At 41.4% G+C, this 60,948-nt stretch overlaps 1 protein-coding gene and 1 long non-coding RNA gene across 2 annotated transcripts; both read right to left on the bottom strand.

The window, feature by feature from the left end:
* Positions 1 to 2,081: 2,081 nt before the first annotated feature.
* On the bottom strand, positions 2,082 to 47,117 carry KLHL8 (kelch like family member 8). Its single transcript, XM_081097738.1, has 10 exons — positions 46,957 to 47,117; positions 33,559 to 33,922; positions 23,462 to 24,010; positions 22,269 to 22,455; positions 18,558 to 18,701; positions 14,719 to 14,830; positions 6,956 to 7,124; positions 6,572 to 6,731; positions 3,851 to 4,052; positions 2,082 to 3,396 (listed from the first exon to the last, which is right to left on the bottom strand). Exons 2-10 carry the CDS (start codon positions 33,769 to 33,771, stop codon positions 3,273 to 3,275), a joined length of 1,860 nt encoding a protein of 619 aa, XP_080953864.1. The 5' UTR covers positions 33,772 to 33,922; positions 46,957 to 47,117; the 3' UTR covers positions 2,082 to 3,272.
* LOC308523744 lies at positions 15,079 to 17,817 on the bottom strand. Its single transcript, XR_013996364.1, has 3 exons — positions 16,132 to 17,817; positions 15,974 to 16,091; positions 15,079 to 15,933 (listed from the first exon to the last, which is right to left on the bottom strand). It is a non-coding gene; the product is annotated as an uncharacterized lncRNA (long non-coding RNA).
* Positions 47,118 to 60,948: the final 13,831 nt, after the last annotated feature.

Raw genomic sequence — 60,948 nt, 5'->3', positions numbered from 1 at the left:
TAAGTTCAAAATACATTTGGGAACTAAAACAATGAATAATACTCCTTAGAAGGAATACAAAATTTATTCAAACATTTAAAAAATAATTAGTTACACAGAATAGAGTGAATTTAGTCAAAAACAATATCAAGTAATTTGTTCTTAAAGTGGCAGTGCATATAGTGAAGCAGTGGTTTTAATGACTAGAAACATATCTTGAAGAAATAATATGCAAATTTTCAGTTTTCCATTTACAATTTCAAAATTTAGCTCTATTTTATATCACTTTTTGGTAGGCGCTATTAACATCTGAGGTTAAAGTAACAGGCCTCATAATTAAGGAGTCACCTTTGAATATTTCATCTATTTATACCTATGAATATAATCATCTTTCAACTCCATGATTCCTTCAGCCTGATCCTCACTTCATATCTCAAAGATTTGTGTGTTTAATTAAAGAGACTGTGCATGTTTACTCCACTATTTATTTTTTCATACAACAGTCAGGTCCTTCAAGGCTATGCTGACTGCCACACACAAAGGAACAGACAGCCACATGTCCCCTGCACTTCACCTGACTTCTCTCATGAATAGTTCATATTTTATGGCTAGCTGAGGTACCAACTTAGTATGTTAAGTGACTACTGTTTAATAAAAAACAGAGTTGGAAATGTAACATCTTTGTGTTCCTTATTCTCTATACATATGACAAAGGTAGAATTGTTAGAGAAAAAAACATTTTAAATAGTCTTGGGAATAAGATCAAATCCCCTTCACCACAAAATAAACAAAACCAACATACCAGTAACCATAGCTAGACAATTCACAAAACCAACTACAAGAACTACAAGAACACCATTATATGAGAAATGCCGTGGAAGTCAGGTTTTGAGATAGTAAGTGCTGTAGAGTTCAACATTTGGGGGACTGAATGAAATACGGTTAACTATATATATAAAAGCTTAAGTGACCGTTACAACCGGTCACTATGATATGCACTGAACATAGGGGGCAGAAGCTCAATGCAGGAGCTGCTCCCTGGTGGTCAGTGTGCTCCCACAGCCAACCTCCTGTGGCCCAGGCTGGCCAACCTCCCACGGTCCCTCTCCCTGGCCACCTGGCGATCCTGACTGGGCAAGACGGCCCTGATCACCAGCCAGGCCGAGGACCCCCCACCCGTGCACAAATCCGTGCACCGGGCCTCTAGTAGTTGTATAAGAGAACACTGGTTCAGATCCAGCAATGACATGTGAACTTGCCCATAGACTGATAGGAAAAAACAGAATAATCTGGGAACTTTTAAATCTGCTTCATGAAAGACTTCTTCTGCTAGCCTGTGTCCTCTTATAATTTTTTCTTTTTTTTGGGGGGGGGGCGGGGGGGGCGGGCGGCGCGTTCATTATACCCAATAGGCAATGGCTTTGTTATGTGGCTTTTTGATCTACTGCACTGACAAGCCCAGGTTGCCATTTTTTTTTAAATCTTCACCCGAAGACATTTTTCCATTGATTTTTCAGAGAGAGTAAAAAGGATGGGGTTTGGGGGAGGGTAGAGAGAGAGAGAAGCATCAAAGTGAGAGAGACACATCAACCAGGGCTGGGGAGCAAACCCATAACCCAGATATGTGCCCTTGACCAGGAATTGAACCCGTGACCCTTTGGTCTGCAGGCGAACACTCTAACCAGCTAGGGCCAGGTTGCCTTTTAATGAGGACCGACAGAGCTACTAGGCAATGAACTTCAGGGCTGGCTAGATGGGGTTAGGGTTCTTACTGCCCTGCTTCCTTGTGAACCAGATGACTGATCAGCAGTGAATTATACTGAATTCTAAGGCATGACTTTAGGAAATCCTAGAAGAAAAGTACCAAACTGCATTCAAATAAAAAATATTCCTCATATATATTTATAAAAATATATACATATAATGAATAGGCCATTTTACAATTCTGGTTTAAACCACGAAGACCTGTTAAATTAGTAGGTGTAAGAATATCCTGGCTCAAATTAATGTACAGAAATATTTCCAATTAAAGTTAAATAAATATACCGAAGGGAATTAAATAAAACAGAAAAAAAATGTAGTTTCAATCTTTCTCTGTTTTTAACCAACAATATCTTTTATTGGTAATGATGGACTTGAACTAATCAGTTAACTACTGTCTATATAGGATATATATATAAAAATGCATTCATTTTCTGATAATAAATTAATCCAGATTCTGTACAGTTACAAACACCAGGATGGTGGCAAATAGCAAAATAGAAAGTTCAAAATCAAATGATTAAATCAAAAAAGAGTGTTGAACATATTCTCAGGCTCCCTCATTGGGGAGTCACATAGTGGTGCCATTCCTTAAGGTCTATGGACTGGGCACCAGAATAACATCAACTCAAAAGCCTTCCTCTAGAATTTACTCTGGTTCAATTTTTGCTTATTATGAAGAAATTTCTTTTTTTTATGAGATGAAAAAATAAAAGTATACATTCATTCAGATGGAATCAGTTCACTAGGTCTTTGGTGTCCTAACAATCCAAACTGAAATAAGATCTTACAATACTCCTATAAGCTTTGAGCCAAGTGGCATGCAGAGATCAAACATTTGTTTCTACTTCTGTAAATATTCAAAAAAACTGAGAAATCAACACCCAGAAAAAAGCAAGGCATAAATTCATCAGCACCGAGTAGAACTGCTCTTCAAAAGGTCTCTTCCAGGACTTGTATGCATGCATATAAGCCAAACCAATGGACATGGACAATAGGGGGATGAGAGCATGAGGGGGGGGGGGAGTTAATGGGGGGATAAGGACACATTTGTAATACCTTAATAAAGAATTAAAAAAAAAAAAAAGGTCTCTTCCGTGTCCTGATGTCCTGGTGTTGATGAACAGAGTCTAATCTCCCCTCTAGGAAAAGCCCACTGCCTAAGGTTAATACCTTTAGACCAAAAAAAAAAAAAAGTAAAACTCAGCAAATGACTTACATTTTGATTCGTCCACACTTTTTTATATAGGGATTTCAACATTTGGCACTACTTTAAACATTTTTCAGGGAAGGTATGGTTTCAGGTTAGAATGTCTGCTCAATTATTTGCTAGAGTGGAAAGTATCAAATTTAACATTATTACTAATAATTCTTTAGCTACTATCCCAAAAGTTGTACTTCGTCACAATACAACAGTTTACATTTCATTAAGACTAGCAGTAGTTAAAACTGTTCAAAGAGGGTCATACAAAATCCTGGTCATTTTTCCTGACTATCAGATATGATGAAATTGTTGATGACTGGAACTCAAATCACATGCAGTCAACCACATTACTGGATCCATGACCTACATCTCGAATTTGGCTAGTTAAACAGGCACACACAGCTACACCTGCTCCAGCTCTGCAATGAGACACAGATCCAACAAGCTCCCACCTGAAATGAGAGAGGAGAAAGAATATTATTTTTTAAAAAAATATGTTTTTATTGATTTGAGAGAGGAAGAAAGAAGGTGAGAGAGATAGAAACATCAATGATGACAGACAATCATTGATTGGTTGCTTCCTGCACGCCCCCCACTTGGGATCGAGCCCATAACCCAGGCATGTGCCCTTGACCAGAACTGAACCTGGGATCCTTCAGTCCTCAGGTCAATGCTCTATCCACTGAGCCAAACTGGCTAGGGCGAAAGAATGTTATCTTAAGAGAAACCATGATTTACTTTATACAAAACTGCCTATCATGGGACTGGTTTTGAAAGACACCAAGCTTCCTAAGGGAGACTAGATATCCCAAATGCTTTATATTAACCCCATGTGGCAGCATTTTAGCACCATGAAATACTCAGTTACTGGAAGATCCCATTAAAGTGTAGAGAAAACAAAGTTACCTATTCAGCACTGGATCAAATGCTTCCACTGTATTTAAGTATGCATTGCCATTATGACCACCAACTGCAAAGATTTTGCCCATCACTGTTGCGATCCCCACTCCACCCCTGGGAGTGGTAAGTGCTGCTACATAATCCCACTTGTTGCTTCGAGGGTCATACCGCTCAACCGAACTCAGAGGAGAATTATCATCAAAACCACCTATATGAAGGAAAAAATTTTAAAAGCATTAAATTTCATAGAAATTACTGCTAATACTCTGATTCCAAAACAAATCTTTTTAGGAAACAGAGAAAATCAGAAAAAAATTCATCTCAAAATCTATTACCACTCCCAACTTCTGTTAAGACATATTTTCTATAATTCATGATAAATGAAATTGTATTTTACCTTAATACTAGGATTGAAAATCTTAAAGAAAAATTGGAGTCCCTGTATCTAAGCAGAGAACATAAAAGCAAAAAAACACACAGACATTTATATAATTTTCCCTTAGTTTCCTAGGGGCAAGCAAGACAGCACCGGGATTCCCTTCTGTGTGTACACATGTGCATTATATTTTGAATAGTAACAGGGCTTGAGAAGAGAATAAACTATACTAAGTCATTTGACTCATTTAGATATAAGTTAAAGTTTTCCAACTACTTAATACCATAATTGCCATAATAATTAGAGTTGGTAAACTATGACTGAATTCTTACCAGTTTTTGCCCAAACTACATCTTCATGCTACATACTCTAGGTCAAGCATGTCAAACTCACAGCCCATAGGCTGCAAGCCTCATTTATTTGGCCTGTGTTAGCTTTTGAGTTTGTCATGTTTGCTATAGATCATTCTGACAATATTACTTAAAATGTTTCTGAGGGTTAGACGAAGACTGTTATTTTTAACAGTGCTCTTTCCTTAAAAATAAATGTGTCTCGCCCAGCTGGTGTATTTCAGTGGATTGAGCACTGACCCTTGGACCAAGAGGTCCTGGGTTTGATTCCTAGTGAGGATACCTGCCCAGGTTGCGGGCTCCATCCCCAGTAGGGGGGCATGCAGGAGGCAGCAGATCAATTATTTGCTCTCAGCATTGATGTTTCTATCTCTCTCTCCCTCTTCCTTCCTCTCTGAAATAAAAATATATATTTTAAAATAAAAACTTCAAAGCAGACGAAAAGAGGATGCAATGATGCATGCAGTGACTAGCTCTCTGAACTCTTTTCTTCCTCTGTAGAGGAAGGGTTTACTAATACTAATATAGCCACCTATTTATTGGGTAACTACAAAGTACCAGATTTGAGATGTTTAATATATATTGCCTCTAATTCTTAAAAAGGATTCTAAAAGATAGATATTATTATTATTCCCATCTCTTGGTCCTTTAAAACCTTAGTACTGGAAGGGAGTAGACCAGAAGTAGCATCAATTATCGCTTGGGAACTGTTAGAAATACAGAATCTGGGCCCCTCCTTTGCAGTCTAACAATATCTCCATACTATTCACATGCATATTAAAGTTTGAGAAAGCACTGTCCTATGGTTTCTTCCAACTCTACAATTCAGTAAGTCAAAAAGCAATTAAGAAGAAGCCAATACCTATTATGCATGTGAAATAACTATTGGTTTGCTTAGTCAACATTAATTCCCTTGGGATGAGAAAACATGTCTTAGATCTTTAAAGATTTTTGCAAACCACATTCATTCAATTTGTGTCATTAGATGAAAAAAATATATCTTATTTAAATGTAACTTCTTACGTTAGATATACTTGCTACTCCTAGTAAAAATATGGAGTTAGAAGTTTTAAACATGAACGAGGAAGGTGTAAACAACAAAGCATGAATGTGAACCCTAAGAATTCAAAAGTAAACCTTAGGACTGATTCCACTTGAACCTAAATGCAAATAATTTGTGTTATGTTGTTTTATAACACTACTAGACGCCTGGTTCATGAAATTCGTGCATGGATAGGGTCCCTAGGCCTGGCTGGCAATCAGAGCCAATCGGGGCCTTCCGGCTGCTGGCCGGGGCCTTCCTTTGTTCTGTGCCACCTCCTGGTGGTCAGCACACATCATAGCGAGTGACTGAACTCCCGGTCGCCCAGTCAAACTCCCGAGGGGACACTTTGCATATCATCTATCTATCTATCTATCTATCTATCTATCTATCTATCTATATCTATATATATGTATACACACACACACACACACACACACACACACACACACACACACACACACTAGAGGCCTGGCATATGAAATTTGTGCATGGGTAGGGTCCTTAGGCCTGGCCTGCGATCAGGGCCCATCTTCCCCGGCTGCTGGCAGCTGGCCTCACCTCCTGCCGCTGATGCCAGTTGCCCTCTGTGTGTGGGGCGATCAGGGCCCCACTCGCTTGCACCCACCTTGGCCTGGCGCTGCCCACATCCACCGCCATCCACCTCTGGTTCCCCACTCCCCATCGGACGATCGGAGCCTGCCAGCCAAGGGGAGGGACTGAGAGGTTGGCCTGCTGGCGCCCATCGGGTGCGGGGTCTGAAGGCTGGGGGCAGTCCTGTGTTGAGCGTTTGCTCCCTGGTGGTCAGTGTGCGTCATAGTGACTGGTTGTTCTGCTGCCCAGTTTATTTGCGCATTATACATATATATATATACACATATATACAAACACACACACACATACACAAGATTATTGTATATCCTGTAATAAATTAGACCAGAGAAATACTATCCACTCACCAACAACATATAAACAACCATGGAGATCACTGACTCCATTGCCTGCTCTTCGCTGACCCATCTCTTTAAGTTCTATCCACTTATCCAGATGTGGATCATACCTCTCCACACTCGACAGAGAAGCTACTCCGTCATTGCCACCTACTGCATAAACATGATTCTACGTAAAGAGAAAATAAAAAACATGTCACATTAGTTTTTTAATTGATTTATACATTATCCTAATAGTAAATCAGAATCTTGAAAGAAAGCAGCATTTCATGAAATAATATGGTGTATAATCAATATGTGCATACTGAAGATATGAATATCCCAGATCATTCCTTATTTGGTTAGGGATTATGATGCAATGCAGTCCAATGAGCAAGTTGCCATATAACTTACTACTAGAGCCACAGAGCCAACTCCTCCACGGGGAGTAATCATTGGTGCTACTGTACTCCATTGGTCACATTCTATGTCATATCTCTCCACGTAGTTGAAGCAGGTGTTGTCATCTAGCCCTCCAATTGCATAAATTGGGCCTCCTAAGGAGGCTAAGGCAATTCCTCGCCTGCAAAGACAATAAAACAAATTTTAGCCTCCAGGTTTGTTTTCAGAAAACAGGTAGCAAATAAAAGAAAAATTGTGCTAATACAAGTCATTCATCATGTTAAACTTCAATGTGTCGCCCCCCCCCTCCCCCAATTATATTTAGATTTATCGAAGCTTCTCAATAGATGGCTACAGGGCTGCAAGTCTATGTGAGCAGTGCCCTCTGGAGTTTTATAATGCACAGCCTACATGAATTACTTTAAACTCATATGAAGTAATAAAGTTAAAACCCAACAAAATACATTAAATGAAGCCCAAAACATTCAATAAGTAAAACACAGTTGCATTGAGAGGTTGATGAACTGACAAATGGTTTCTATGAAGGTAAGAAGTCAAAGAAGTCAATGATCAAATTAATATAATCAGCAGAGCACATTTTGTTGCAGGGTTTCATTATATCACATTTAAAAGACATCAACTTTTATATTACATCCTTTTTATCACATTGCTTTACTTATGTAGGGCATTTATTTCTCTTTTTGGAAAGTAAGAGACTTAGTCTAGGTTAAAAACTAATTCGCAGCCTGGTATGTGTGGCTCAGGTAGTTGAGCAATGACCTATAAACCAGAAGGCCAGGGTTCGATTCCAGTCGGGGTATATGCCCAGGTTGCAGACTCGATCCCTAGTAGGGGGTGTGCAGAAGGCAGCCAGTTGATGATTCTCTCTCATTGTTGATATTTCTATCTCTCTTTCTCTTTCCCTTCCTCTCTGAAATCAATAAAAAATATATTTTTAAAAAACAACTAATCCACAGTAACGATGATCAGAAAAAGATTACATAGCCTGGCCAGTGCAGCTCAGTGGTTGAGCATCAACCCATGAACCAAAAGGCCATGGGATCGATTTCTGGTCAGGGCACATGCCTGGGTTATGGGCTCGAACCCCAGTAGGGGCTGTGCAGGAGGCAGCAGATTGATGATTCTCTCTCATAATTGATGCTTCTCTCTCTCCCTCTCCCTTCCTCTCTGAAGTCAATAAAAATATATTTAAAAAAATAAAAAGATTACATAAACTTCTTTAAAAACACATTGCAGCAATCTAAAACTATTATGTCACAGACTTGGTATGTACTTTGGATAAATTAGTGTATCTTATAAATCTCTACCACCTTGCTTCTTCATCTGTACCCTATTTGAGACAGGAGTAAAAACAGTGCTTAGGTAAAGCACTAAGAACAGTGACTGACCATATTTAGTGCTATGTATTAGCTATTTTTACTGGTGAGAGCAGCTGTTCTACTGAGTTTCTAACTCTAAGTTTAACAAAAGAGTATTGAAGGAAAGAATTCTTACGAATAATGTAGTCACTCATTTTGTCATATTAAACTCGTTTGAGTATAAAGCAATGACTTACAAAATACAGCTGATAGCAGAATACAAGTCAGAAAGTTAAAGAATGAGGGCAACTCTGTATGCCACTGCTTGTTTGACAATAGAAAAAACCTGAGAGTGGTCTCTAGGAGCTCAGGGTAAGCCCTGGCCAATCAGTCCTACAATTACAAGGAACAGAATTCTATCGATAACCTAAGTGACCTTGGAAACAGTTTCTCCCCCAGAGCCTCCAGATAAGAGCCTAGCCCCACCTATACCTTGATTTTCGCCTCGTAAGACCCTAAGTGGAAAACCCAGTCAAACCTGCTGGATATCTGACCCATGGAACTGTGAGCTAATAAATGAGTGTTGTTTTGTATTGCTAAGTTTGTGATACACAGAAATTGAAAACTAACAGGCCTATCACAAGACAAACAAAAATTTCATTCTGTTCACTATCTTGTTTTGCCTAATGCAGAAAATCACATCACTATACCTATCAGATGCTTAAGCAGGAACCATTCTTGCCTCTGCCTTAGTCTTCTTTCTAGCTCCCAAGCCTAATTCATCATTAAATCTTGTTGACAGTATACTTCTGAACTATCTCTCAAATATGTTTTCTTTCCTCTATTCCACCTTCTACTACTTAAGTCTCAGCCACCATTATTTCTTAGCTGAAACATTACAATAATCCTTTTGGTCTCCCAGACTATTTTCACTTTCACTCTGGTCCTTCTCAAATTCCTTCTCCATTTCATTTGCAGGGGATCTTAGAGATGAAAAATGTGATTCTGTTGTCCCCTTGCTATTAAAAATCGTGTTCGCACGCACGTGTGCGTGCGTGTGTGTGTGTGTGTGTGTGTATTTCAAAGCCCACTAGATAAAGTAAATTTTGGCAAACCCAAAAGGCCCTTTCTTTGCCTACTGTTTCAGCCTTATTTCTTGACACTATCCCTTTGATCTCTCACCCATACTTGACACCTGTCATGCTCTCTGCGCTACTTCACCTCTAAATTTTCGAAGATTCTTCATCTCTTTCCACCCACCACCACTTAAACTAGGCTAAATTATTCTATCCCTCCAGACCTTAGGTTAAATGGGACTTCATTAAGATCTTTTCCACTCTCCAGCACCCTTTACTTTTCCTGTGCTCACATTACTACTACCCTTGTAATCATGTCTTTATTTGTAGTATTTTCCCTTCTAGAGTGTAAGCTCTATGGAAGTGGGGCCTTTGGTTGCCTTATTTACTGCTGTATCTTCAGCACTTGGTATGTCTTACAATGGTCACTTAACTGGTGTTTGCTGAATAAATAAATCAACCCCTGGATATGCTCTGTTAGGATGAAGAGTTTCAATAAAACCACAGGTTAAACCAATACCAGTGTCCATGTTAGTGGAAAGACGAAAAAGAAGAGGGGAAAAGTAAAGAAACCCAGATATTTTATATGTGACTATGATCTTGAAATGCACACTGAAACAATGATTTGGGGGAATACAAATTGTTAGCAAATAATATGACAAAATAACTGCAGTTCTATCATTTTTATAGTTGGGTAGCTATTGTAAAGTGCTCAGGGCACATTTTAAAAGATTAAAGAAATTCAACTGCTATTATGCTAGAGAAGTTTCACTCAATTCTTGGCTAAAAACTAGCCAACTCCCTTATTTTAATTAATGCACTACAATTTAAATACAGTGGGGCCTTGACTTACGAGTGTCCCGACTAATGAGTTTTTCGAGATACGAGCCGTCTCTCGGCCGATTTTTTGCTTTGAGTTGCGAGCTAAAATTAGGGTTACGAGCCAGCTTCAGATACCCCACTGCTAGTTGGTGCAGCGAACGTCACAGTGAACGCCACAACATCAGCCCAGCATCACGTGTCTCACTCGTTCACTTTAAGATTTGACATACGAGTAATTTGAGTTACGAGCTCTGTCATGGAACAAATTAAACTCGTAAGTCAAGGCCCCACTGTATTATTTGTAGTTAGCACATAGCATAAATCAAATCCTATTAAAGTATTAAAATGCCACTTGTAGACAAGTGGGAGATAATAGCGTATTTTAAGGTCAGCTTTCTTTCTGAGAATTCTTTCTCCTCATGAGAAGAAAAAGGCTAAAAATCTCTTTTAAAAATAACTCTTTCACAGTTCCATCTAATCTTTTATACTTATAACACGTGAGAAATATTCAGTTAAAAACACTTCATGTTAAATTGATAATAGAAAATTAGTTGGAAATGTATCCCATGTGCAATTTAACTTAAAATTGCTTGTTTTGGTAAAAAGCAAATGGCTGGTATACAAGCCATAATGTCTGAAGTTAGGTTTTGTCTGTTGAATACTTATTCAGATAGCCCTTTTTCTTTCCTTTATCCCATTTTCACTCTGAAACAAAGAGGCAGAATTACTGTAGTATCTAGGTTTATATACAGTGTTAAGCTGTTTTTGAAATCCTCACCCTGTTTGCTGAATTTTAAATTTAAAAAAGAAAAAGAACAAGTAATCCAATTCAAGCTATAAAAATATGTTACTTTTCTGACATATACATACATAATTTCAGTCACTGGGAGGTATTATATATAGTATGCTCCATTACTATTATATTGATCTATAAATAAATATTCATTCCTTCCTTCTAAAGCACCATACATCTCTTTAAATATCTAGATATTCTCTTAAGTGCTCATTTTCCAGACCAAAACCCTTCAACAATGTTTTATATGACAGTTTTCAGAACTCTTACTAACCTACTAGTCTGTAGTTACATTTCCAACAATTTTTGTGCACTCCTATCTAATAATAGAGAAACATGGTAATTAGCCGTAACTTTGCTACCCTTCCCATTGGCTAATCAGCGAGATATGCAAATTAACTGCCAGCCAAGATGGCGGCCGGCAGGCAGACAGCTGAAGTGAACATGAGGTTTGCTTGCTCCAGTGACGGAGGAAGCCAAGGCCCCCCGCCTGCCGCACCCGGCTCTGAGCTCCTGAAGCAACAGCTCCAAAAGATACAATGTTTCAATTATAGAAGCTAAAAGATGGCGGTTAATTTGCATATACCAGTTGCTAGGGAAGACTGAGGACAACATGGAGGCCAAGTGGTACAGAAGGGAGCCAGGTAGAGGCCGCGAGGACAGAAACGGAGCCAAGGCTGCAGAGGTGGGAGGCGGGAGGTGGGAGGGCAAGCCCGGCGGGAGGTGGGAGGGCAAGCCCAGCCGCAGCGGCGCACGGCAGCGCCTGGGAGCGGGAGGGGAAACCCAGCAGGAGCATCTGGGAGCGGGAGGGGAAACCCAGCAGGAGCATCTGGGAGCGGGAGGGGAAACCCAGCAGGAGTGGCTGGGAGCGGGAGGGGAAACCCAGCAGGAGCATCTGGGAGTGGGAGGGGAAACCCAGCAGGAGCATCTGGGAGCTGGAGGGGAAACCCAGCAGGAGCATCTGGGAGCGGGAGGGGAAACCCAGCAGGAGCATCTGGGAGCGGGAGGGGAAACCCAGCAGGAGCATCTGGGAGCGGGAGGGGAAACCCAGCAGGAGCATCTGGGAGTGGGAGGGGAAACCCAGCAGGAGCATCTGGGAGCGGGAGGGGAAACCCAGCAGGAGCATCTGGGAGTGGGAGGGGAAACCCAGCAGGAGCATCTGGGAGTGGGAGGGGAAACCCAGCAGGAGCATCTGGGAGCGGGAGGGGAAACCCAGCAGGAGCATCTGGGAGCGGGAGGGGAAACCCAGCAGGAGCATCTGGGAGCGGGAGGGGAAACCCAGCAGGAGCATCTGGGAGCGGGAGGGGAAACCCAGCAGGAGCATCTGGGAGCGGGAGGGGAAACCCAGCAGGAGCATCTGGGAGCGGGAGGGGAAACCCAGCAGGAGCATCTGGGAGCGGGAGGGGAAACCCAGCAGGAGCATCTGGGAGCGGGAGGGGAAACCCAGCAGGAGCATCTGGGAGCGGGAGGGGAAACTCAGCAGGAGCATCTGGGAGCGGGAGGGGAAACCCAGCAGGAGCATCTGGGAGCGGGAGGGGAAACCCAGCAGGAGCATCTGGGAGTGGGAGGGGAAACCCAGCAGGAGCATCTGGGAGTGGGAGGGGAAACCCAGCAGGAGCATCTGGGAGCTGGAGGGGAAACCCAGCAGGAGCATCTGGGAGCTGGAGGGGAAACCCAGCAGGAGCATCTGGGAGCTGGAGGGGAAACCCAGCAGGAGAGGCTGGGAGCTGGAGGGGAAACCCAGCAGGAGCATCTGGGAGCTGGAGGGGAAACCCAGCAGGAGCATCTGGGAGCTGGAGGGGAAACCCAGCAGGAGAGGCTGGGAGCTGGAGGGGAAACCCAGCAGGAGCATCTGGGAGCTGGAGGGGAAACCCAGCAGGAGCATCTGGGAGCGGGAGGGGAAATGCAGCAGGAGCATCTGGGAGCGGGAGGGGAAACCCGCCACAACGCCTGGGAGCGGGAGGGGAAACCCAGCTGGAGCGGTTCAGAGTGAGTGCGAAGCCCACCTCAGCAGGTTTCGCTCCCCTCTCTGCTTCCCTCCAGCTGCTGGAAGCCCTATTCTTGCAGGAATCTTCTTGCAACGGGCCTCTAGTCTATATATATAAAAACATAAAAGACTGGACGGCAGAATGACTGGTTGCTATGACATACACTGACCACCAGGGGGCAGATGCTCAATGCAGGAGCTGTCCCCAGCCCACAGGCCTCGATCGCCTGATCAGGGCCAGCCAGCCAACCTCTCAGTCCCTCCCCCGTCCAACAGGCTCCAATCACCATATAGGGGACAGGGAACAGGAGGGGGGGGGCGGGAGAGGGGGGGGAGTGGCGGCGGATGTGGGTGGTGCCAGACCAAGGTGGGTTCGAGCAAGTGGGACCCCGATCACCCTGCCAGTCGCCCCAAACACAGAGGGCAACCTGCAATAGTGGCAGGGGGCGGGGCTGGCCACCGGCAGCTGGGGAAGATGGGCCCTGATCGCAGGCCAAGCCTAGGAACCCTACCCGTGCACAAATTTCGTGCACTGGGCCTCTAGTATACCATAATTCTCTTCAAAGTAAAAACATATATTACTCTACAGATGATGTTTACTATAGAACATCCACTCAAAATAAATTTAAAATTGTAGAGTCTCATTTTGTATTCCCACACCCCAACTGATATTACATAGCCTACTTTTGGAAACCACAGCTATAGATATGGACAAATCAGCATAAAGAACAGTACAACTATATACAGTCTCCATTGATCTAAAGGCTTCAATTTTCTTAATGTAGGAAACTATATTATATTCGCTTTTTTCCTTTCTTCCTTTTTTTTTTTTTTTTTTTTTAGAGCTGTGCCTTTAGATTCAGGTACTTTTTCCATATGAAACAAAATCACAAATCTGACTTCCCACTGTGTTGTACTGGTGTAATTGATTTTTTTAAAACACGTCAAGCAGGTTTAACCTATAACTCTAATTTTAATATTTTTAAGGTTTGCCTCTATATCTAGAGTATGTTTGGTCTACTACATTTTTGAATTCTGATTTTGTCACATATTAGCTATCCTTCCACTTTAGAATATCTAAAAATTTGGTTTTCGAGTCTTTTAAAAAATTCTGAATGGGCTAGTCAACATTTACTAAGTCATGTTACTAAAAAACCTTCCTCCCCTTTAAAGTGATCCACTTATCAACATATATTTTAATTTATGTAGATGAAGGTTTTAACTATTAATACTCATAATGATTACAAATAATGAATAGGAATTGGGGGTATTTTATCATGTTAAAATACATATAGCTTAGTCCTAAAACCATTCTCCTAATAGGGAAACACCAGGACATTTCTATTAAGATCAGAAACAAGGCAAAAACACCTATCTCTATTTCTATTCACACTGTATTAGATTATTAACCAATATAATTAGAAAAGAAAAACCATTAGAAGCACAAAAATATGTGAAAAAAACAGGCAAAAGTTGAATAAGGCCTACATATTAGTGAACAGTTTTGTACTGATGTTCATTTCCTGGTTTCAATCACTGCCCTGTGATGGTTTAAGATGTCAACATTACGGGATTTGGGTGATGAGCACACAGCAGGTCTTCTCTGCCTCAGCACTCCTGGCTTTTGGGGCCACATAATCTGTGTTGTGGGAGACTTTCCTGTGCATTTACAGGATCTTTAGCAGCATCGTTGGCCTCTCCCAACAAGATGCCAGCAGCAACTCCCCCAACCTCCCTGCCCTCAACTCAAGTTGTGACAACCAACTGTGCTGACCTACCTCTTTGTGTTCATTGATGCCTTCATCATCCATTTATTATTGAGAGGGTCAAACATCTCCATGCTACCTAAATGCTCATTTCCATCATGTCCACCCACAGCATACACTTTACCTGCCAGACAGAGAAGTATTTTCATTTGATTCCAAATATACTGACAGTTATTTACATGTATAATCAACATATAATAGAAGAGAATAATAATTTTCCACAAGTATTCTTCTGTTCAACATTATGATCAATGTCACTTTTGTAGTTAAATGGAAATAAATGTGAGCTTCTACTTAATGAAATGCCTGAAATGTGCTGTTCCACATGAAGTTATTTATTTTATTTTATTTTTTAAATAATTTTTATTTCTTGAAGTATTACAAAGAGTATTACATATGTCTCCTTTTTTCCCCCCCTTCACATTCCCCCGGCCCCTACCCCCTAGTGTCTTGTGTCCATTGGTTATTCTTATATGCATGCATATAAGTCCTTCGGTTGATCTCTTAAAACCGCCCCCCCAAAATATAAGTCCTTCGGTTGATCTCTTAAAACCGCCCCCCCAAACCCTCCCCAGGCTTCCCACTGTAGTTTGACAGTCTGTTCAATGCTGCTCTGCCTCTGCATCTACCCCTGTTCATCAGTCTATACTGGTCCCTGCCGGGGTCCAACCCCAGCAGGTCCAGGGGTTCCCAAAGGCGTAGACAGAGTCGGCGAAGAAGGAAGGACACGGAGACAGTGTTCAGTTGATCAGCAGCCTAGCCAGGATCTCTAGCCAGGATCTCCAGAGAGATTCTGCTGTTTATTGTCTTGTTACATCCGTACTTATACCAGTTGATTTTAATCCTGTCAATTTCTATTACAAAGGTTAGGGCGTTTCTTATCTCCATTCCAGGGAGTAAAGATTATGTAGCTTAAGCATGATTGTTTGTAGTTAAAGTGATTAACTACCCGCCTGGCACTTAGTTAAGGAGTTTCATCCCCTCCCTAACTTCAGGGAAAAATCCCTACCTGGGGAAACAACCTTTCTCGGAGAGGTGACCTTGGTTAAAACACATAGTGCCAAGAAGGTGAGCAAACATATTAAGAACAGTATGCCATATATGCCAGGTCCCTTGAAGCAGCAAGGATGGACCGGCTCCCAGCAGGTCCCCATTATCTGTCCCAACCTCACTGGAGCCATCCCAACCTCACTGGAGCCGTCTCGGCCTCACCGTGGCCGTTTCAACCTCACCAGGGCCGTCCCTACCTCACCGGGGCCGTTTCAACCTCACCGGGGCGTCCCGACCTCAGTGGGGCTGTCTCGACCTCACCGGGGCCGTCTCAACCTCCCCGGGGCCATTCCGACCTCACCATGGCCGTTTCAACCTCACCAGGCCGTCCCTACCTCACCGTGGCCGTTTCAACCTGACCAGAGCTGTCCCTACCTCACCGGGGCCGTCCCAACCTCACCGGGGCTGTCTTGACCTTTTTGGGGGCATCCTGACCTCATCGGAGCTGTTTCGGCCTCACTGGGGCCATCCCGACCTCACTAGGGCTGTCCTGATCTCACCGGGGCCGTCCCGACCTCACCAGGGCCATCCCAGCCTCACCGGGGAAACATGAAGTTTGGCACTCTGTCCCCTGCTGAGCGGCTCCCCACCAGACAAAATCTCCAGGCGTTCCTGGTGCCTGAACATCCAGCACACCTGCTCGGACTTCGCCCTCCACCAAGTGCACAGACTGCCCGTCTGCCGTCTCCCAGCGTCCCACGCGAGACTGGAACCGGTGGGCGTGCTTGTGCACCTGCTGGTACAGTGGTTCCACATCCCGGGCCCAGCTGGGTCCGGCCCCAGCCTGCCCCGAACCCGACTCTGCCCCCCGAGTGTGTCCCTCCCAGATGCGAGTAGCCGCAATCTGCAGCCTGCTGGGTTGGGCTCTGTACTTGGTGCCTCTGTACATCCTACTCAATCTCAATGCTCTTCTTTCTATGCAAGGAGTTGAAATCTGCAGTTTGTTGGGTTGGGCTCTGTACTTGGTGTCTCTGCACATCCTACTCAGTCTCAATGCTCTTCTTTTTTTCCTTCCAGTTGTAGAGCTTCCACTGGGCCAGCTTTCCCATGGTTCCATATGATAGCTGTTTGTCCTATAGTTGGTAGTTTCGATGTTGTTGTGGGAGGCAGCATGCACAGGTCTGTACCTTACACCGCCATCTTGGTTCTCCTGGGTCTGCTTCTTGAGTGTGTCTCCCATGAGTGTGAGGAGTTGAAGTCTGCAATTTGTTGCGTTAGGCTGCAAAAGCACAGGTGGGTCTTTTTGTGCACCTGGCACAGCTTGGATGGGGATGTAAATTGATTAGGGCTGGGTCTCAGGGCGTCGCCAGGGCGGAGCAAATAGCAATGGCGGCGTCTCCGCGGCCCCTCGCCTCTCCAGGACACCGGGACTTTGCACCCCCCAGTGCCGGCGAGCAGCTGCGTGCCAGGGCCTCCCTCGCTTTCTGACCGCTGCAAGGCCATGCCGCCTCTCTGTAGAGTCTGGTGCCTCATGATCCCGCCTGAACCAGCTCAGTGGATTCAAGAGTTTGTAAAAGCGCAGGCGTTTTCTCTTGTGCCTCTGGCACAGCCTGGATGGGAATATAAATTGAGTAGGGCGGGGTCTCAGGGAGTCACCAGGGCGGAGCAAATAGCAATGGCAGCGTCTCCATGGCTTCTCGCCTCTCTGGGACACCTGGACTTCGTGTCACCCAGTGCCGGCAAGCAGCTGCGCGCCAGAGCCTCCCTCACTCTCCAACCGCTGCAAGGCTGTGCCGCCTCTCCCTGTGAGGTCTGGGGCCTCAGAGACCCTCCCCAAGCAAGCCCAGAGGATTCGAGGGTTCGTAACAGCTTCCTATTGAAAAAAAAACGCGCATCCAGTTGCAGCCCGCCTGGCGCTCGACTGTGTACCTCTGTTTTTGGCGCCTCTGTAGCTCCTACTCAGTCTCACTGCGCTTCTTTCTTTCCTTCCAGTTGTAGAACTCCCACTGGGCCAACTTCCCCATGGTTCCTAATGGTGGTTGTTTGTCTTATAGTTGGTAGTTTCAATGATGTTGTGGGAGGCAGCACGCACAGGTCTACTCCCTACGCCGCCATCTTGGTTCTTCCCCACATGAAGTTATTTAAATGCTCAAACACTATCCCTCAGGTTTCCCAACTTTTTATTATTTAGTAGATGAAATAATGCTTTTAAAGAATGTTTTATAAAATGAAAAAATGCTCTTATGTTACATAAAGAAAATATAAAACAATACAATACGATCAAACTTTTTCTAAATGAAATAAAAGTACACAAAAAATTGGAAAGATTATATATCAAAATGTTAACTGTGATAATTTTGGGGTGATTGGGTTACAGATGATTCTTATTAAAATGTTTTCATATTTTCTAAAAAAAATGTACAGGCTTATAATCAGAATAAAAGTTATTTTTTAAAAATCTAAAAATTTATCCATGGTTTTCAATAATTAATTATTTTCAGTAACCAGTAAAAAAAAAATCTAATTTCAATAATAATTAGATGGGTATAGAAAAAGCTGGTATGTGTTTATTATTTGGGTTCAAGAAACATTTTTCTGTAGTTTGATTCTTTTGCAAATATAATTCACAATAGTTTATTTTAACCCCCTTTCTCCTGGATACTCATCTCCTATAAGGCAACTATATGCAAGAGATTGTACACTGAGCATCAATGGGCATAAAGCAAGTAAATACCACCAAAATATATTAAAACATTTTTTATCATTTAGAAATTTTCTTATAGAAAGAATTATCAAAATTCAAATAGTTTAAAAGAGCATTTATGATCATGTGATGTGACTTAAGACAAGAATGAACCCACCTTCCACAGAGATTACACCCACGTGTCGCCTTCGACTATTCATTTCTGGTCCAAAGAACCAACTGTTTTTGTTGATAGAATAGCATTCAATACTGCGAAAAGGGTCACCAGATCCACCTCGACCACCCACACAAAACAGCACACCTAAAGGTAAAGCCACAAAATAGAAGTCAAAACCACAGTTCCCTAATTTTTAAAAAATTAGTATGGAAAAAAATATTTAGGAAGTCAAAATTTTGATTACTGGCAAAGAAAGTGGGTAGCATTCAATGTTACTACGTTACTAGAAATCTAATTTTCTTTTTTGTTTTTCCTCATTTGAATTTCTCAAAGAATAGGATACATTAGCCACCCCCCATTTCCCAACATCCCATTACAATATGGTTTAGATCAGTGATGGTGAACCTTTTGAGCTCAGCATGTCAGCATTTTGAAAAACCCTAACTTAACTCTGGTGCCATGTCACATATAGAAATTTTTTGATATTTGCAACCATAGTAAAACAAAGACTTATATTTTTGATATTTATTTTATATATTTAAATGCCATTTAACAAAGAAAAATCAACCAAAAAAATGAGTTTGCGTGTCACCTCTGACACGCATGTCATAGGTTCGCCATCACTGGTTTAGATCCTCACCCACTATGTAAAATTGCTCTTGCTAAGGTCCTAACAAGATCCAGTGAACTCTTGTTAATTTCTTACTGAACACAACTGCAACACCGATCACTCTGTTTTTTGAGAAACTCCTTAACTCTCTTAGTTTCCCTAATATCAAAGCCTCCTTTTGTGTCTAATCATTTCTTTCCTGTTTTCCATGTTTTATCCTTAGCCTACTTGTCACATACGTCATGCTCACGTATAAAGTGTATGCCTCTATTTTAAATTCCGTCTGTATGATAATGCCTTCCAATCTATGTTTCTAAGCCATATTTCCACTTGATGTCCTATGGCACCCAAACCCAACATGTTCAAAAGGATCTGGCTTCCTCTCTTGCCTACCCCTCTTCCTTCCCTGAGGTGTCCTTCCTCTCCCTCTCTATTTCCACTGCCACTGCCTGAGTGTAGGCCCTCGTCAGCTATGATGACCCCCAACTACTGCAAGATCCTGTCCTCTCTTATCACTTAGTAGTCTTTTTGCTTTCAGACTGTAACAGAGCAATCTAATTAAAAGGTCTTTCAACAGCTTTTCATTACCTACATTAGTAGTTTCTTTCAAATGTTAGCAATGCCACTAAATTGTACATTTAAAAATAGCAATTTTAATGTTATGCAGGCATACCTGCGAGATACAACATGTCTAGTTCTGAAATAAAGCCAGCATCACAATAAAGCCAGTCACACAAATTTTGTTGGTTTCCCAGTACATATAAATGTTGTTTACACTATACTATATAGTCTATTACGTATACAATAGCATTATGTCTAAAAACTGTACACAACTAAATTTAAAAATACTTTATTGCTAAAAAATGCTAACCATCATCTGAGCCTTCAGTAAGTCATAATCTTTTTTTCTGGCAGCGGGTCTCACCTTTACTTTGCCAAAAAGAAAAAAAAAGTGCAATGTCAGCGAAGTGCAATAAAATGTGGTATTCTTACATATTTACCACAATTAACAAGAAACTGAAATTTCAGTGTGGTCCAGAATCGCTCCAAAGGCATAAAACACTGACTGTGGGGCCCTGAGTTTCTGATTCAGTAGGTTTGTGGTAGGTCCAAGATTGTATTTCAAACAAGTTGCCAAGTGAATGCTGACGCTATTGGTCCAAGGGCCACCACTTCCTTCACACACTGAGAAACTTCCCTACAAGATCAAGCCTTCGCACAGCATAACAGCATGCAGTGCCCAACCCGATCTTCTCCCTCTCTTTCTCTTAAAACTTCAAGCTCCTGCAACAGGCATGTAGGTGTGCTCATCGTCCAAGTGATCTATTATACCGACATTTGTCACCAGAAGCGAAGCCAGGTTAAGACTGTGTGCTAAGTATTTATGCACTAAGAAGGACTAGCACTGTGCCTGGCATATACTAGGCATTCAGTAAATGTAAAATGAACAGAATATCCCTTTCCCTAACTGGCACCCAGAAAAAACATCTATGTATTATTAAAAACTAAGCCTGAGGTTTACATTTTTATAAAACCTTTTCTGATCCTCAAAAGGTAAAAATAACCATTCTTTTCTTTGTGCTTCCCACTATGCCTTATGATTGTATCAAAGTGTTTGTAATACTTTACATTTATTTATTTACATGTCTATTTCCCTAGAGCAGACTGCATTTCTAATGCTCAACCTAGAATCCAGCATGTGGTAGGCACTGAATAAATGTTTGCTGAATGATTATGTAAATGCATGATCAGAACTGCGTGCACTCTTTTCCAACTAATTCAATATTTTAAGTCGTAGAAATTTAAAGTTAGAAGTGACTTTAAAAATCATACAGTCAAGCCCTGACTGGTTTGGCTCAGTGGATAGAGCATCAGCCTGTGGACTGAAGGGTCCCGGGTTCGATTCCGGCCAAGGGCATGTACCTTGGTTGCGGGCACATCCCCAGTCGGGGGTATGCAGGAGGCAGCTGATCGATGTTTCTCTCACATTGATGTTTCTAGCTCTCTATCCCTCTCCCTTCCTCTTTGTAAAAAATCAATAAAATATATTTTTTTAAAAAATCATACGGTCAAAATTGTTTATAAATAAATCAAGGCCTTCAGAGATTAAGAAATCTGCCCAGCCCTGGCTGGTGTGCTCAGTGGTTAGTGTTGGCCCAGGCACCCAAGGGTTGAGGGTTTGATTCCCAGTTAAGGGCACATATGTGGGTTGCAGGTTCAACCTCGGTCCTGGTAAGGGTGCAGGCAGGAGGCAACCAATCGATATATTTCTCTCACATCAATGTTTCTCTTTCTCTCTCTCTCCCTCTCCACCCTTCCTCTCTCCTTCTCTTTCCCCTTCACTCTCTCTAAAAATCAATGGAAAAATATCCTCAGGTGAGGATTAACCAAAAAAAGGAAATCTGTCCAAAATATAGATATTTGATGGCAGTGATGGAATTATAATGCCAGAATGTAACCCCAGTCATTGATAAGATTTTCTTTAAATGGAAATCAGTATTTCAGCTTCACAGTTAACCTATATGATGTGGAAGAAAACGAAGAATGAAGCAAAAAGATCAGGATGCAAATCCTTTATCTGCTATTTCTTCTTTATGTGGCCTTGAGCATACTTTTAGCCTCTCTGATTCTTAGTTTTCTCATCCATAAAATGGGATAACACTAGCTATCTCCTAATGAGGACTGAATCATTTACTAAAACCTGCTTCATTAAGTTCTTGCAATCATGTAAGGGATCGTGTATATGAGGACTCAGCATACGTTGGGCATATAACACAGTGGTCGGCAAACGGCGGCTCGCGAGCCACATGCGGCTCTCTGGCCCCTTGAGTGTGACTCTTCCTAAGCCTTAGGAGTACCCTAATTAAGTTAATAACAATGTACCTACCTATATAGTTTAAATTTAAAAAATTTGGCTCTCAAAAGAAATTTCAATCGTTGTACTGTTGATATTTGGCTCTGTTGACTAATGAGTTTGCAGACCACTGCTCTAAGGCAATCAGATACTAATCATCTTACAATCAAGTCTGGGCATACATACCCAACCCTCAAATACAACAAAGATCCTTCCAGCAGAGTTGATAAACAAGTAATTTAATTACCAGCAGTATGCTTCCTTGGTGTAGTCCGAACAGAGTATTCAAAGTCAGGTACTGCTCTGCTACTCAAGTGAAGGTGGTAATTTCTTGCTTCGTCCAATAAATCTCTACATTTTAGATTTTGCTTGACAATCTGTTCTTTTGCCACAACACCCATAAGGAAATCCACCGGCAACAGCGGCAAACGAACCTAAGATCACGTACAGTTATGGATATAAAATTTAAGTTGTAACTGGATAGCTCATCCTCCACTTTCACTGCAGCATATTACCCTTTTAAAACTCATTTACTATGTCATAAAGACTTAAAGTACAATGTGCCTAGTACCGGTCTGCACTAATGAAAGCAGATTATATGCTAAATGTATTATCCCCTTTTAAGTACAGCTTTAAGTAGACTAAATAAATAATATTCATTCAATAATATTCATTCAAATTTCTTCCAAAATGGTACTGTCATGATTAGAAGGCCCCTTGCTGCTAAAGAAAAGGCACAATCAAAACAAAACTCTGTGCTTTGTAGTTTTGCCCCTTAAAGCTAAGACTGAACACATGAAAATGTGATCTATTTCTGAAACACACAAACATTCAGATCTGAAAATTGATTTGTTTTCTTCAAGTCAATTACCTTAGAAGATTATATACTAACTCAAGAACGCATACCCTCTTTATGGAGAGGCACTCACTTTTCCTCTCTTAAAAGAAGCACTGATTTTCCAGTGGAGTAAAGGCATTATCAAACCAGGCAATACAATTTTGAGCTAAAAGCATGCACACACACACACACAAAAATAAGATACAGCTGCAAGATAATGAAACTTTTTGTTTGTTTTTGTTGACAAACTTATTTTCAAAGTAATTCTAATGCCTATTCATTTATCTTCCTAAGTAACCCCTGTTGACAGTAAAAATAAATGACTAAAATAGAGATTTAAAAAGTAAAACTGTGGTGAGGGAAGAAAATGGAAAAGTTATATCTTGTAGTTCTTTCCAGAACAAATCTATATGCACAGAATGATATTTCTAAATCAAATGTAACAAATTCAGATTTACTGTTAAACAGTATAATAGGAAAGTCAAAGCCATTTTCACATTGTTTTACATCAAGTGATAATTTACACCTTTCATGACAAATGAAACATGTTGATTTGCTTCCAAATTGTTCATTTCTATACACAATCTTATTTCAGTCCCTACCTGTGCAAGCGTTTCATCCAACCATTTGGAATGATGCTGAGGATTGGCAAGAAGCCACTTGATGGCTGCATTATAGACCTGTTTTTCATTCTCAATATTTAGATCACTGGAGGACAAAAGCTTATGGAGATGCTGGGGTGACACACTTACAAAGTCTTCACACTCCACTACTTCCGTAAAGTGCTCACAGGCATACTGATCCGCCATGTCCATCAAGTCTATTCGATTGTGACTTTCTGCAAAGGCTCTTACCGCCAAGCAATTGGAGGGATGAAAATGTAACTTCATGTATTCACAGCAAGCTCTAGCCACCAGTTCCACCTGCAGAATGCAGGCTGCATATAAGAGAGGCTGGACGTTGTCAACAGTCAGAGTGAGCCGTGATGAATAGACAAACTTTACCAGGTCTTCTATTGCATCGCCATCAAAATCTCTAATTTCAATCACTGTCTGCTTGGCTTCAGCCATTTCAGAGAGAAACATGGCTCTGAAGTAGGGAATAACGCAAGCCAATACCAGTTTGTGACAAGAGATTAACTTTGAGCCAACCTGTTCCAAACAAACAAAACGGGACTCTGTTTAATAACACAGCTAGTTTTAGATCAGCATCAACCATATGCTGTAGTGGGGACAATAACTCCAGACAAATTTAGTGCATTTGTTTTAACAATGTAATGCTTTGGTCACTTACTTTTATTTTTTTTTGAATTTGCATTTTATTTATTTTTTTATTTAACTAGTGACCAGGTGCACAGATTCATGCACATTGAAAGGAAATTATTATTAGACGGTGGCTGGTGGGGCAGGACTCGGCAAGAAGGGACACATCCCAGAGTCAACATCCTGCAGTCCCTCCCCGGCCACCGCATTTGGGGTGGCACCGTGACTCAAAGGGCATCTGCGGAGTGAGCAGGGTCCCTCTGGAAGGTGGGGTCCCTTGGCCTGGCCTGCAGGGATCAGGCTGAAACTGGCTCTCCGACATCCCGAGGGGTCCCGGAATGCAAGAGGGTACTCTGCAAAGCTGCTGTCATACAGGGTGTGCAACGCAAATGCAATTGTGCAGTAAACCAGATTCGGGGCCGACAGTGCCCCAGCAACAACATAACCCACGGCCGAAGATGGAATCACACAGCCCCGCGAGGAATTGGGCTCCCTCCTCTCTGGTTTTGGGGTGCGTCACCGGAGAACCGCTGCTGCCAAGTCACTGCAGCTCAGCAGCTCCTGTGCTGAGTGTCCGCCCCCTGGTGGTCAGTGCATGTCATAGTGACCGGCTGGACAGGTGGAGGGACACTTAGCATATTAGCCTTTTACATATATATATATTAGCCACTTATTTTTTATACATGTATCTATGGATATATAATGCATATAGAGTAAACAATGCTATATAACACTGTATAAGTTTAAGATATACAATATAATGATTTGATATATGTATTATGAAATTATTGTCACATAATTACATTCTTTCTTCCCTTATGATGAGAAGTTTGAAGACCTTAGCAACTTTCAAATACATATATCTAATATTATTAACTATAGTCATTAAGCCAGGCACTATTTTAAGTACTTTTCATATATTAACTCACTTAGTTGTCCCAATGCCCTATGATTATATACCATTATTACCCACGACTTATCAGTGAGAAATTGAAGCACAGAGTAAATAAATCAATATTTAGTAGTATTTGCTATGACTTAACTGAGGTTTTTTTACTTCCTGCTTAAATTATTTTGAAATAATGAAAAAAATGTAATTAATTTTATATAAAAGTAATAAAAACTCTGAACTCTCACCACGTTAATTATTTAAAGATTAGATTGCTTGCAATAGTTTGCTATTACAAATGACATAGTAATGAACTTTGTTGTAATTGAATCTTTGTCCATCTTCCCTATTATTTCCTACAGATAAATTCTAGAAATGCTGCTTCAAATAGGTACAAAATTTGAATAAATTTTGCTAAATTGTCCATTTTTTATCTACCTACGATAATTGTATTTCTTCTACAAACTTTTTTCTATGATGTTTTTCTTATTCATTTGTGAGAACTCATACATTTAGAGGATTAGTCATTTGTTTTATATAAAATTAAACTTTCATCTTTTACAGTGTGCTTGTAAATTTTATTCCCCCCATATATTTTTTATATAATTAAATCAATCTTTTATGATTTCTGCCTTTGGTACTATGCTTGAAATGGGAATCATTCTAATATTCCATAAACATTTACTTCAAGTCATTTTTTTCTAGTACTTTTTTTGTTTTAACTACAACTTTTATTTCCATTTGGAAATTTTGGGTACTGAGTAGACAGATATCTTCTTTTTAACCTAGTAGTTATCCAAATTTCCCAGCACTTTATATTGAGTAATCAATGAGTACAAGTAATAGAATAGTAGTGTTTAAGCAATTTTTCCATTTTCATGTAGCAGCTGATTATATAATATACTTATAGTTGTGTCTCATTATTTGGGAACTAATTTTTAAGTAAGATATTCTAAAGAAAAAGGTCTGAGGAGTTTTGCTTATAAATGCTCCTCACCCAACTTTTTTCACTGATTTAGAGGAAAAATGAATAACACATATTTCAACGAACAGATGATCATTTCTGGCACATATGCTATATTTAATTTTTTAAAAGAATTCATTAAAGTAGGATTTAGATTCTATTGAAACTCAAGTTGAATCCTACACTAAAGCAGAAAGCTTGGCATGTTTTCAAATTCACTTCAACCCTAAAATGAGATCTAAAATCTGATGTCAAACATTTTCAGAATAGCCTTAAAATATCCCCCTTTTAAAAATTATCCGTACATGTCACCACTGATATTTGGTTTTTAGGCAAATATCTGTAAATCTCACATGATCTCTGCTCAACTAACCTGCCAACATTCTCTTACATAATAGTACTATTCTGTAAAATAGAGTTCTGTGATTTCCAGGTAAAGTGTTTTAACACTGCTTTCTCACCCAAGCTGTACAAATCAATGGCCCATAAGTTATTTTCATGTTTTTATAATAAGGTACTGTCTCTCTGTTTTAATTTTAACTTCTTGATTCAAGTAAACAAAAGCATGGATGTTTAATGTACACGCATACAAAATCACACCCCTATGTACCCCTTAGAACAAATACCCACCTTATCTTTAATAAGAACTTTGAGTAATATGTATGAAATAGGAACATAAAAAATTTTATCTTTTTATTCATTAACTAGAGGCCCAGTGCACAAAATTTTGTGCACTGGGGAGGGTGTGGGGGGGGGGGAATCCCTCAGCCCAGCCTGTGCTCTCTCGCAGTCTGGGACCCCTTGGGAGATGTCCATCTTCTGGCTTAGGCCCGCTCCCCAGGGTATTGGGCCTAAGCTGGCAGTCAGACATCCCTCTGGCACCCCAGGAGCCCTCGGGGGATGTCCACTTGCCAGCGGGGAGCAGGCCTAAGCTGCAGTCGGACATCCTTAGCGCTGCTGAGGAGGCAGGAGAGGCTCCCGCCACCACCACTGTGCTGGCAGCCATCAGCCTGGCTTGTGGCTGAGCAGAGCTCCCCCTGTGGGAGCGCACTGACCATCAGGGGGCAGCTCCTGCATTGAGCATCTGCCCCCTGGTGGTCAGTGTGTGTCAGTGACCAGTTATTCCCAGTCGTTCTGCTATTAGGGTCAATTTGCATATTACCCCTTTATTATATAGGATTCTCCTTTGACACTATATACTTTCATTATATTCTTGGAAGTTTATTTCTATATTTTTCTTCTCTGGTACATAAAAAAACATTAATCACAAATTTAGAATTAAAAGAAATCAAAGCCTATACACTACATATTTAAAGTAGTGTATAGGTGAAAAATATGTAATCTAAAAAATATAGACATTACTATACAATTTTAAATTACATAAGTAAATACTACATTATGTGTCTTTGATACTAGTGAAATTTCTAATTTATATTTGTTTTTATTAGATCAGTGAACATATAAATAATTCAAGATGCTCAGGGGGAAAAAACATGCCAAGCTTATAGTTTAGTGAAATACGTAAAATATCAACATTAAAAAAATGTTCCCTGCACTGGCTAGTTGCCCAGTGGTTAGAGCGTTGGCCCTCAGACCAAAGGGTGGAGAGTTCAATTACCGGTCAAGGGCACATTGCTTGGTTGTGGGTTGTATCCCAGCCCCAGTCAAGGGCGTGTGGGAGGCTTCCTCCCTCCCTTCTACTCTGTCTGAAAATCAATATGAAAAAAAATCATGTGAGGATTAAAAAAAAAAAAAAGTAAGCAGAGTTAGGGGTCAGCAACTATTTCACAAAGGAAATTGTTGGGGAAAAAAAAATAAAATAAAATGGTCCCTTATAAAAAAAAAAAAATCAAAACCAAGTAATTTTCCATAGATTAGCCAATAGGGATAAGAAAGCAATGAAACAAAGGCTTTTAGATTGATAAAGCACTTCACTTTTTTTTAATGTTTTTTATTGATTTTTTTAGAGAAGAAGGGAGAGGGATAGAGAGAGAGAGAAACATCAATCAGCTGCCTCCTGCACACCCCCCACTGGGAAACAAGCCTGCAAACTAGACATATGCCCTGACTGGGAATCAAACCTGTGACCTCTTGGTTCATGGGTTGATGCTCAACCACTGAGGCACACAGGCTGGGCAAGCACTTCACTTACAATACAGGGAAAAACAGGGGGAGTCAAGCTTAATTTTAATTATTGATTCAACAAGCAAGTCCAACCAGGAAAACTAAGTAGAACTCTGAAAACATAAATGAACTTTTGCTGAATTATGAGGTAAAAATCAACAAAAAATGATATAAAAACAAAATTAACAAAGAACATCAAAAATTCCAGTACTATCAAATCTGACTTGTAAAATGAACCTATTTTACATAAGGAAGTCAATTACTTTTTAATTTTTTCTCTCTCCTCCCCCATTCCATATAATAAAAGTGCAGCATGCAAATTGTCCCCTCGACTGAGAGTTTGTCTGGGAGTTCGACCAGGGGGCAGGACTGGGTGGGGGAAGGGAGGGAGGCACCAGCTGGCAGTGGCAGCAGGCGACCAGGGGAAGGGAGGGAGGCACTGGCTGGCAGTTGGAAGCCCCTAGGGACCCTACCAGTACACGAATTTTGTTCACTGAGCCTCTAGTCTATATAAAACCCTAATGCAAATCGACCGAACGGTGGAATGACCGGTCGCTATGATGTGCACTGACCACCAGGGGGCATACGCTCAATGCAGGAGCTGCTCCCAGCCTGAAGGCCTGACCAGTAGTGGTGGCATGGGGCAAGCAGGCGGTGCCAGGCCAGCCAAGGTGGGTGCAAGTGGTGGACCCCAATCGCCCCACAGGTGGCCCTGCAGATCAGCCCTGATTGCCAGCCAGGCCTGGGGACCCTACCTGGGCATGAATTTCATGCACCGGGCCTCTAGTACAATATAATTTACTCAAAAGTCAACAAATACTGTTAACCTTCTGGTATATTTTTCCTTCCAACTTTTTTTCTGTGCATTTTGAAACATAACTCAGTTGTCATGAACTTTGTTTCCTAAGTTTCTGAAAACTTTTGTTAAGTTCATTCTCATTGGCTATACACTATTTTAAACCAGAGTTGGGGAGAATCTTTTTTTTGCCAAGGGCCATTTAGATATTTATAACAATCTTCTCGGGCCATACAAAATTATCAACTTAAAAATTAGCCTGTAATATTTGGTCAAACATTTAATTATCTCAACCCTAATGCCTTGGTAGGGCTAGACCAAATGATTTTGTGGGCCTTATGGCCCCATGAGCCGATGTTCCCCGCCCCTGTTAAACAGTGGATCCAACACAGTTTATTTAACCATTCTGATATCAGCCATTTAGATGTGCAGCATTTTAGAATACTTCTTTGAGATAAAATCTGAAAAGCAGAATGAATCAAAAACTGTGAGCTTTTCAAAGCTGTTGATACAGACTGTCAAACTGTCCACAAAAAAACAATGAGCCAATTTACTTATCCAACAGCAGTGCTTCAAAATACCTCTTTCATAAAAATTTAAAAAGCAATGTATTTTTTAAATATTCAATATGTTGATAATTTATTTTAGCTATGTTTAATGCTTATTAAAAAACTAGAGGCCCGGTGCACAAAAATTTGTGCACTCGGCGGGGGGTAGAGGGGAGGTACCTCAGCCTGGCCTGTGCCCTCTCGCAGTCTGGGACCCCTCGGGAGATAACAACCTGCTGGCTTAGGCCTGTTCCCAGGTGGCAGAGGGCAGGCCCAATCCCTAGGTGCAGCCCCTGGTTGGGCTCAGAGCAGGGCTGATTGGGGAGTTGGGGCGCTGCCCCCTGTCATGCACAGAGCAGGGCGGATCGGGAGGTTGTGATGCCACCCTCAGTCACGCTCAGGGTAGGGCCAATTGGGGGGTTGGGGCACCGCCCCCTGTCATACTCAAGGCAGGGTCGATGGGGAGGTTGCAGCGCCACCCCGTCACGCACAAAGCAGGGCCAATCAGGGGGTTGGGGCTCTGTACCCTGTCACGCACAGAGCAGGGCCAATCAGGGGGTTGGGGCGCTGCCCCCTGTCATGCACAGAGCAGGGCCCATCAGGGGGGTTGGGGCTCCGTACCCTGTCACGCATAGAGCAGGGCCCATCAGGGGGTTGGGGAGCTCTCCCCTGTCACCCATAGAGCAGGGCCGATCGGGGGGTTGGGGCGCCGCCACTGTCACACTCAGGGCAGGGCCGATGGGGAGGTTATAGCTCTACCCCGTCACACACAGAGCAGGGCCCATGGGGGGGGGGGGTTGGGGCGCCGCACCCTGTCACACACAGAGCCGCAGGGCAATCAGGGGGTTGGGGAGCTCCCCCCTATCAGGCACAGAGCAGGGCTGATCAGGGGGTTGGGGCGCCTTCCCCTGTCACAAACAGAGCAGTGCAGATAGGGAGGTTGTGGCCCCACCCCCTGTCACACACAGAGCCACAGGGCGATCAGGGGGTTTGGGCGCTGCCCCCTGTCACACTGATCCTGGTGCCGGGAGGCCTCTCAGCTCTGCTGATCCCGGTGCTGGGAGGCATATTACCCTTTTACTATATAGGATAGAGGCCTGGTGCATGGGTGGGGGCCGGCTGGTTTGCCCTGAAGGGTGTCCTGGATCAGGGTGGGGGTCCCCACTGGGGTGCCTGGCCAGCCTGGGTGAGGGGATGATGGCTGTTTGCAGCTGGTCACACACCCTTCAGGGTGGGGGTCCCCACTGGGGTGCCTGGCCAGTCTGGGTGAGGGGCTGAGGGCTGTTTTCAGGCTGGCGGGTGACTGAAGCTCCCAACTGCTCCTTTTTTTCTTTTTTTTTTTTTATTCTGGGCCAGCTGTAGCTCTGGGTCCAGCTCTGAGGCCTCTGCTGCTGAAAGCAGGTATCTGGTTTCTTTGGGTTCTATAATCGAAACACTGTTTCAACTCCAGCTCTGAGATCCCAGCTGGCTGAAAGCAGGTTTCTGGGGTTTTGTTTAGCTTCTATATTTGTAACAATGTTTCAAACTGCAAGCTCAGAGGCCAGCAGTGGCAGGCGGGGAACATTGGAGTCCTCCGTCACTGAAGCAAGCAAGCCTCATGTTAACTTCAAGCTGCCTGGCTGCTGGCCGCCATCTTGGCTGGCAGTTAATTTGCATATCTCGCTGATTAGCCAATGGGAAGGGTAGCGGATGTACGCTAATTACCATGTTTCTCTTTTATTAGATAGGATTGGCTATCCTGTGAACTATTCTTTTGCAAACAGTTGTTTTACATAGGTTCACTTCATTTCTAAGTTTGAATTATATAATTCCATTAACACAGATTATTAAAAATCTTTTACAAACACCTCAAAATGTTTTAAATCATTAAAAAAATCCTAAAGCATATTAGGCTGAAATGTTTATAATTATGCCACTTAAACAGTAAATGTTTGAGAACTAGACTGAAATAAAAGTGCAGAAGACACACAGTGGAACAGAAAGAAACAAAGACTGGAGGGGGAAAAAAAAACACCTATATAACAAAGATTCCTTTCATATGTGTTTATAAACTACTAGAGGTCCGGTGCATGAAATTTGTGTGGGGGGTGGGGAGGGTCCCTCAGCCCAGCCTGCACACTCTCGCAATCCGGGACCCCTTGGGGGATGTCCAACTGCCAGTTTAGGCCCAATCCATCGGGCCTAAACTGGCAGTTGGACATCCCTCTTACAATCTGGGACCGCTGGCTCCTAACCACTTGCCTACCTGCCTGCCTGATCGCCCCTAATCGCTCTGCCTGCCTGATCACCCCTAACCACTCTATATCCCTGCCTGATCACTCCTAGCCGCTCTGCCTGCCTGCCTGATCGCTCCTAGTCACTCTGCCTACCTAATCACCTCTAACAGCTCTGTCTGCCTGCCTAATCACCCCTAACCTCTCTGCCTGCCTAAACGCCCTTAACCACTCATCTGCCTGCCAGCTCAGTGCGCATTACAGCAACCGGTCGTTCTGCTGTTCAGTTGATTTGCATACTACCCTTTTATTATATAGGATAATTTTTCAGTTTAATCCTTTGTAATTTCATAAAACCTTTTCACTCAAATAGCTACTCTTTTCAATAATTCACCAATTTTAATGAGTTTGAGTAGCCAAAAAAGTGTTTTATTTCCAAGGTCAAGAAGGATTTAACTTTGGGTGGTGGGCCCATGATGCAATGTATAGATAGATCATATATCACAGAGATACACACTTGAAGCCTATATAATCCTATCAACCAATGTCATCCCAATAAATTTAATTTAAAATTTAAAAGAATATAAATGGCTACACAGTAAAAAAAATAAAATAAAAACTAATTAAAAATTTTTAAAAAATCATTATATTCTATTTATTTCCCATGCATACATTAATATGCTGAATTGGTAATTCATTAGATTTAAATAATCTATTTTACACTTTTTATTTTTACCAAAGCCAGTGTAGGTCACTGAATATCATTCTAAGGTTGAAAATTAGAACAATCGTGTGAAATTAAAGCATAATATACCATATAGAACAAAATGTTCCTTCATTGAAATATACGCATTGCTAGATTTCACAGAGCAGAATTACATAACGGTTTTCTTCTCAAATCCTTAGAACCAAGAAATATGTAAGGACACTAAAAATTTAAGTAAAGCAAATATAGATCATGTATACACAGTGTAACACTATAATCCTGGACATTCAGGGCCTGAAACTCAAAGTTTATGCTTTCAGTTATAGACTTTTGCTAAGTGTCCCCGATCTGATTTTCCAAGTATGCCCTCAACCCCACAACTATGAGCTCAAAGAATCTGTCTTATCAGGAACAGAAAGCAAAATCTAAGAGATCCCAAAGTGGCAAATCTTATGTGGAAAATGCTGTATGGATGCATTTAATGATATGAATCACTAAAAAAAGTTTAGCACCACACTGAGAGATAAGAATAGGAAAGTACCTTAAGTGAATAATGAAAAACAATTAGAACACAGGCTCTTCCACACTACTTGATCACTTTTCCAGTTTTATTAAAACTGTCTTTTGAGGCAGACTGATATGATTCTATAAAACATAGACAAAGTTTACTAAAGATTTTTTCATCCAACTCTAAATAGACTCTACTTCACTATCTGGTATATAAACAATCTCACTTAACAAAAAATAGTATTGAAGTAGAGATTAAATTACCAGGATAGGAACATAAGTAAAACACTAGTGCAATTGAGTAAACAACCAACAATTCCTGACTTCTAAACCAAAATCAAGAATAAGTGAATGCATTAACTTTTTAAATTCACAAATTAAAAACTTATCCGGTCAATAGCAAGTTGATTTTACTACTAGTAACTATTTGTTATTTTAGAATTTCAGAACTCTCAGAAGTTAAGAACAATGACTATCGACATTTAATTAGTACGAGAATTTGATCTTTTGCTAATCTCCCTTTAGTTATCCTCCATTATGTTCCTCCTCCTCAATCAAAAGGATTGAGACTGAAATCATTCTGATTGTAACAATAAGTACAGCACCAAAAATTTGCTGGTATGGTTATAGAAACCCCCATTTTTCATAATACTCTGAAGAGACGGAGAAAAGAAAAAAATACAGTCTGACCTTTAGTGTGACATCACAGAGTTCTCCATTTTCATAAAACCGAAGAAGAGATCCATGAAAATCTTTCCAAGCTTCCTGTGCTTCGAAGATAAAGGAGTCGTCGCCATCGCCATCACTGATGGAAGACCTAGTCTTTGTTTGCTGGTGCTGCTGCCTTTTCCCCTTTGTGAAGTGATTCCTAGGGTATTTTGTATTCATAGAATCTGAAGCCATTTGCAACACTCTTCTTTTAATAGAGCTGTCTTCTCAAACATCCCATTTATTCTTTTGTAAATGGTAGGGCAAAAGCGGAAGGTAGATGCGGCCCACTAAACTTCAGACATTTTCAAAACCCACTCAACTGCCATTGTCCAATTCGCTGACACTGAAAAATCAACAAAACACACGTAGAAACAAACCAAAAGAGAAAAATCAATAATAATTCTAGTTTACCAATATTATATATGTAAAAAGACTATATAAATAAAAAAAAGAACAAGTAACTTTGGAGCTCGTATGCTAAATGTCACATAAATTACCTCAGAAAATATAGGTGACCCTTGAATAATGCAGAGGGTAGATTCAAATCCACCCTCATCAAAAATCCACACATCAAAAGTATTTTTGACTCAGTTGGAAATACACGGTTAGGAATCCGTGGTTGAGAATGAGAAAATACTGGGGTTTTGTTGTTGTTTTGATATACTGTTATTGACTTCAGAGAGGAAGGGAGAGGGAGTGAGAGATAGAAACATCAAAGATGAGAGAGAATTATTGATTGGCTGCCTCCTGCACGCCCTCCACTGGGGATCGAGTCCACAACCCAGGCACGTGCCCTGACGAAGAATCGAACTGTGACACTCCTCGTTCATAGGTTGACACTCAACCACTGAACCACGCCGGTTGGGTGAGAAAAATACTGTTTTTGATCCATGATTGACTGAATCCACAGGTATTAAACCCACAAAGGAATGACTATAAAAATCTGTATATAAATGGACCAACATAGATCAAAACCATGTTTTGAGGTATCAACTGTATTTTATATCAGTGAAAAAACTCCTTTAAAATCTAATTTGAGCCCTACCTGGTTTAGCTCAGTGGATAGAGCATCAGCCTGTGGACTGAAAGGTCTCGGGTTCAATTCCAGTCAAGGGCACATGCCTGGATTGTGGGCTTGATCCCCAGTAGGGGGCGTGCAGGAAGCAGCCAATCAATGATTCTCTCTCATCATTGATGTTTCTCTCCCTCCCTTCCTCTCTCTGAAGTCAATAAAAATATATTTTTTAAAAAAATCTAATTTGAAAATTTTAGGAAGAAGGTGAAATAGAAAGCATCAGGAATTTGTCTTCCCACCTAGACAACAATTGCAGTGGCAGAATCTGTCTGGTGTAACTGTTTTAGAACTCAAGTGTTGAAGGCTTACAACTTCCCGGAGAAGACTTGGATGGTAAATCACGGTTAATTTTGGTCAATTTCAGCTCTTAGTACAGTAGCAGCTTTCCATTCACACCCTCCGTCACATGCAGGCAGCTGTGCATGTGTTCCAGGAGCAGCAGCTTGCACACAATTTGCAGGAGCTGTGGTGGGCAAAAAGGACCCTGTCCTCCAAGTATCAGGAGTCTCTGCTCTGATTGCTGAGTGCTATTTCTGCTCACAGAGATGCAGACAAAGAGTGGGCAGACATTTTTGCTGCAACTCCTTCTACGATTGCAAGCCTTTCTCTCTCAGCTGGAGTAACTTCCAGGGGATCTGAAAGGCTGGTGTTCTTTCCCCCTATATTTTATACTTTTTCTCCTGTAGGGAGCAAGACATGAAAGACTAGGACGTTAAAAAATAACTGCGTAGACAAGGAATATTAGACACACCCCGAGAAAGGCTCAAAAAGACCGGAGAGCACCTGAAGGCTACAGCTCAGGGTGATCTCCAGCACAGATAACATGAGAAAGAGAGAGAGAGAGAGAGAGAGAGAGAGAGAGAGAGAGAGAGAGAGAGAACAATGACAAAAACTGGCAAACATTTTTTAAAAAAAGGAAGAATCTGATTTTCAGACTTATTTTATTAGATTTAAATGTTCAGTATTCAACAACAACAACAAAACACAAGGCATACACAGAAACAGATATGTATGGCCCATTTAGGGGGGGGAAATAAAGCAAAAGAAACTGTCTCTGAAAAAGAACTAATGGCATTTATTCTAGACAAATAATTTAAGACACTATCTTACTGATATTTGAAGAACCAAAGGAAGATGTGGTGAAAGTCATTTGTATGAACAAAACAGAACTAGCAATTAAAACGGAGTGGGGGGGGGGGGGGGAAGACACACCATAAAACCTAAAAAGGAACAAAAAACAAATCCTGGAACTGAAAAGTACAATAACTAAAATGAAACATTCACTAGAGGGATTCAAAGGCAGATTTGAGGAGGCAGAAAAAAGAATTGGCAAACTTGAAGATAAAATAATGATAACTATCAAGTGAGAAACAGAAAGAAAAGGTGGAAGAAACATGAACAGAGCCTAAAGGACCTGTGGGACACCACACACCAATGTACATATCATTGGGGTCCTAGAAGAATAAGAGAGAAGGGGAAGAGAGAATATTTAAAGAAATAATGGCTGAAAACTTATTAAATTTGATGAAAGACATGAATTTAAACATCCAAGAAGCTCCAAGAAAGATAAACTCAAAGAGACCCAAAACCTAGATACATTATAATCAATCTTTCAAAAGCCAATAATAAAGAAAGAATCTTGAAATCAATAAAAGTGAATCATCTCCTGGTTGGTGGCTCAGGGGTTGAGCATCAGTCATGAACCAAGAGGTCACTGGTTCGATTCCCGGTCAGGGCACATGCCTGGGTTTTGGTGTCAATCACCAGTAGAAGGCATGCAGGAGGCAGCCAATCAATGTTTCTCTCTTATCAATGTTTCTGTCTTTCTATCCTTGTCCTGCTGGAAGCCGGTCCATCCTTGCTGCTTGACACAGTCGCTGCAGGGAAGAAACATCTGCACAGCTTATGTTTCAAGGGACCTGGCGTATATGGCATATGTTTGCTCCCCCTCTTAACACTATGTGTTTTAAACAGGACCATCTCCCCGAGAAAGGTTGTTTCCCAGGTGAGGATTTTTCCCTGGAGTTAGGGAGGGAATAAAACCCCTTACCTAAGTGCCAGGCGGGTAATTAATCACTTTACGAACAATCACGCTTAAGCTACATAATCTTTACTTAGGATAATCTCCTTCAGTTACTTCCTTGTAGCTTAATAAAACAATAGAGTAACCTTGAAATGGAGATAAGAAATGCCCTAACCTTTGGAATAGAATTGATAGGATTAAAATCAACTGGTATAAATACAGATGTAACAAGACAATAAACACAGAACTTGGCTGAAGATCCTGGCTAGAGAACCTGGCTATGATGGTCGACTGAATGCTGCCTCCGTGTCATTCCTTCTTCGCCGACTCCGTCCACACCTTTGGGAACCCCTGGACCTGTTGGGGTTGGACCCCAACACTGTCCCTTCCTCTCCCTCTAAAAAGTTAATAAAAATATATTTTTAAAAAAATAAAAGTAAGTCATCACACAAGTGATCCTCAATAAGATGATCAGATTAGAAACTTTGGAGGCCAGAAGACAGTGGGCAAGTATGTTTAAAGTATTAAAAGACAAAGTCTGTCAACCAAGAATCCTATATCCAGCAAAACTGTTCTTCAAAAGTGAGGAAGAAATTAAGAAATCCCAAATAAACAAAAGCTGAAGGAGCTCATGACCACTAGATCTGGCCTGCAAGAAACACTCACGGGGTCCTTCAAGATGAAATGAAAGAACGCTAGACAGTAACTCAAAGCCATATGGAGAAATAAATATCTCAATAAAAGTAAATACATAAGTAACAAAAATTAATATTGTAACAACAGTTTGCAACTGCATTTTTTTTCTCTACATGATTAAAGAAAAAATTAATTTAAGCATAACTGGATTGGCAAAATGAATAAAAACACATGATTCAAGTATATGCTATCTATAAGAGATTCACTCCAGATCCAGACACAAACAGGTTGAAGTGCAAAAGATGAGAAAAATATTTCATGTGAATAGTAACCAAAAGAGAGCAGAAATGGCTATACCACGATCAGACAAAATAAGACTTTAAATTTTAAAATGTCATAAGAAACAGAGGATATTATACATTAATAAAAGATTCAATACAGCAAAAAGATATAACAATAAATATTTACACATATAATGACAGATCATGAGAAGAATAGAAGGGAGAAAGGAACAGTTCTACAATAACAGGTGGAGATTTCAATCCCCCAGTCACAATAATGGATAGAACAACAAATAGAAGGTAAGTATGGAAACAGAGGACTTAACACAATAAACCAACTACTCTAACAGACATGCCCAGGACACTCTATCCAAAAACAAAATACATATTCTTCTCAAGTGCACACAGACATTTTCCAGTATAGACAATATGTTAGACGACAAATTTAAGTCAAAATAGACTTAAAAAGATAACAGACCAAGTATCTTCTACCAATTTGACATGAAGTTATTTACCAATAACAACAACAACAACAACAAAATGGAAAATTCACAAAACTGTGGAAAGTAACACAATTTTAAACAATGGATCAAAGAAGAAATGAAAAGAAAAATTAGAAAATACTTAGAGAAGCATTAAAACTAAAATAAAACATACCAAAACTTATGGGGCTCAGTGAAAGCAGTGGTAAGGAGGAAATTTATAGCTACAAACACATTTTTTAAAAATTTCAAATCAATAACCAAACTTTACAACTTAAGGAACTAGAAAAAGAACAAACTAAACCCAAAGCAGAAGGGAGGAAATAACAGAGATTAGAACAGAGGTAAACATAAAATGTACCATATTAACTATTTTTAAGTGCACAGTTCAGTGATATTAAATATAATCACACTGTTGTGCAGCCATCACCACCATCCATCCCTGTAACTCTTCATCTTGTAAAACTGAAACTCTATTCCCATTAAAGAAATCCCCATTCTCTCCTCCTCCCCAGCCCTTAGCAACCATTATTATACTTGGTCTTTATGATTTTGACTACTCATACCTCATATAAGTTGAATCATACAGTACTTATCTTTTTGTGACTGGCTTATTTCACTTAGCATAATGTCCTCAAGGGTCATCCATGTTGTAGCATATTGCAGAATTTCCTTCCTTTTTAAGGCTGAATAGTATCCCATTGTGGGATACAGCTAAAGCAGTATTTTGGGGAAATTTTTAGAGCATTAAATGCTTATGTTAAAAAAGAAAAAAAGATCTTAAATCAATAATTAAGCTTTCACCTTAAGAAACTAGAAAAAAAGGAGCAAAATGTACTCAAAGCAAGCATAAGGAAATAATAAAGAGTACAAACCAATAATATCAAAAACAGAAATTAAATCAAAACCAAAAGTTTTTTTTAAAAGATCAACAGAATTGATAAACATCTAGCAAGACTGACAAAAAAAAAAAAAAAAAAAGGGAGAAGACGCATGCCCTAATATCTGGAATATTAGGGATTATCACAATGAATCTATAGGCAATGAAAGGTTAATAAGGTAACTACCATGGAAAACTCTACATATGTAAATGTGACAACTTAGTGTTTGTTCTCTCCAGTTCAATATGGCATAAAAATAAATAAATAAAAGGCACAGAGATTGGAAAGAAATAAGTCTGTCCCTATTAGCCGACATGATTGTCTATGTAAAACATTCCCAAGAAACACCTAGAACTAATAGTAAGTTTAACAAGGTCACAAAATATAAGGTGAACACACAAAAATCAATCATATTTCTACATATTAGATATGCATAATTGAAAACTGAAATTTTTAAAAGCAACACTACCAATAATGGCTCAAGAAAAATTTATTCTAAAATCAAAAGCTTATTTACAAAATGACAATGTGATCATGATAAATGGACAGTCCAGCAATTTTCAAACTTTTTTCATCTCATAGCACACATAAACTAATTACTAAAATTCTGGAGCACACCAAAATATATACATCTTGCTGACCTGACAAACAAAAGGGGTAACTGATTCATTCACATGCGACAGCTATAGTTGCGTTGGCTGTTGTCATTTTTTTATTTGACAGGCTAAGACAGTGGTCGGCAAACTGCGGCTTGCGAGCCACATGCGGCTCTTTGGCCCCTCGAGTGTGGCCATGAAGTTTCGATCGCACTGTACGTGCGCGCCCGCACGTGGTATTTTGTGGAAGAGCCACACTCAAGGGGCCGCAGTTTGCTGACCACTGGCCTAAGAGTAGAGTCAGGTATTATACATTTTAAAAATTATTGTGGCACACCAGTGAAACTGTGGGGACACATATAGCAATAGAACAGAATAGTCAGTTTAAAAATAGACCCACACAAATATCTCCAATTGGTTTTTGACAAGGCACAAAAGCAATTCAATGGAGAAATGACAGTCTTTTAACAATGATATTGAAACAACTGAACATCTACATACGAAATATGGCAGCCAATCAATGATTCTCTCTCATCATTGATGTTTCTATCTCCCTCTCCCTCTCCCTTCCTCTCTGAAATCAATAAAAATATCAAAAAATGAAATAACTAAAAATGCGATACACTCACTATCTTTCATATATAAAATACTATGCAAATGCTGACATTCATCTCTAATTAATTTTTAAGATATATAGACCTCTCAGACTTTTTTGTTGTTGTTAATCCTCACCTAAGGATATTTTTCCATTGATTTTTAGGGAGAGTGGAAGAGAGAAGGAAAGACAGAGAGAAACATTGATGTGAGAGAAACACATCGATTGGTTGCCTCCTACATGAGCCCTGACCAGGGCCTGGGCCGTGGAAGAGCCTGCAACTAAGGTACGTGCCTTTGACCAAACTGAACCCAGGACCCTTTGGTCCTCAGACCGACACTCTATCCACTGAGGCAAACCAGCTGGGGCTTCAGATTATTTTTATAGAGAACAAATCTACTGAGATAAAACTAGTTCTGTTACTTTATCTTATAAATCCCAAGTATTGATTTAGAACCTTGAACTTTGAAAAGCATTTACATTTCAAATGAAAAAACTGACCAATATAACAGGGAAAAAGAAAAAAAAAGATCTGAGAAAAAAAGGCATTACTCTGGTTGGATTCATTCATAAGCTTGTATAACATCACTTGATCCACCTCATACTCTTCAGACCTTGTGACTGTTACTGGAAACTGACCCAGAAACAGAAGTTGGCTTCACATTATAAAGCGCTATAGCCCAGCAATCTAACACTTAAAAGGAAAACAGGGCAGTTTGATACAGAGTACTTCAAACTCTTATTACAAAAATAAACTCAAGCTTAGCACTCCAACCTGATTCTGAAATTCCCCAAATGCAAATAAGATTAACTTTAAATGTTATAAATTCAAATTATAAATTATAGTCTAATTTAAGACTATAAGATGATTGTAAATTCCATATTCTTTTCTAACCAGCAATATTGAAAGTCAAAGTGATCAATTAGGATTTATTATAACTTTCTACTTTGTGCTATATAAGAAGAAATATTATACAACACATATAACTATGTAAATATCATCTAGTTTGGAAGATAAAATAGTTTTCTTTAGCATTTGGTGTTTTGTTGACAAAAGAAAACATGTCCAACTTTTAGAACGAACCAAATTATCTTTTAGCATTTCAAAGTAATATTTTAATATGCTGGACTATATTAGGGTGTGGTTCTCTGCCATACAGTCTATTGCCCATCAAGGCAGGGAGGGCAGGAGTGGACAGTATCTGCCTAATGACCATGGATGAATCACTGGTGTGTCATCTTCAGCTCTAAGAAGCAGCACTATTAATCAGGGGACTGGCCAGCATACTGTTATATCATAAATATCAACCTCTTGTAGAAAACAGGCACTCACGGTGCTTCAAAAATTACCTGTTCACTTTCTTTTCTCAAAAAACAAATGTTAAAAATAATCTGCAAAATATATAGTAAAAACAAAAACCCTGCCTAAATAACTGAAACTAATGGTTCCTAGAACCTCGCAGTGGTTCTCAACTTTCTGGCCCTTTAAATACAGTTCCTCATGTTATGACCCAACCATAAAATTATTTTCGTTGCGACTTCATAACTGTAATGTTGCTACTGTTATGAATCGTAATGTAAATATCTGATATGCAGGATGGTCTTAGGTGACCCCGATGAAAGGGTCGTTCGACCGCCAAAGGGGTCTCGACCCACAGGTTGAGAACCGCTGTTCTAGGGGGAGGGTGGTCATACTAGTCAACCCCTTTTGAGCATGTTGAAAGCTGTGAGTCTTCTCCCCAGAAAAGTGCTGTACACCCATAGACCGAGTTTATACTCCTAGGTTAGGAGACCACTTATGGGCATACCAGCAAGATGACATTATAATTCTGCACAGCAATGTATTGTCATTCAATGCTACTAAAAAGTGCTTTTATGACTCATCACTTTGTAAAAGAAAATGGGTCACTTTTTAACTTATTAATCACTCCATAGGTTCTAGATATCAAGGATATTGGATGAAGTTTGCTTTCTAACTATTTTAAAGCATTAATGAACTTGTGCAGAAAATAGTTTAGTTCCGCCCTCCCCTACACTGTTCTACCCATTCAGTTCTATAAATAGAACTATTATATCTCTAAACAACTTGGAAAAGATGTGATATTGTGTGTTGGAGAATGGGTGTGGCCTATGTCAAAGCCCTGGCCATACAGACAGTGGCAGAAATATCATCCAATGTGTTTACTGGGAGCATGGGACCCCAACCCACCAGACTAGAAAATATGTGGCTCAACCAGGTCTGGTTTTGAAGACTGAAAGGTAGGGGGGTGTGTGTGTGTATGTGTGTGTGTGTGTGTATAACTGCTATTGTTGGAAGCAGTAAAAAGGTTTCACAGATTATTAACTTTCAAATGTTGGAGATTTTTATCTGGAAAGATGGTTGGGAGAAGCGATCTTGACATCTCACTAAAGGTATGAAATTTCTTTTTTGATAGATCCTCCCTTCCCCCAACTGGTGGGTGGAAATTTCTTCTTTATAATGTTCAATAACAGCAGAGGTCAGCAAAACTTTTATCAAAAGAGCCAGACAAATAAATACCTTAGGCTGTCAGGGTAGGTGTTTCTATCAAAGCGACTTAACTTTAGTGTTTATACAAATCAGCCATAAGCAATATGTAAATGAATGAGCATAACTGGGTTCCAATAAATTTTTATTTATGAACATAGAAACACACACACAAAACAAAAACAAAAACAAAAAAAAAACACAGCAAGAAGAAGTAGAAAATTTTCCAAGGTCCCTTTGACCTTCTTCGATAGTTTTACCTGAGTCACAGGAATTATGCATAAGCAGATAACGAACTCTCTTGTATAACCAGCCCTTAGAAAAAAAAAAGTTTTAACAGTATTTACATAACTGGTATTCACCAGAAACAAACTATACTAGCAGCATTAAAAAAAAAAACAGCATGTGACTAATGATATCAATGAATATTATAGTGCTTACTGCTTATGAAATTATTTCACATATTATAAACATTTTTACCCCCCTTTTACAGCTAAGAAACAGGTTCAGAAAATAACTCACCATGGTCACACAGCCAACAAGTTTAGTCTCTTTAGTTCTTAATATACAAAAATAAGTAATTGTCACCCTAGCTGGCTTGGCTCAGTGCATAGAGCATCAGCCTGTGGACCGAAGGGTTCGGAGTCTGATTCCAGTCAAGGGCATGTACTTTGGTTGCAGGCTCCTCCCCCGTCTGGGCCCTGGTCCGGGCTTGTGCAGGAGGCAACCAATTGATGTGTTTCTCTCACATCGATATTTCTGTCTTTCCCTCTCTCTTCCACTTTCTCTAAAAAATCAATGGAAAATTATCCTCAGGTGAAGATTAAAGAAAAAAAAATTGTTGAAAATTCAAATATAAGAAACCAAAGTTTAAACATCGTTTTTTAAAACAGAAAAGCTATGTGAAATTAATTTTTAGGATGTTTAAAATATTCTCTTTAATCTTCTAAAAATAACACCCATTTCAATTCTCTACAACTCTTAAAAGTTCTCGACTTGTTTTTAAGGAGTCATTTACCTACAGCCATAGATAGAATGTACACCACCAAGAGTGATATTAACTGTGGACTTTGAGTGATAACAATGTGTCAATATAGGTTCATCAATTGTCATAAATTTACCCTTCCAGTGTGGGGATTTCGATAGCTGGGGAGATTGTGCATATGTGGGACAGGGCAGAGGGCACATGGGGGCAGAATGTATATGAGAAATCTCAATATTACTATGAACCTAAAACTGCTCTCAATATAAACTCTATTTTGAAAAGGAAATGGGGTGTCAAATTTTAGCTACCTCACTTTCTTAACAATGAGGAAATGATGCTGTTTTTTTTTTTTTTTTTTTTATTACACTCACTGGCTGAATTTACAGAACATGCAATTATTACAGACTATAATATCATCTTAAAAGACAATAATAGTAATCTTATAAAATGCTAAAGAATTAGTAGCTTTAGATGTTAATATGGTAAAGCTGTTACCAGAAAGGGGACTGACCAGGAGCGGACTAGCTGGTAGTGTGCGGATTCTTGACTTCCTGCGGGAAAGATTTCACAAGTCCAGGTGATTTTGAGAGTGTGTTTATTAATTAAAGCTGGGGACAGTGAAACAAGAAAGGGCGTAGGACAGTAGTTCTCAACTTTGGCTGCACATGAGAATCACCTGGGAATGTTTTTAAAATGCTGATTTCTGGGCCTCATCCTCTGGCTTACTGGCCTGTCTTAAAGCTAAATGTAATGATTGAGGTACAGTATCCTGAAATTTCTTTTTACATTTGTATTAAAACTACTTGTTATCTTAAAGGCAATCTATAAAGTGACTAAAAGTTTGAAGTGGGTCATGGGTTGACTGAATATGGGTGGCTGTAAAAAGAGGAAAAGCAACAGCCAATGAAAAACCCCACTGCCAAGCAAAGGTCCTGTGCTCACCAAGTCTACCCGCTGGCAGGGTCAAGACATGAGGGAGATGGGGGAAGAGGATTTCCTCAGAGTGAGAATGAAGAACACCAAGGGCTGAACAATTATCAACTTACACAGGAGGAAAGTGTGGACGGAAGGAAAAAGGGGACGGGGAGGGCACCACATACTAAACCTGACAAGCTCGGCCATGTTACACACTCGGAGACAGGACGTCACCGCATAGTACGGTCTGAAATTAACACTTTCTAACTGAAAGCAGCTCATGGTGGGTAGTCATGTTCCACGGCGGCATTTTCCCTACCAAAGATCATTTTCACCGTAACTGGGCCTGTCGTCTTTTTGCACCAAAGATAGCATATGTGATAACATGCCTTTGGAATATATATTTTTAAAAAAGTCCTTTTTTTTTTTTTTTGTCTGGATCCCTCAAAGCACAACCACCTCTCCAGAGCAGAGACTACAAATCCCTTCATAGTTATTATTATCAGGTTCACTTTCCTATACCCACCTAGGAAAAAGAAGTATGTGTCTACTTGGCTTACTTTTTACCCACTCCCAGAGAGCTCTCCCGCTCCCCTCCCCGCCTCACTAATCTGTCACCAATGAATTTCATGTAGGCCCTGTGTATCTTCCCCTTTGATTCTGAGGAATAAAGTAAGTGGTAAAACTGCCATTTTCCAGAGCATTTTCTCAACCCCCTGAGATTTTGCTTCCAGGTAACGGTCATCAAGTTGGCTCAATTAAAGTCATAAAGATTCTCTACAGATTTTGAATGCTTCTTATGTTAACAAAAGCAATACCAAAAAAAAAAAAAAAGATGCAATCAGCTGATAAAATACTTCTCAGCCCAAGTTTTTTCAAAAACCTTTTCCCAAAGATTTCTTCCAAAGGGGTGACATTTGTGAGGAGAACCCACGTTTTGCCTCCCAGACGCTGCCTTTTAGGGGTGTTGATTTTAAGCTGTTTATTAAGAAACAAGACTCAGAGCCTTTGACCCTGCCCCTTTTCCTGCCCAACACATTCAGACACAGAAATCTGCCTCAGGAAGGATATCTTAAAATGTCGCCTTAACCTAAGTTGAATTATGTATGGTTTTTTTAAGAAAAAGGGGAAAAAAAGGGCTTCAGGCAGACGCCTATTGGCTAGATACCCCCTACAGTGTCGCACTGTTTCTGAGTTGCCTAGCAAGGATTTACCCGCCATGTATGTTCTGCTCTCCAACCACCTGTAACCGGCCCATTCCCCACCCCCTTTTTTTTCCTTTGTCCAAAACGTCTTATATACCCCATGTTGCCTCCCTCTTTGGAATGTTCGTGCTTTTGTGAATTCCTCAAGCATATACATATATGAAAAACTTAAATTGTTCTCCTTTAATGTCTGTTAATTTGATAAGGAGCCCATACAGAACTTAAAAGGTGGTGGTGGTGGGGGGGGGGAGTATTAATCTATTTTAGTCCCCACATTAGCACAGGGAAAAAGTGCCAGAGGTGGTTATGCTATGAAAGCAGACGAAAGAGAATGAGAAAGGTTCGATTTTCTACAAAAAGCCACCTGCATCAACACTGCCAAGCGGGAAAATATATAACAAGCGCTTCAAACCCAGGCGCCTGGGACTGCGCAAACCCAGCCGAGGGCGAGCCGCAGGCTAGAGCCCTGCAACCGTGCGGCCGAGCCAGCCTCCCGAGGAAACCCGCAGGCTCAGGACGCAGCCCCGGACCCCGAGGAGGGAGCCGGGAGCCGGCTGGCATCGCTGCGGGCAGACAACTCGGCCGAGCGGCTGCGTGCGTGGGAACGGCTGCCGCGTCCGGTGTCACGCCGCGAGGGGCCACACCACCGCGGGAGGCACACCTGTTGCAGGCAGAAGCCCCTAAACCAGCAATGAGGACGGGCCGCCCAGGGGCAAGTCTCGCCCCTCACCCCAGGACCCGCTAGCCCGGGACAGGCAACCTGCCCCCGGGGGACGTGCCGGCCAGGCCGCTCAGTCCCCCGCCGCAGCGGGTCCCCGGGGCGCCGAGCGCCCGCCCTGACCCCCTCGCCCGCGCACCACTGGTTCCCGGACCCGCAAGCACCTGCCTGGCTCTCTGGCTCAGAAAGACCGGCAGCAGCGCGCCGGGGGGCGGCCGGCGACACCGACGGCGCGGAGGCTGGGGCTCCCCTCGGGGACGCGACCCCGATCCTCCCGCCAACCAGGACGCCGGAAAGCGTGCAGCTTTCACGGGCCCGAAGCCTCCGGCTGTGGAGTCTGCTTACAGCTCGCAGGGCTGGCGGCGCCCGGCGCCCGAGCCAGGGCGGCGTTAGGGTTTGCAGCTGGGGCGAGAGGGCTCGGCGAGGGCGCGGGGACCGCACCAAGGCGCCGGGAGCGAGGGGAACGAGCGCCCAGTTACCTCGGTCCTCGGCTCGGTCCTCCGTTCGCTTCCTTCTGGCCTCGCCGAGACCGCAGCCGCGCCACCGGGTCCCCACAGCTGCGAGGCACCAGCCCCGAACAGCGGGCCTGACGCACGCACCCCCGCGCCCGCGCCGGAGCCGGCTCCTCCGGCTCAGCCCCCGGAGCGGGGCCGGGGGCGGGGCGAGGAGAGCGCCCCGGGCGGCGCGCGGCACTCTGGGAAGTGTGGTTCTAGGGGACCTTTCGCGTCCGCCCCGCGTCCCGGCCGCCCCGCTCGCTCCGGGCCGCGGGAGTCCCCCGGGACTGGCAGGGGCGCCCTGCCCTGATATGGCAGGCTGGGGCCTAGCCAAGCCCTCAGAACACATTTTTGGATAGGATACCTCGTAAACACCTCTGCAGTTGTTCCGTTTCTTCATTTCACTGCCAATGCAAAATGTAGTTTATTTTTATATCCACCCAGTTTCCTCGTGCACGTGGTGTTCTTAGGGTTTATGCCTTTCAAAAACAAAGCAAATACACTGGAAGAGGAAAGAAGGCTCCTACTTTTACTCCTATATCACTGTCTCTACATGCTCCACAAAGGAAATGACAAACAGTTCATGTTTATAAATACCCACAGGTTGTAAACATAAGGAAGCCGTGTATTGACCTTAAGCATCCTTTGCTACCAACGTGAGAGTAAAAGTGATACTGAAGTAAAGGAACTCTTCGATAAAGTCAATGGCGTTTAGGGAGGTAGAGATGAAGAGAAAGCAAAGAAACATTTTTACAAGAGGGTATTCCCCTACACGTGTCTTTTGTTAAAGCAACCTCAAGCTTCTATAACCCTAGGAATCTAGTTCAGAATAAATTCAATCTGAAGTACATTTATGAATATTAACAGATAGGTTTGTATTATGCTAGAAAAGAGCTTTTATTTTTTTTACATTTGCGTCTTATGTAAAAACCCAAAAGTGATTACTAGTACTTCCATTTGAAATCTCATTTCTAAAAAAAGAAAACCACTTGCTTTTTACATAGCAGAAGTAGAAATAAATAATTCTTAATATTTTAAGATATTTCTCTTTAGAGCGTATTTTGCAAATGCCCTTGGAAAAATAAAGCAACACCAGTCTTAAAGTGTGCATACAAAAGCTGTAAAAGTTGTCTGGAAGCATGATATAATACAATGTATATTTCATAAGACCATGTTCTAACAGAATTCTTTTTTTTATATAATCTGAACTCTTTTCAGTCAGGTATGCAGTGTTTCCTAAAAAAATGTTTATGGAGCAGATCTTTTTCTTTGCTAACTGACTTATGCAAACATTAAAATACTTGTAGTTACTAACTACATTAAAGAAATATACACCATGTTTCCATATTGCAATTCATTATTTGTTCAAGAATATTTATTGAGCTTCCACTATATGCCAGACCCTGAGCAAGGCACTAGGAAATATAAAGTGAACAAAACTGAAATCCCTGCTCTGATAGAGACTTAATATCTAATAGAGGAGACAGATGAGAAATAGATAGGCCTAAAGTGGTAAAGAATTATAAATTTACTAGAGGCCCGGTGCACAAAATTCGTGCATGGGAGGGGAGGGGTTCCTCAGCCCAGCCTGAACCCTCTCCAATCCAGGATGTTCAATCTTGGACATCCCTCTCACAATCCGGGACTGCTGGCTCCTAACTGCTCCCTTGCCTGCCTGCCTGATCGCCCTAACTGCTCTCCCCTGCTAGCCTGATTGGCCCTAACCACCTCTGCCTCGGCCCTGCCACCATGGCTTTGTTCAGAAGGATGTCCGGTCTAATTAGAATATTACACTTTTATTAGTATAGATTAGGTCATCTGGAGACCAGATGGGCTGAGCCCAAAATGGCACCAGCACCCAGGGATGGGGAATTATTGGTTTTAAAGGACACTAGGTGGGCTTTTTTTGGTCTGGAACTCTATGGATGGATGGGTCCTGATCCTGGGAAAGTCCGGAGGGGAAAGCTAATGGTCAGCAAGTGGAATAATGTGGTCTAAGCGAAAGGGAATGTCGGGTGTGAAGTGGTCTAAAGGTCAGTTCCCAGGGAAGGAGTATCGATTCAATGATCTGATTAGACCTAACAGTATGCATAGAGTGGCCAGGGGAGGAGGAACATATAAAGTACACCACTGTAGAGCTATTTGTTGGGAGAGAGGAGTCAGGCAAAAGTTCTAAAAATTAAGTGAAATTCTCAAAGCAAATGATTAACGGGGGGGGGGGGGGGGGCGGGAATTCTCCCTAAAATATGACATATCCACAACAATGCTCTCAAATAATTATTTTTTTTTAAATATATATCTTACAAAACAAGCTATACCTTGATGTGGTTCAAGATATGCTACCCTAAAATATGACAGCTTGGCATATTGAATATATTAAACTGAAGGAATTTGATGACAGAAAGAGGGATGTCACTATACCCCCTCCCACCATCTCCCCCTCTTTCCCCCAAATAGGCCATAAAACTCCTAGATAGAAGGTACTCCCCCTATACCAGTAAGAAAGACATTCTTATCACCAGAGGGAATTTAGGGCTGAGAAGGCTGTATAAACAAACCTTATTGCACTAATCCTTGTCTTCCTAGATACTTCTTCACCACTTACTAACACTTACCCAAATACCTTTGTCTTGTCAATTCTTCACAAATTTGTTTCTTCGTTTAAAACGGTATAAAAACTTCCTGCTCTGGTCACCTCTTTGGGTCTTCATTCTCTTGTGAAGGTTCCCATGTACATGTAAAAATTCAATAAAATTTGTATATTTTTCTCCTGATAATCTGTCTTTGTTATTTTAAATTTCAGACCCAGCCAGGGACTTTAGGAGGGTCAAAGAAAACTTTTTTCTCCCTTACAAGCTCAACTGAAAGGAAAGAACACATATTTCCTACATCTGACTACGAGTATCTGTTAGCTTTTATTCATTGCTCTGTGTCTCCGTTTGAGACTAAACAGGACAGGCCCTTAATAAGTAAGGATCTTCCATTAAAAACTCCTTTCCTTCGCTAAAATCCCATAAATTAAAACCAGAAATGCTCTGATATCTGTTGGCACATTGTTGTACTTTGGTCTGAGCAAATTGCACTGTTTTAACCTCAATCGACAATTGCATTTTAAGTCTTTATCCCTAATCCTGGAATAAAAGACTTTATAATAGCCAAAAGAATTTCAGATGTGACCTATGGAGAGATTTGGAAAGATTAATGAAGATAACAATTTTATCTTCATTTTCCTTGGAGGCAAAGTTTGCAACTAAAAGGCAGTCCTCTGGACAGCTGTCTGTCTATGAAAACTTCCTTAAAGAGCCTCAGCACCACCCCTCCCTGTCCTGGTCAGAGTCACTGGCCTGCAGCTAACCTTCCTTCCCATTCCTCTCCAATCTTATCACTGTTCTCCACAGCCACCCTTCAGTGTGATGCTTCAGCTTCCCTTAACAACAGCCACTTCCTGCCTTCTGTCCCACTACAGACTTGTTTTTTCTGACCTTGGCCCTGTGGCCCCGCTTACGCTATTTTAGTTAGTTTAGGACAGTTCTTTCATCCATCACCTTCGCTAGCAATCTGACATAGGTCTCTCTAAACATTTCTTTGCTTACCTCTTTCACTCTCCCCTCTGAAATGTTTGTAGTTCCCTAATTTCTTTCTGGCCTTTGTAATTGCTGTGTTTTCTTCCTCTTTGCATGGCTAACTCCTACTCAGCATCCAATACCATTTTAGATACTGTTTTCATCAGGAAGTCCTTCCTGGTTACAGTGCCCCTCTATCCTGTGTTAATACCTCCTATATACGCTTATATTGCAACCTTTTTGTTGTTCATTCTCACCTGAGGATATTTTTTCCATTTATTTTTAGAGAGAGTGGAAGGTGAAGCCAGGGAGAGAGAGAAAGAAACATCGATGTGAGAAAGACACAATTGGTTGCCTTCTGCACAAGCCCCGACCAGGCCCAGGGAATGAACCTGCAACCCAGGTACATGCCCTTGACCAGGAATTGAACCTGCAACCCTTCCATGCGCGGGCTGATGCCCTATTACTGAGCCACACCAACCAAGGTTATTACAACCTATTTTTGCCCCTAAGGTAGCACGTATCAGTAAGCATTTTAATTAGTTATCTCCTCTTTCATTTGTCTGAGAGCTTCTTAAATAGAAAGTAGGAGCACAGTACTTGATATAGAACAGCTGTTTAATAAATACTCAGGAGTCCCAAAGTGGCGTCAGCATCAAGGGACCAGGAATCAGATGTTTTAAAGGACTCCAGGCAGGCTTTCTCAGCAGGGAATTCTCTGGGTGGGTCCGGGTACTGGGCAAGTCCGGAGGGGAAAGTTACTGGTCTTAGTAAATGGAATGTGGTCTAAATGAAAGGGAATGTTGGTTGCAAAAGGTCAGTTTCCCAAGGGAAGAGGTATCGACTCGATTATTTGATCAGACCTAACAATGGCTAGTTCTCTCCAGAATATCAATAGAAGACAGAACTTGAGTTTAAATGTTGAGTGGAAGGAGAAAGGTGCATCTATGGGCTAGACTAGAGGACTATACTTGAGGATATGTTTCCATAACTGGTATATTGTATTGTTCTTCTTTAGAGTGATAAGGGTTTGGTCCTAGATGGGTGGATGGATCTAAAAGAGAAGGTGTTCTTAGTAAGGGCACTGCTAGTTCAGTTTGTACACAAAATTCTTTTGAAAATTACTAGTGTTGGGTTTTGTTTTTTTTTAATTTATAATTTAATCAGAGCTGGTTGTTGTTTTTCCATTTTTAACATTTCACTTTTGCTGTTTCACCCTGCCCAAGTCAGACACTTTCCACTTCCCATGAAGTTGACTAGATGTGGTGGAGCTTTTAGGCTGCATACGAGGGGAGTGGAATTCTCTAGACTCTAGAGCAGCCGTGGGCAAACTATGGCCCGCGGGCCGGATACGGCCCGTTTGAAATGAATAAAACTATTGAAAAAAAAGACCGTACCCATTATGTAATGATGTTTACTTTGAATTTATATTAGTTCACACAAACACTCCATCCATGCTTTTGTTCTAGACCTCTGGTCCAGTTTAAGAACCCATTGTGGCCCTTGAGTCAAAAAGTTTGCCCACCCCTGCTCTAGAGCAATACATGAAAGGACAGGATGAGAGCAATTTGTCTCTGTCCCTACCACACCCCAGAAGCGCTGTGACTTTAGCTATCAATAAAACACATTGAGAGAAACTTTGTTTTCCAATCTCTATGTTTGAAATATGTGTAATACATTTCTGAACAAAATTATATCCATATGCATGGTAGAAACTGGCACAGTGAAAAAAAATACAATTGTGTTTCAATTCCAATAATATTGTAAACATATGATGTTTCATTAAGATATAGATCCAGCCCTGGCCAGTGTTGTTCAGTGGTTAAAGCATTAGCCTGAGAACCAAAGGGTCATGTGTTTGATTCCCGGTCAAGAGTATGTACCTGGGTTGGAGGTTCAATCCCCTGGTCAGGAGTGTGTGGGAGGTAACCAATATGTCTCTCTCACATTGATGTTCCTCTCTTTGTTTTCCCCCCTCCCTTCCACTCTCTCTAAAAATCAATGGAAAAAATATCCTCAGGTGTGTATTTAAAAAAAGATATTATAAATATTACATATGACATTAGCACTGATATCATCTTCACATTCTCCTAATGGAATCTGTCTCTGAAAAGTTTATTATTTGATTTTTGAAATTAAAATAAATGCATCATTGCATACTGCTAACTGCTTAAACAGTATCTTTTTGCTTCTTCATTCATAAAAGAACTCCAGTGTTTTGGGGGAGGTGACTATGTACCTAGATAATAGATTGTTTTTCATCCTCCCTGGCAGACTCAATTCTGTCCATGAGATATAAGTACAGTGTTTCATGGGACTTTGGGGATGGCTGCCTAAAGGGAATTGATTCAGCTGGGAGGTAGCTCTCTTTTCTTCCTTTTTTTTTTTTTTTTTTAAGGTTTTTATTTACTTTTAGAGGGAGAGGAAGGGAGATGACAAGAGAGATAGAAATATCGATGAGAGAGGAACATCATCAGTCAGCTGCTTCCTACACATCTCCCACTGGGGATGGATCCCGCAACCAGGCATGAGCCCTGCCTGGGAATCTAACTGCAACTTCTTGGTTCCTGGGTCGATGCTGAGCCACACCAGCCGAGCTCTTCCTTCTTTCCTTTTGTAAGTAATAACTTAGATCTTAGCAGCCGTCTAGGACTCAGAGAGGAAAGGCTGGCTAAGCTGCTGCTCCAACTTGATCAGTACCCAAGGGAACACAATCAATTCCTATCCACGGCCCTCGGTGGGGCTAGCCACCGTACACTTTCCAACAGTCCCAATAAAAAAGATAAAAAGCTAGAGAAAGCAGTGGCTGCTCTTCACACATTCTGACAAAAATGTAAAAATAATTGCTTCCAGACCCCTCCCGCACTCCCACCTCCAGGTGCTTGATGGCCCTACCTTATCTGTATATTCTCTCCACCTGATGTAAAACTGTTAACCTTTGACTATAACTAACTGAAACTGCTGGTGCATAGTTGTACATAGTTGTATTTTTCTTTGTCCTCCTGTGTATAAGAGCATCCCCTCACTTTCCTAAAGTTAGAGCATTGTTTCAAGTCTTCTTGGAACTCTGCTCTCGAGTAAGGTCCTTGGATGGGCCCAGCCAGTGATGGATGATTCTCTCTCACCATTGGTGTTTCTATCTCTCTCTCCCTCTCTTTTCCTCTCTCTGAAATCAATATAGATAAAATCTCTTTTCTTAAATCCACAAAGGTTCAAGTCTTCTTTTCATTGACGACTATGAGGTTATTTGAAGGCGGAAGTCACATATATGGTGGTGGAAGAATGACAGATGACAATGACTGAGTCACTGATGACCACCAAACCAGCAAAACAGTCTCACTATAGGCCTGAGGGGTTGGAATTTCCAGCTGCAAAAGGAAAATATTTATCTCTGATAAACAGAATGTGTTGCTTCCAAATTTTGGAACTAGCAAGATGGCCTGCCCCAGCTTGCAGGCTTTCTTTCCTTACTAATTAGCAATTTAGGGCTGCTCTTTCACTGGGTCAGTGGAGAAAGACATGACAGTCAGGAGCCATGAAGAGACCAGCTGATGGAAACCACTGATTGAAAGAGGTAAACAAGTGAGGAGGAGAGACTGTTCCATGGCCTGACGGTTGTCCTCCCCAGGGAGCTGTCCTGGGGCCAAATGGGAGATCAGGACTGCTTGCAAAAAACCACCTAAAGGATCATAGTTGATGTCCATTCTGATATAAACCCCTCCCCTGCCTCCTGTTCCAAGCTGGATCCTGGAATAGGCCATTGTCCTGAACTGGTTAAGCACGCACTTTCCCATAGCCTTCAAATACTAGTGCCCGGGACCAACCCCCGCCCCTCCCCCCACCTTATCCCATGTAATTCTCTGGTGTCTAATAAGCATTTCAGGGATACACTTTGTCTCATAGCCTCCCAAAGTCATGCCTTATATGTTAGTTTCCCTTAATAAACTCTACTAATTACCTTGTTGGAGTGGCCAGCCTTTATCTTCTGCCTTTCCCTGCCCTCCAGTCATGGAGGTAGACTTTCAGTTCTAGGACGTTTCCCTGCGTCTGAGCACACTAACCAGGGAAGTATCAGAGAAGGTATGTGAATTGGCTTCACCAGGCCTTTACCTGTTTGCACAGAGACTATATGACAATACTTTGAGGTTATCATGTTGTAACCTTTTGAAGATGATGTAATTCTTTTACCTAAATGGTTGCTGGCTGTACTCAGCACAACCTAGAACTCATACACCCATGATCCTTGCACAAATGGTGCAAAAAGAAGCTCAGTTTTTCAGATTCTCTTTGTAAGTGATTCTCTTTGGGGTTTATAAGCCAGCATTAAAAAAGAGAAATTGGCCCCGAGCATTGGCCACACACAGAAGGGTCTCAGGTTTGATTCCTAGTCAAGGGCATTGATCAGACCATCAAACCTCAGAGGGAAGGTAGGGGAGGATGGGGGTAAGAGGGAGAGATCAACCAAAGGACTTGTATGCATGCATATAAGCCTAATGGACACAGACAACAGTGGGGGTGAGGGCATGAGTGGAGGGGTGGGGGGACAATTGGGGGGATAAGGACACATATGTAATATCTTAATCAATAAAGAAAAAAGTAAAATAAAATAAAAATCATGCTCTGTACTTTATGTTATGCCCAGATTTCAAGATTCCCAAGAGCCCACCAGGGAGCCAGCGAGTCTGATGCAAAAGCAAAGAGTCCTTCATTTCGAACTAGTTTGGCTCCCCGACCACACTCACCGATGCAACGGTAAGCCCAGTGGCAGAGAGTGAAGCCTGATGGGACGAGGAGTTTTATAGGGGGGTGGAGTAAGGGCAGGAGAGGGGACTGTGGGCCCTGCCAATTGGCCAGGCGCAAGTCGGTGTCTCATTACACAGGATGTGGTCATAGTGATGGCGTGCACTTCCCTTGATTATCATTGGCTAGTCCAGAGAAATCCTGGGTGTGGCTAGTAGGGGCTTCTTCCGGGAAGAAGCCCTGCCAAGCATATGGCTCTGTCCAAAAATGGAGAACCCAGGGCAAGATGGAGGGCACAGTCCTAGCCCCCACCCAGGGCGAGCTGAGCCCGGGCTCCAGGGGCCAGTCCGGTTGCTGGGGGTCCAGCAGATTGGCCAGTTCCGGCCCAGATAGGAAGTCCATGTCCTTCGTCTCGTCCCTGGGGGCGCCGGCGATCGCCACCTTAGGCAACCTGGTAACCCCCCCCCCCCCCCCCCCCCCCCCGCCTCCTGGGAGGTCACCATATTGATGCCGAACTTAGTGCGGACACCTGATCGGCATAGCGCACTATAGCCCAGAACTCCTGGGCTCCAGCGATCCTCCAGCCTCAGCCTCCCGAGTAGCTGGGACTACAGGCGCGTGCCACCGTGCGGGTGCCCGCCACCGAGGCTGCTCGTGGCAGGGAGACCTGGAGGTCGCTGGCTCTTCCTCCGCTGGCTGCCGTTGTCGCGCGGGTATGGTGGGGGGGGGGTGGGCGGTGGGCGGGCTCTCGCTGGGGGCTGGGGAGTCGGTGCCTGAAGCCGCCAGCAGCGTGATCAGGCTGTGCCTCATGGGGCCCGGCGGCCGGCCCACGTAGGCCCCGCGATGACTCGCCCTTTCACTTTATATGGTATATTTAAATATTACCTCCTTAATGGAATATGGAGAGGTGTGATAAAATACAGTCTCTCTTTTCAGGTTTTTCAAACCCTACTAGCTCTTAATGTAACCTTTGGGAAAGCCAGGCCTGTTCAATGACTTGGCAGCAGAATCAGGCTCAAACTTGAGTGTTTGGGGTAGTGGAGAGGGAGGGAGTGACGGCACAATAGCAGTGGGTGCCTAGTTGTGAAACACTGAAGGCTCACTCTGCTGGAACGTGTTGTCAAAGGAGCAGAGGTCATGGAAGCTAAGGGAAACAAAGGGCTCTCTCTAAGTTAGGTTAAAGGGGGAGTTTAAAAAGACAGGTTTCCTTCTAGGGTTTTCTGTAGAATTGGTCAGTTTTCCTTTTACTTACCAGTAAGGAATAGTGGCCTTAAAGTAGGAAAGAGCATGGCCTTGATTCATTAATTAGCAGCTACAGGAGCAACCTCAGGAAAGAGCACATTACCTTAGGACACTGATGGCTGAACATCAGCGCTCTAACCTTTCATTCGTAGCCTAGACTTGTATTCCCTATGTCATCTTTAGAAAGTAATTTAACTTCCCTATACTGTGTCCTTCTAATTTAAAGTGAAGATGACAATAACAGTCCCAACCACTTTGATAACGGGAGGGTAAACAAGAAGGCGACGGATGCGAAACAAACTTCCAAAGTGCCATAACCACTCACGGCTAAAATTCTAGAAGCGGTCGGTAACCATGTTCCCGGATGAGTGTTGCTTCCCAGGCACCGCGTCAGGCCCCAGTGCTACAGTGATGAATAAAGCATGCTCCTCACCCTCCCAGAACTCAGTTTAACACCTACTGGAGAAGACTCTGTAACACAAACAATAACAATAAAACATGGCAAATCCTATGATAATCTCTTGGAAGAGGATCAGAAAAAGCGTCAAAGAAAAGTTGTGTTTGAGCTGGGACTTGAAGGAGGACGTACTTGTCCCCTCCTGTGATCATTCAACAAACATGTATTGAACACCTACTGAGCACTAAACACTCTTCTGGGTAGTGGGGATAGTTCAATGATCAAAGCAGACAATGATCCCTACCCTTGGAGGTTATGGTCTAATGGGAGGAGACTAGATCACAAGTAAAATATGTAGCAGTCTGAAGGTGATGTGTGCTGTGAAGACAAGGCTGAACAGGGGAAGGAGATGGGCTTTCTCAGCAATAAAAATGTTTGGGCTTCAAAGGACACCATAAAGGAAGTAAAAAGACAACTCACAGAATGGGAGAAAATATTTGCAAATCATATATTTCATAAGAGACTTGTATCCAAAGTGTATAAAGAGTATCTACATCCCCACAATAAAAAAACAGATAACCCAATTTTTAAATCGGCCAAGGATTTGAATAAATGTTTCTCCAAAGAATATATACAAATGGCCAATAAGCACATGGAAAGATGCTTAACATCATTAGTCATTAGCAAAATTGCAAATCAAAACCACAGAAGATACCAGTTCACACCCACTAGTATGGCTACAATAAAAAAGATAAACCATAACAAGTGTTGACAAAAATGTGGAGAAGTTGGAGCCCTCATACCTTGCTGGTAGGAATGTAAAATGGTGTAATCAACTTGGAAAAAAAGTTTGGCAGTTTCTCAAAAGTGAAAAATAGAGTTATCAAATGATATCACAACCCCACTCTTTGGTATTTACCCAAGAGAATTGAAAACTTATGTTTATATAAAAACTTGTAAGTAAATATTCATAACAACGTTATTCATAATAGCCCCAAATGTCCATCATCTGGTAAATGGATAAACAAAATGTGTTATGTTCACACAATCAATATTATTTAGCCATACAAACAAATAAAGTACTGATATGAGCTATGAAATGGATGAAACTTGAAAATATTATTCTAAGTGAAAGAAATCAGACACAATAGACCACATAGTCTATTATTCAATTTACATGTAATATCCAGAACAGACAAATTTATAGAGACCAAAAGTAGATTAGTGGTTGCCAGGGAATGGGGAGTGACTGGTAGTATGTATAGTTTCTTTGGGCAGTGATGAAAATGCTCTGGCATTAGATACTGGTGATTGTTGCACAACCCTTTTTAAAATTTTTAATGTATTGATTGATTTTAGAGAGAGAAGGGGGGAGAGAGAGAGAGAGAGAGAGAGAGAGAGAGAAGGCGATATAGATTTTGTTGTTCCACTTATTGATGTATTCATTGGTTGATTCTTGTGTGTGCCCTGACCAGGGATTGAACTGGAAAACTTGGTGTATTGGGCTGACACTCTAACCAACTGAGCTACCCATTCAGGGCATGGTTGCACAACTTTGTGAATATACCAATACCACTGAATTATGCATTTAAACAATTAAATTTAAAAGAAATCATAGCCTCAACAACATTTTAAAGCTGTGGAGTGCTCAAAATCCAGATTATTGGATTACAGATATTAACTTCTTTTTAAAAAATATATTTTTATTGATTTGAGAGAGAGAGAGAGAGAGAGAGAGAGAGAGAGAGAGAGAGAAACATCAATGATGAGAGTGAATCATTGATCAGCTGCCTCCTTCATGCCCACACTGGGAATCAGGCCCACAACCCAGGCATATGACCTGACCAGGAATGGAACAATGACCTCCTGGTTCATAGGTCAATGCTCAACCACTGAACTACACCAGCCCAGCCAGATATTAACTTCTTTAGTCCTTATTACAAGCCTATGATGTAGTCCTACATTATATCCACTTTTTAGAGGCAGAAACTTGAACTGAGAGAGGCTAAGTAACTTGCCTAAGGTTGCACACGTAAGAAAGGGACAGAGTTGAGATTTAAAACCAAGCAGTCTGCCATGGAAGTCTATTCAACCAGTACATTATTAGCTTGTCATTGTGACTATGCAACCAGGTTCTGAAGGAACTGATAAACAGGAAATAACGTTATACAAAATAATTTATGGTGACAAAAAGTATTGTGCCTTCTAGAGGACATTGGAAAACTGAATCTTTTTAAACAGACGAATAAAATTCAGAAGAATAGAATAAAGTTTTATTTTCCTGAGTTAGGAAAGGTGCTTTCCTGCCACTTACATTTGAGACATTATTAGCAGCACGCTAATCCCAAAGCTTCCATATTAATTCTCTCTGGAGGGTGTATTTTATTACATCTTTGAGTTCTATTTGCGGCGCTCAATAGAATAAGGATATTCACTTTATTTTGAAGTGGAAGTTGGAAAAACAGGATGGGGCATTTGGCTTTCATAATTATAACAAGGACTGATCTTTTAATGCTGCCAACTCAAGCGGACTTAGTGGTGCTTGTGCTGCAAGCTGCTAACAGTGGGATTCAGTTCACACTGAGTCTGGCTGAGGTCCACTTTGTCTCTGCACAGAGGGGAGCACTTCAGAGCAAGCGAGGGCTTATTCTCTGCTGTGCCCAGATTAATCTGCAGTATGTTCACTCATGTTCATTATTAAGAATCCCAAAGAGAAGGTTGTCTCTTCTCTCAAAGAGAGCTTGTTGTAGAATATGTCTACACCCAATCTAGTCATTGATTATCTTAAAAAACAGAATAATCTTCATGTGAAGTCATAACTTGGGGACACAAGACTAAGGGTAGTGCCTAAGTGCTGGAGATGGCAATGAGTCTGCCTGTTTCCACTCTTGCCCACACAATCCATTGTCCACACTGCAGCCAGAATGAGAATGAAAACATTGAGATCACAGTATTCCACATTCCTAATAGCTTTCCATTACACTTAAAACCCAAAGGTCTTATAACGGTCTACAAAGCCCTACAACACGCATGTCAAACTCAAAGGCTAATACGGGCCAAATAAACAAGGTTTAAGTTTATGTGGGCCGCAAAAAAACAAAAGCTTCAATTTTCATAGAAACATAGGTTTATTTTGATAGAGACATGCTGAATACAAAGGGCTGAAGTAAATGAGTAATCATTAACATAAAATAAAAGAACATTTTAATAAAAATTAATATTGTTTCTTGAACATTAACTTACCAGATACTGCATAACTGCACAAATTAATAAGCATAACACAAATAAACCTATTTTTCTTGTTCTCTGAAAGCAAAATAGTTCCTGTTGCGCACACCAAACAAGTCAGTCCAAGACTAATGTATCGTAGCAATCACTGCTGGTATTAGTGGAGAGAACTAGTGCGCCTGCGTGTAAGGGAAATGAAGGCAACACGACTATAGTAATCAGTCATTAGCAAACATTGTAGTTTGTTATTAATAATTATGTATAACAGGATATTGTAAAAATGAAGTTATGACATTTTTATTAAAACATTTCTTAGATACCGTTATATTGGCTGGGCCGCAAAAATATTTGTTGTGGGCCGCATGCAGCCTGCGGGGCCGCGAATTTGACATGCTTGCCCTACAAGATCTAGCCCCCCTGGCTGCATATTTGATCTCCTCTCCTGCTTCTAGCTTCTTCAACAAAAAATTACAAAGAAACAAAAAGTTGCAAGGAGAACTGTAAGTTTGAAGAAACGTAAGAGACCTATAAACCATATGTAATCTGTGAATTCTGGTTGGATTCTGCATTGAATAAGACAACTATAAAAAATTATGAGGCAATTGGAGTTACTTGAACATGGAGTGAATATTTGTATTAAGAATTATTGTTAATTTTTCAGGTGCAGTATGGTATTGTGATTATGGTTTTTAAAAATAATCCTCATCTTTTAGAGACATATACTAAAATCTAAGTAAAATAATATGATATCAAAGTAATCTAGACCTAATCGGTTTGGCTCAGTGGATAGAGTGTCAAACTTCGAAT

This window comes from Myotis nattereri (assembly GCF_964212035.1).
Source record: "Myotis nattereri genome assembly, chromosome: 1".
NCBI classification, from domain to species: domain Eukaryota; kingdom Metazoa; phylum Chordata; class Mammalia; order Chiroptera; family Vespertilionidae; genus Myotis; species Myotis nattereri.
Note: the sequence above shows the minus strand (reverse complement) of the source record. Positions and strands in the feature narration are given on the sequence as shown.

What these genes read in the sequence shown, in the direction of transcription:
- KLHL8 (XM_081097738.1), bottom strand. Translation starts at nt 33,771, where the DNA reads ATGGCTTCAGATTCTATGAATACAAAATACCCTAGGAATCACTTCACA. An exon ending in ACCAAGGAAGCATACTGCTG is followed by an intron (nt 18,702 to 22,268) that starts GTAATTAAATTA and finishes CTTTACCTTTAG; the next exon opens with GTGTGCTGTTTTGTGTGGGT. An exon ending in TGGTTGTTTATATGTTGTTG is followed by an intron (nt 4,053 to 6,571) that starts GTGAGTGGATAG and finishes TCCTTCATATAG; the next exon opens with GTGGTTTTGATGATAATTCT.